Source organism: Cheilinus undulatus, linkage group 15, assembly GCF_018320785.1.
Source record: "Cheilinus undulatus linkage group 15, ASM1832078v1, whole genome shotgun sequence".
Lineage (NCBI taxonomy): Eukaryota > Metazoa > Chordata > Actinopteri > Labriformes > Labridae > Cheilinus > Cheilinus undulatus.
Window position 1 is genome coordinate 48093695 of NC_054879.1, and position 72089 is coordinate 48165783.

At 40.7% G+C, this 72089-nt stretch overlaps 2 protein-coding genes across 3 annotated transcripts in view; one reads left to right on the forward strand and one right to left on the reverse strand.

The window, feature by feature from the left end:
* Positions 1 to 2090: 2090 nt before the first annotated feature.
* Positions 2091 to 29860, reverse strand: LOC121522735 (myc box-dependent-interacting protein 1). 2 transcript variants are annotated; one of them, XM_041807366.1, is made up of 19 exons: positions 29579 to 29860; positions 25810 to 25890; positions 25487 to 25541; positions 25264 to 25358; positions 24693 to 24788; positions 22426 to 22536; positions 22259 to 22351; positions 22058 to 22143; positions 21894 to 21969; positions 18885 to 18940; positions 14728 to 14772; positions 13991 to 14060; positions 12509 to 12631; positions 9554 to 9574; positions 5759 to 6118; positions 5243 to 5300; positions 4116 to 4186; positions 3158 to 3259; positions 2091 to 3078 (listed from the first exon to the last, which is right to left on the reverse strand). In XM_041807366.1, the coding sequence occupies exons 1-19, from the start codon at positions 29663 to 29665 to the stop codon at positions 2977 to 2979; spliced, it is 1788 nt and encodes a 595-aa protein (XP_041663300.1). In that variant the 5' UTR covers positions 29666 to 29860; the 3' UTR covers positions 2091 to 2976. The 2 variants fall into 2 exon arrangements, with proteins under 2 accessions (XP_041663300.1, XP_041663299.1); XM_041807365.1 differs by lacking the exons at positions 5759 to 6118; positions 14728 to 14772 and having other exon boundaries at positions 4116 to 4235; positions 5247 to 5300.
* Positions 29861 to 33080: 3220 nt separating this feature from the next.
* tmem198a (transmembrane protein 198a) overlaps positions 33081 to 72089 on the forward strand; it is a 69437-nt gene continuing 30428 nt past the window's right edge. Inside the window, exons 1-2 of the mRNA XM_041807414.1 lie at positions 33081 to 33425; positions 71966 to 72089. The exon at positions 71966 to 72089 is cut by the window's right edge and continues 122 nt beyond it. Of these exons, the coding sequence (XP_041663348.1) occupies positions 72073 to 72089 (17 nt within the window). The 5' untranslated portion in view covers positions 33081 to 33425; positions 71966 to 72072. The remainder of the gene's footprint in view (positions 33426 to 71965) is intronic.

A 72089-nucleotide genomic window follows, 5' to 3' on the forward strand; every position in this document is an offset into this window, starting at 1 on the left:
TGGAGAGACTTCTTCTTTTAGTGCAGTGATACTCAACGTGTGGCTCTTTTATGTCCTAATTTGAAATATTATTCCCCAGAAAACCTCAGAGAAGGGAACCTTTGACCTCAGAAATTAATCACATTAATCAGTTTGTTTCCCAGACTGATACAGAAGGCTTTAATTGACAAACTTATTTGTCCCATTTTTGCCCTTTTTCACCTTTTTTTTGCCACTTTCACCCAACTAAGCTACCTTTGCCATTAAATACCACTTTTTTCCAACTCTGTTGCCCATTTTTGCAACTTCTTTTAGCCACTTTTATCCCATTTTTGCCACTTTTATCCCATTTTTGCCACTTTTATCCCATTTTTTTGCCACTTTTTTCCCATTTTGTCACTATTGACCTTTTTTGCCATATTTTTGCCACTTTTCACCACTTTTCACCCATTTAAGCTACCTTTTGCCATTAAATACCATGTTTCCTCTTTTTTCCAATTTTTGCCATTCTTGGACATTTTTTTGCCTATTTTAGTCACATTTCTGTTATTTTTATGCCACGTTTTTGACGTTATTAAACTTATTTTTTTGCCACTTTTCACCACTTAGATTGTGGCTCTTGCACAGGTATTTTCAGACGTTCGGCTCTTTGGTCGAGCAGGGTTGAGTAACGCTGTTTTAGAGAATTTTGGCGGTCACTGTACTCTTGGGAACCGTCCTGTGGAACAGAATGCCAACAATCCTGTCTCTGAGCTCTGACCTGTGTTTTTCTCTGATATCATTGTCAGCTGAGGCCTTTAACAGAGGTGTGTGCTTCTCCAAATCATGTCCAATCAGGTTAATTTAGCACAGGTGGACTCCAGTCAAGGTGTAGAAACATCTCAGCAGAGACTAGAGACATGGAGGAACCTGAGCTACATTTAAAGTGTGAAGTCAATGTGATATTTCAGTTTTTCATTTTTAATAAAATTGCAAAAATTTCTAAAAATCTGTTTTCACCTGGTCGTTATTGGGTACTTGGTGCAGATTCATGAGAATAAAAATGATTTTTTTCCACTTTACCATCAGGATGCAACATAGCAAAACTGAAAAAGTGAATGCACTGTATATCCTTAGTTTTTAAATTTTACTCTACTTTCCTGTCTTAACAAGTACTTTCAGGTTATTTAAAAAAAGTTCTCTGATTATTTTCATAGTGCCAGGTAAAAACCCTGGTTTTCCTGTGATGCAGGTTAAATCATTAAGAATATTTAGGTTTTTATCACAAGAAATCCAGCATTCTTACCCAAGATAGTAAGTCCAGATCTTGAGAAACCCAGATGACTTGTTTTCATGGGGAAATGTCGTCTTATAAAATGCATAGAGCTTCCATAGAGAACATGTCAAAGTAAAATAATTATTTTAATGGTTCTGAATGTGGCTGGACTAAACTGATCATGACTCAGGTAAACTTCTTTGTGTTAATTTGCATCGGGCAGACTGCACTTTGATTGTATTTGACTTCCTTTAAGCCTGGTTTAATAACTACACACACCTTTTATTTAAAAAAACAGACTGAAGTACTTAAACTACACTGCTACACTTGGCATTGTCCCCATTTATACTCTGATAAATCTCAATTTCAGAGGAATAAAGCACACCTCAGGAGAAGACGCTTTGTTATGATGGAGCCTTCATGATGAGCCCTGACCGAGAAAAGGACATTTTACTTTAACAGCAGTAGCCACTGCAGAGGTACCCATCCCTGCATGTATACTCTAGAGCAGCGGTTCTCAACCTTTTCAGCCCGCGACCCCCCAAATAAAGGTGCCAGAGACCGGGGACCCCCACTGGACCTGAAGGAGGTTAAACACAGACAGGAACAGCATTCTGGGGCCCAGCCAAACTGGTGACCCATGGAGGTCAGCAAAATCCTGCTCCACTGTCCAGCTAAGCTGTGATACCTGTACTTTATAATGAACCTGAAAAATAACCGCTCTAATCAAAGAAAGAAATATCTTTTTTAATTGTTTGTGTAGTAAATAGCCTTCTTAAAAATGTGAATCGCTTTTGTTAAAAAAGAATTAAAATGGGTTAAAAATTGCAAAAAAAGTGGAAAAGGAGGGGAAAATTGGATTTTAAAAGTAGAAGAAATGGGTTAGAAGAGGCAAAAATTAGATTAAAATTGAAAAAAAAAAAAAGCATAAATAGTGGTAAAGGAGAGTCAGATGATGAGGCTTCAAATAGGCAAAAATGGGTGAAAATTTGGTGAAATGGGATGAAAGTTTAATATAAACTGGCAAAAACTGTTAACTGAGAAAGACAAAAAAGGCTGGAAATTAGTTCAACTGAAAAAAATGGGCATATTAGATAGTGAAATGTGGTTAAAATGGAATAGATTGGGCATAAAAAGTGATAAAATGAGGTAAGTAGTGGCAATAATGGGTCACAGAGGTAATATTAGGCTTAAGTTGCAAGAATTGGTTTAGAAGTGGCAAAAACAGGAATAAAAAAGTGGTGGAAAGGGTTAAAAATGGGCAAAAATGAGTTTTCAACTGGCAGAAATGTGTTAAAATTTGTGGGAAAAATGATAAAAATTGATTAAAATTTGGCTAAATTTGTGTAACATGCCAAAGATGTAATGTAAAAAAATTCCTAGTTTTTTTAAGAGAATCTGGAGAACCCCTCTCGTTGTCTCGCGACCCAAAGGGGGTCCTGTCCCCAAGGTTGAGAACCACTGCTCCACCAGTGTGAGCTTTAACATGGAGTGGGACGAGTGAAATGGCTACAGTTATGTGTAAATGATGGCAGAAATCCACAGAAATGCCAAGATCCACTTTGAGCACAGTGTAGCAGACCTTAGAAATGCACGATTTCAGCCAGAACTGTGACAGCTCTGCTTCTATGGCCAAAGTCCTTTTAAAGATACAGTATCAGGGCGAGAGAGAGGAGAGGGTCGAGGCGAGAGAAGAGAGAGACATGAAGGAGGAAGCTGGAATGACGTCCCGTCCTCCTCTCTCACAGCCTTTGGGTGAAGTTTTCGGGGAATACTCCTTTGGTGGCGTTGTCTTTGTTCTGGTGCCAGTCGTCCTGCTTGACTCCCATCAGCCAGCCGTCATCCTGAAAACAGAAACACCTAATGAGGCTCACATTCGTCTACTTTTGTCCTGGAGCTCGTCAGCAGAGAACTTGTGTGTACCTGTTCTTCTGGGTTGTCAAAGGGGATTACTAGCACAACATCGCCAGCCTTCATCTCCAGCTCGTCTGTATCGTTGGCAGCGTAGTCGTGCATCACCTGGACCTGTTTCACATAAATTCAAGTCTTAGTAATCTCTATACCAGTGTTACTCAACCCTGCTCAACCAAAGAGCCAGACTGTTGACAAATACATTTGCAAGAGCCACAATTTAAGTGGTTAAAGTGGCAAAAACAGCTTGAAGTAGCAATAAAAATAAGTTAAAGGTGGCAAAAATGGTCAAAAAGTGGCAGAAACATGGCAAAAAAAGAGAGAAAAGTGACTAGAATGGGCAAAAGCAGTCAAAAGTGGCAAAATAGGGCAAAAATAGGAAACAAGTGGTATTTAATGGCAAAAGGTAGCTGAAATGGGCAAAAAATGTCTAAAAGAGGCAAAAATAGTATAAAAGTGGCTAAAAGAAGTTGCAAAAATGTGGAAAAAAGAGGAAAGAAGTGGTATTCAATGCCAAAAAGTAGCTTAAACAGGCAAAAAGTGGAGAATAAATGGTGAAAAAGGGCAAAAATGGTCCAAAAGTGGCAGAAAAGTGGCAAAAAAATGAGAGAAAAGTGACTAGAATGGGCAAAAAAACAGTCAAAAGTGGCAAAATAGGGCAAAAATAGGAAACAAGTGGTATTTAATGGCAAAGGTAGCTCATTTGGGTGAAAAGTGGCAAAATGGTGAAAAAGTGTTAAAAATGGGATAAATGGGACTATTAAGTTTGGCATTGAAAGCCTTCAGTAGGAGTCTGGGAAAGAAACTGATTCATGTGATTACTGTCTGAGGTCAAAGTTTTTCCTTTCTAAGGTTTTCTAGAGGAATAAAATCTCAAATCATCACAACAGAGCCAGACGTTGAGATCACTGCTTGATACACTCAGGCTGTATTTACATTGCATCTGTTTTATTTTTCTCTGTGTTTTTACCTTGAAGAGGAAGCCAGCTGGCATTTCTTCCTCCTCAGATGGAGCTTCTGTTGGTGCTGCTGCTTGTTCTTCTGCCGCCGCCGCCACCGCCACCGCCGCTGCTGCTGCTGGTGCTGGTGCCTGGGGAAAGAGACGTTCAGTTTCTTGTTAAATGGTGTATGATCAAAAACTGGTTGTTGATGAAGGTACATGAAGGTATGGAGCCTGTGAAGGTCCCAAAAGTGCCTGTAATGTGGTGATATGAGAGGTATCCAATCACTAGACAGTGAAGCTGCGACCTTGTATGCCAAATGTCTGACCCGTTCATCCCTGGGTCTGACAGGATATTTGTGAAAAGTTTAAAGCAAATCCCTCAAGGACTTCTTCAGATAACATGTTTATTGTTCATACTTTGTCGTATCGACACTGTTTAAACTTTAAAAAATTCAGTTTCTTCGTCATTTATCTGCTATGACTTTTCTCATTTCTGACTTTTATAATTTTTTAAAATATAGCTATTTTCAGCTATTTCAATATTTTTTTAGCCATTGAATGCAATTTTCAGCTATTTTTGGGCCAAAATCAGCTATTTTTATGCTATTTTCAGCTATTTAAAAGCTACTTTCAGCTATTTTTACCCTTTTTTGAGCTATTGAATGCATTTTCAGCTACTTTTATGCCATTTTATGCTATTTTAAGGCTACTTTCAGCTATTTTAGGCTATTTTCAGCTTTCCTATGCTACTTTCAGCTATTTTTATTCTTTTTGAGCTATTGAATGCCATTTTCAGCTACTTTTATGCCATTTTATGCAATTTTTATGCTATTTTTAGTTATTTTTGTGCTTTTGGCTATTTTCAGCAGGTCTTCCACAATTCAGCTGTCAGCATCCCCACACAATTTCAGCTGAAATTGCAATTTTGTTCTAGCTGATTTATAATATCAATTAAACACTAAAACATCCAGGAGGGGGAATGCTTATAGGCACTGTATAAAATAGGTTTAGTCCTTTTTTAAATAAACGTAGATGTTTCAGCTCTATTTCATAGATAATTTAAATAAAATCTGAAGATTAAAAAACATATTTATTTCATAATCAGTGAAAATTCTCTCTTAACAGTGACTGCATGGCAGGTGTTCCTCTTCTGCTCACCTCCTCTGCTGCTGGTTCTTCCTCTGTGGCTGCAGCAGCTGCTGCAGACTCACCCTGTGAGCACAGAGACATAATCACAGAGAGAGGTCAGAGGATGAGACTGACAGGAGATTAAATGAGGAGGAAGAAAAAACAGGAAAGAAGAGACAAACAAGACAAAGACAGACACTAAGTCACACAGCTATGGCTAATACAAGTGTGCTGAATGGACAGAAAGCTTTGACAGAAATGCACAGAGCAGGAGGGTAAGTGTGTGGACATTAGCAGTGATTGTGTGCATTGAGGAGCTCTAACACTCAGCTCTTTCCCTTAGCAGATATTTTCCAAACTGATGCATCCGTGCTGGTCCAGATGCATCCTACATCTTTTCATCTCAAGATTTCACAAACTTCTTTGTCACATTTTATCTCTTTTTTTTTTCTAGTAATCCATGCTCAAACCTCGGCCTCACAAACCGATGCATCCATCATTTTCGTCCAGATGCATCCCTCCATTTTTCTCGCCGTGTTTACCTGACCCTCTTCATCATCCGGCGCAGCAGCAGCTGGCGTTTCCTCTTCCTCAGCTGGAGCCTCAGCTGCTGGCTCTTCTGTGACCTGCTGGCTCTCGTCATCATCCCAGCCCTTCTGAGCCTCAGCCACGGGGTCGTAATGAGCCTGCTGACTATCCTCATCCGCCTCCTCCTCCTGAGCCTCGGCCCCGGGATCATAGCGCACCGGTTTGGTCCCGTCATCGCCCCAGCCCTCTGAGGCCGCCGCTATGGGGTCATAGCGGACAGGCTGCCTGCCGTCGTCCCCCCAGGCATCTGCAGCAGCAGCCACCGGGTCATAGTGCTGCTGGGTGTCTTCTTCAGGCTCCCCACTGTCCTCATGCTGAGGGGCAAGGGTCAGGTTTCAAGGGGTCAGAGGTCAAAAGACAGATTTTATAGTTTTTTCTAAGGCCTGAGGAAATCAAATGACTTTTAAGGGACAGAAAAGGAAAGGTATGGGGGATATTTAGGGGCAGATGTTCTCAGGAAAATGGCTGAAAAGTAAAAGAATTTGGAGACAGGGAATTTTTTGGGCATGGTAAAAGAAATGAATGAACAGAGGACATTTTAAAAGAGATACTAAAAGGGCACACAAGGCTCAATAATTCAGAAATCAAGAGACAATAATAGAAGAAATGTTATACTTTTGCCTATTATCTATCAAAATATGCTCATGTGGTTATAGTTCATGTTTTCAGCCATGAAAGCAAAAAGAAAAAAGAAAACCCCCCAAAAAAAGGGTTGGTGTGTTAGGGCTGTAATGGTACCTCACAATTCAGATAAAATAGCAACAAATATAGAAAATTTAAACTGATTTAACAAAAATAAATCTACAATATTCTTTTTCAACCCTTTCCCTACTGACCCAGCGCCGGCGCTGTATTTTATGTGTCCAGAGTATTATTACCGTAACTCTGTCAAAGTTTGTCTGATCAGAAAAATTCAAACGGTGTTGGAAAGCTGAGAATTGTGGGCATGCACTCATATATAGTTCATTATGGTACTCGCAACCATATCACGTGGGCATTCATAGCAAAACACCAGAAGTATTGCGAGACCGCTACAGGGATTCTCAACACTGTAACTCCTCCAAAGTTTGCTCAATCTAAAAAATTCCAACGCTGACAGAGAGCTGAGAATCTGAGCTTTCTGGTAATATATGATGTGTGGTATATACAGTGTTTAACAAATTTATTAGACCACCCTAACCCTAACCAAAGTCAGGTTTCTGCCACAGCTGCCCTAAATTAACAGCATTGGTAATTACCAAAATCATTTTCTATGTTTCTGCAATGGTTAATACACCAATATGTAGAAGCTCTTTAACCCAAATGATATTTTTAATGCTAAAATAGAATTATTATTATTGTTATCCATGAATTTTTAAATTTACTGATTTACAAAAAAAAACTGAATAAATAATAAAGCACATTAATATTTCTTGATTAATATGTCAAATTATAGTTATTTACTGTCATTCCTGAACAGAAAATGAGTTTTAGTGCTTGAATGTTATGCTTGATTCATTTCTGACTTGTCAGAGAAGCCCAGTGAGCCGGCTCAGATTTGGGTGAATTCAGTTTGAAATTCCTCATTCCTGTTCAAAATGGTAAAACGTGGAGAGCTGAGTGAAAATGAAAGAGTCCGCATTAAAGCACTTCATGATGCTGGATGGTCTCTGAGACAGAGATGACAGCTGGTCTGATACATTTGTTAAGCCTGTATATTACAGTAATGTTGAACAGCACCGTGAAAACAGCAGCTTTGGCAGAAGACGAGTGAGAAAGGAGAGTGAAGGAAGAGAGTAAAAGGAGAGAGAGTGAGAGTGGTGTTTAGTTTTCTAAAATAGCGTTAGATAGTGGCATTTGTGCGTGTCTGTCATGTGCAATAACAACATGTTACTGAGAATGCTGAGAATGCATTTTTACACCTTTATTTGCACTAACTGTCTCCTATGTATATAGTTATCTTTTGCACTGTGTTTTGCACACCCAGAGTCCTAGACTCAAAAAATGACTGCTGATTGTTCTAAACATGTATAGGTTCACATTTCAAATGTCAAATCAAAACTTCATGAGCAATAACAACATTTCTTCTCATAAAAGCCATGAAAACAAATCTGTTTTTGTGTTTTTCTTCTTTTAAACTGCTGACAATTCCATATAATGAGCAATAATCATTAACCAGATGTTGAAAAGTCAAGTTCAAGGGAGCAAAGCTCTCAGACTTAGAGCATTTCCTGACTATTTACAGCCAGAATAACTAAATATGTCCAAATCACCATTTTTAGACTCAGTAGGTAAAGGGTTAACCTCATAGCTATTGAAATGAAAATAATGCAGGAATCTAACCATAAACCCAGATCACGGTCGCTACTGTAGCGTAAGTTGAGTGAATCGTTACTAAGTTGATTTAGTAATTATAAAGTGTGCATTACTGAGGGAAATCTGACTCTTATTTACTTAGGTGAGTTTTCCTCTGATGTTTTCATCTAGCCAAGGTTGTTTTTGTTAAAGCTTGCTAGCAAATGTTAGCATCCAAGAAAATAGTGAGGCAAACAATTCCTGCGTATAAATAGACTGCTAGAGTTTGCTGAGCATGTTAGCATGACGTCTCAGTCTAAAGATGGCTCTAGATATTTTAATATTAGAAGTGAAACGTGCAAAATTAGCGACGGGGCTAAAGCCTGTCAGACTGTCAGAACGGCCTTTAGAGGATCTGAGAGATTTGGGGATAAAAAAGCACAGGCATTCTTTAGCTGATCTTTTCTGTCACAGTAAAAGGGAAATAATGGAGTTTGCAAAATCAGAACAAAAACTGGTAAAAGATGTCCCTGTGGGGAGTTATCAGCCAGTTATCATCATCATCATCATCGTCACCATAAGACCCAAGAAGACTGATGCAGGAGGGTAAACCTTTGCAGGGAAGGTTTGGATTAAAGAAAAAGAGAGATGAAGATAGGGAAGGGTGGCAGCAGGAGGCAGAAACGTAAAAACTGTCAGCCTTTTCCCATCAGAAAACTGATGCTGGATCTTCTGCAAGCATGTTTTTGTCCAAGGCTACGTTCAGATGGAGCAAGAAGGAAGCTTTGTAAGAGTAGAGGTGTCGTTTCTCTGCCTCAAAGCTGGACTGCATGTTTGGTTTGACATCTCTCTCTTACAGATGAACACAAAGGTTAGTTAATGGTCAGGATGCCAAGTTGGAAGAAAGTTGCCCACTCGTCATTTCTCTGAGACGACCCACTGAAAACGTGAGCAACTTCACTCAACTTCCACAACGACGCGTCCCTGTGTGTCACATGAAACATCCCGCTGAGAGCGGCGTGTGGATGAAGCATGTGTGCACACAGGGACAGAAACACAAATACAGGAGGTTGATTCAGTTACAAATATATTCTCATTATTTATATTTGAAGCTGAATCCATCCTCAAAAATCCCAACTTCTATTTGCGCTGTAGAATCTCCTCAGTGTTTAGTGTTTTTGGACATAAAGCACTGCAGACAAAGACAACGCACAAACAGATCTGGGACAAACAAAGATAGAAAAACCTACCCAGCATGCTTTGCACCATGCAGACTATGAAGCAGCATGCATACTCAGACTTGGGTTGTAAATGGGTTTTTTAAACGTACATTTAAAGTGAAACAAGTGTTCTGATGGCGACTATGAGCACAAGTGTGGAGTTCTCTGAAGACGATGGTGATCATAATGACGATTATGAAGCTTTTTCACATTAGGGACAGAGGAAGATGAGGAAGATGAGGCTGATACGCTTACCCATGAGTCCCAGTTTGCAGGCTGTGGAAACAGAAACAATAGAATAAGAATACAAGCTAAAGCCATGGCTAATGTCGCTGCGTTCTATAAGAAAATTCCCAGTGCAGGTCCCATGCTGTGAAACTACAAGCCCATGGCACACGATCTCCAGCAGAACAGCCAGTACTAACTTTACAGAGGTTAAATACTGACCTGAGGACAGATTTATTTAGACAACATCAGCTCTACTGTTTGAATCATCTTAGACTCGAAACCTGATTAAGGACGTTATGGATTTATCACTGTAGTATCCTGTGATGGTGGTGGACAAACTCCATTACTTTACTCTAATACTCCAAATTAGCGAATTACTGTCGTCCTGATTTTTTTTTACATATTTGTTTCACTGAAATGTATCAAATCAGACAGATTTAAATATTAGCCAAAGATAACCAGACTAAGTACAAAATGTAGTTTTTAAATGGTGATTTAATTTATTACAGGAAAAAATGGCATAATGATTCTCCTAAAAGCCAGGGGACAGTGTCTATAAAGACCCTGTAAAGTGAAAATAAATCTGTATTTATGTTTGATGTATGACAGCTCACTGTTATCAACCTCCAGGTCAAATTTCAGTCAGATCAAACATCTCTAAGTTTATAAAATTCAACATTAAAATCATGAAAAATGAGGCAGTAAAATCTGCCCCAGGATGGTGTGGGCGTTTCTGTTGAATGAAATGAAGCCACGCCCACTCAGGAGAAATATGATCCTCTCTGATTTAAAAGTGCTACAATCTAATTGGAGGAAAGCTCTCATGCTATTGGCCCGCCCTTTGACCTTATATTGACCTCATGATCAGAGCAGCTGCCTGGCTCTGGTCCAGAGAAGAGACAAAGTCTGTTTCTGTCTCAGATCTCTGTTCTGATGCTTTAAATCAGGGGCGTCAAACTCAGTCACAGCCTGGGCCAGGTTCTGGATTTGGGTCTAACCTGAGGGCCTAACAGGGTCAACATTTAACCATCGACTGTCAACCTAAAGGATTTTGTGATTAAAAGGTCAACATGATGAGTTAGAAATTTAAAATCTGAGATAAAAAGTCAAACTTATAAGCTTTAAAGGTAAAAACATGACATTAAGAGTCAAAATAATGTTTTTAACAATCAAAATATGAGATAAAAGTCAAAATTATGACTTTTAAAAGTCACAATATGAAATAAAATTTAAAATGCTGAGTTTTAAAGGCCAAAATAAGAGATAAAAGTCAATATTAGGAGTTGAAATTGTCAGCAAAAATTAGATACAATTCAAATTCATGGGTTTTAAAAGCCAAAATATGAAAAAAAATCATGAGTTTAAAAGGTTAAAAATGAGATGAAAATCAAAGTTAGAAGTTGAAAAAGGTTTAAAACATGAGATTAAATTCAAAATCATGACTTAAAAAGGTCAAAATAGGGTTTAAAATGTAAAATTATGAATCTAAAAGATAAAAATATGAGATAAAAAGTCAAAGATATGAAATAAAATAAAACCACAACTAGTTTAGGTATAACTGTGAGATGTAAAATATCATATGATATAAAAATATCATATGTTCTGGAGGGCCGGGTAAAACTGCACCATGGGCCGGATTTGGCCCCCGGGCCTTGTGTTTGACACCCTTGCTTTCAGTGATCCATAGACCACTGAGGCTGATAGATTTGGTAAATTTACCTCACAATGAAGAAAAAAACAGCATTTAACTGACTGTTAACTTTAATAAAGGCAGAGACATCAGCTAACAACAGACTGGGCTGAGATGAACTGCTCTGTGGTTTTAGATTGGAGTGTTAGAGGGGCGGGGCCAATCCCTACTGTGGGCTGATGACATCACCAGTCCACATATTAGCCCCGCCCACGTTAAACCCAGCCAGGAAAGAGGGGAAAAACGTTCTAAATCCAGAATTCAGTCACATGCAGATCTCAGAGTTTTCACGTTCACAGAAACCAGATTCACTCATTTCTAGAGAGTTCAGACTAAAACTGCTGATTTGACTTTACAGGGTCTTTAAAAACTACTAAAATGTTTGAGCTCCTTAATCACCTAAATATCTTCATAGCATTTAGAATCACAGAGTTCAGGTTTTAATTCTACATAAATAATTAATGTATAATGTCTTGTGGATAACTGTGGTGCATTTTGGAGTTGTAGGGGTTAATTCTCTGTTGATAGGAATAATAAAAGCCTGTGATAACTGACCTGTAGAGAAGTTTTACTCAGTCTAGTACCTGAAGCTACGTCTACAGAAAGGTTTTAAAGAGAGAGAGGTCAGAGCGCAGCAGGGTTGGAGTCGAGTTCATGCCATGAGTGATCTGTGGAGAGTGCTGAAGCAGGAAGAAGTGATCTCTAAAAGCAGGTTTCTACAGATCATCGTGCCATCATCCACCTCTCATTGAGTCAATCAGAAAGAAGCAGAGCAGGAAACACCCCAAACTATGCAAAGCTTTACAGAAGATTCCATTTTATCCAGATGATTTATGCTTATTATGTAAAATCACTGACGTTAAAAAGGGCCTAGAGAGTTCTCCTACAGTAGACTATAAAACCAAAGCTTTCTGCATAAATATGAAGATCTCTTGTAAAGCTTGGCATTGGTTGCAGTGGAAGGTCTCTAGTCTATGTTGTCATGCCATTATTTGTCCACCTGTGTGACCGTGGAGGCTGTGGCTGCTGCACTGAAAGAGTCCAGGTCCATGTCCAACAGGCTGCTGACTGCTGGACTGTCAAACTGACAACAACAGGAACAGGAGGGCTCATTGGCTAACTGCTTATGTAATAAAAGGGTTAGAACTACAATAGAAAGGGTAGACAAGAAGAGACTAAAAAGACCAGACTAGACTAGAAAAAGAAAAGGAAGCAGGCCTAAGGGTTCTTAGAGGCTGCGACCTGTCCAGGAGAGAATTAAAGGTCTGCTGTAGACGGCGGCGGCGACTCACCTCTGTGGGCGAGGTTACGTTGATATCAGGAGTGGCTGCAGAGTCAAACAGGTTGATGATGTTTTCTGTTTTCATCTCCTTAGACGGAGTCACCTTAGGAGGAGGAGGCACTGCCGGCCTTAGCTAGGAGGAAACCACATGGTCATTAAGCTATGAAAAAGATCAACAACAATAAGAATATGTGAGTAAAATCATGGCTGACAGTGTTTCACATGTTGATTTTTACAGTGAGGGTTGGGGGTCCAGCAGAAACAGTCTGGGAACCACCAGCTTAGTTCAGGGCAGAATATTTCACTGGAGATGATTTTATCTGGCTTCATTAGAATAAACTTTTCTCGTGGAAACTTCTCTCTGACAAACACTCCTCTAGCAGCTCTTACTCTGACCTGTGGTGGGAGAAATTTAAGAAGCTAAATCTGTCAGAGGAAAATATTACTGTCAGCAGATATCTGAGCCGTAACAAGAATGAGCTGGCATTAGCATACAGCCATGAAGCTGCAGTGTCCTGCTGCGATGGTGAAGAATAGTGAGGAATCGCCCTCATGTGGGAATAATAGTCCTTATTATACGATAAATTTCTTTTTGCCTATTTAAACTACTTTTTGGCATTGAATACCTCTTGTTTCCTCTTTTTTGCCCATTTTTTGTAACTACTTTTAGCCACTTTAATACCATTATTGCCTCTTTTCACCATTTTTGGCCCAGTTATGCTACGTTTTGCCATTAAATACCACTTGTTTCCTATTTTTGCACTATTTTCCCACTTTTTGACCATTTTTGCCCCCTTGTACTTATTTTTATTGCTTCTTCAAGCTGGTTTTGTCACTTTTTACCTCTTAGATTGTGGCTCTCTCAAAGGTATTTTTCAACCGTACTAGTAAGACTATGAATGTGCAGTTTTATCAGCCAATCTTGCAGACACTGTAACTTAATAAATAATCACTTTAAATTCAGTGACTAACGGGCAGATCTGCTAAGGTTTTTGCACCGTCTTTGGTGAGATTTGCGCCTGCTAAAAGCTCCTCTTTTGCAGAGAATCCACTAAAGATTTTGCCCTGAACATTTCTTCTCCTATTTCTAATTTGTAAACATGTAAAAGGGACAGGGTGCTATTTTCTAGGCTGGACAGTTTGCATGTATTTTTTGTGCAGTTTTGCATGCACTCTGTGGATCAGACGCCATTTTTGGGGTAATTTGCACAGCTCCAAACACATGCTAAAGGGATCTTTAGTGGATCTGCCCCTGTGAGGGCTGTTGATATGGAAACAAAGACGAGGCTTCCTCATTTGCTGCCTCCAGAATGTTGTAACGCTCCCTGTTGAAAGTTTCAGCTCCTGCAGCTTTGGTCTGAACTGGGCTGGAGACAGAGGCCTCACCCTCCATCCTTTATGCACTGCCTTTGCTTGCAGCCCATTACATAATAACATAGATTACATAGATGTCATACAGCTCCAAAGATTGTGTGTGAGAGGTCTTATCTACTTTGGATGGAGATTTGGGGATTGGTGGAGGTCCTCCTGGCCTTAGAGTGTGGTTCGATGCATCCCTCCCACTGAGAGAACGAGAAAGACAGAGAGAGAAATTGGTTTTAAAGAGACAGATCACAAAGAAAGTCACAAGGACTGCAAACACAGTGAGAGAAGTTCTAGCTAAGGTTATTAGGAGCCACTAGAAGCAAACAGCTGGAGAAGTTAACAGGCATGCTCTAGAAAAGTCCAAGCGGAGGTTGTTGGTGCAGAGCTGTCATGCAAGAAAAGTGAGCGACCTCTCTTTCCATCCTCCTCCCTTTCCTCTCGTCGTCCCATGCAAGCAGGCTTCATCTCTGCCACCTCTCCGTCCTCCAAAGCAAGCAGTGATAGAGCATTCAAAGGCAGGCCCAGAACTGTGGATATCTAAAGGCTGGAAATCCTGCAGCCACAGCTGGACCAGGCAGTTTTAGATTGGTGCTAAATAAGAAAGGTAATATGGGGAGGCTAGTTTTAGCTGTGTGTGTAGCTAAACGTGAGTTTTCTTGCCTGGTGCAGCGTTGAACATGCAGGTTTGCTGCTCTTTAAAGATCTGCAGCTCTGCCTGCATCACTTCCATCAGTGAGTCTACGGTTTCACTCGTACATCCAAGCACTACTTTTCTCTACGTCCCAAGCCTGTGGGCTGACTGACAGACAGCTGGACAGACAGACATGTTGTTGTGTCACCATGGTTACCACGTTTGTAGGTTACCTCCTGTTTGCTCCTGACGATGAGGCACCGCGGTTACCTGTCTTTCTGTAAGGGGGGGGGGGGGTTAGGGACGACTCCAGGTTAATGCACATGAGTTTATCTGATGCTTCTTTTATTTTTAATATGTTGAATTTTAATTTGTGACTTTTGTCTCCTAGACAAGTAAAAAGAGAGATTACCATTCAACCAAAGGATATCTACCAGTCAGATGTAATATTAAGGATTACTAAACACCTTTGTGCAGCTTTATTCTCCAACGCTGTGGTAAATTTGCACATTACACCCAAGACATATTCATAAAGCTATCTGGTGCCTTCTTGCAAAATTAGTGAGCCCATGTGGACCACTTCTGCAGTTTGATGGCGTTAAAAGATGCTGGTTTATTAGCAGCTAAGAGCAACGGCATCTTCTGTGATATCAAACCTCTGAGTTTAAAGAAAACTCTCAAACATGAAGATTAAATGTTTTAATAACCTCAACACTCACACTACTGCTGTTTGAGCTTTAGATTCACCACCTTAAACTCATTAAAGATGAAAAAACGTGAGTTTAAAGAGGTTCAAATATTTGCAGAAATGTCTGAAGACTAAATGTTTTAATAAGGCTATAATGGCAAACCACAGGAAAAGATGGATGATTACTTGCAGGGGTGTTAAACTCGAGGCCCGGGGGCCAAATCCGGCCCATGGGACAGTAGCAACCGGTCTAAAAGGTCATACCATGATCTTACTATAACTAACCTAAAATGTGAGGTCTGCAGATTTCCTGCAGTTTAAAAATGTAAACTAAACCTTGATGATATCAAATTTTCTTCAGTCATAAAAATGTGAAAAAATGAAGAGCATGAATAACTAGATCAAAGAAATGTGGAAAAATAAATACATTTTTATTTTCATTTCATATTTTCTATTTTGCATCGCACAATTATGACTTCAATCTATTATTTGGACTTTTTTATTTTGACCATTTTCAATTTATGATTTTAACTTTTAATCTCATATTTTAAACTGTCATCTTATTATTTTTGCTTTTATATCATATTTTGACCTTTTAGGTCAAGTCATATTTTTGCCTTAAAAACATGACTGAGACTTCCTTGGTTATACATTTCCTTTTAAAAGCATTATTTTAACATTTAATTTCATGTTTTAAACTTTGAACCAGTAAGTTTGACTTTTTATTTCAGATTTTTAACCTTTCAACTGATCATTTGGACTTTTTAAATCTCACAATCATTTATCATGAATGCTAACTTTTTCCCCATAATTTATAACTGACAAAAGATTTGGTTGACAGTGAAATGTGGACCCTGTTAGGCCCTCAGGTCAGACCTAAATTCAGAATCCGGTCCCTTCTGTGACTGAGTTTGACACCCTGATTTAGACAGTCATGACCTCTCAGTGCAGCTAGAGAGGCATCAGTATGTGGTATACTGGTGTATTTTTTTACAGTGCTTAGATTTAAATCATTCTTGCTGCCTGTAAACAATTAAAGACATTTTCACATACATAATCATCGTAACTGACAATATATCAATAAGGATGAAGCCCCTGTGTCTCCTACTGTTGAACAAAAGTGAAGCCAAAGCACCCCGGAGAAAACCTTTGAAACCCACGGGTTGGAGAGGACAAACAGAACCACCAACCTGCTATGCTACCGGTGCTATAGCGCCGAGCATTCATTAAAACAACCACAGAAACACCAGAGATCCATCACTGGATCACAGCAAGGGAAAGATCAATGAATACACAGAGACCCAGACAAGACCAAGACCATCAAAGTCCATAAATAAAACCATGCCAAGGTTGAACAGTTAAAGAGCATTCTCTCTTTAGTTTTGTGTCTGAAACTCTTTCAAAGAACAACATGCAAAAATCCCAAATCCTCTCAAATTTGTTCAACTAACTTCTTGTAAAAATGAATCCTTGTCTGTATTTAAAATCCACTGACTAGTGTGGAATTATTTAAAATATGTGAAAATGAGATGTTGATCTAGATTAGTCAGGTGGACGAGGCCTAAAGTTTGAGTTCAGAGGATTTCTGACTAGGAAGAAGACGGACTGATGTCTGAGATTTTGCAGTTATTTGTTGTTTTAGTGAGTGTTTCTCCTTATTCTCACATTCATGAAGTCCCAGAATAGCAGATCAGGGCTGGTCTCCGCTGGTCTTGATGGAAAATCCAGTCTGGCCGGTCTGAGACCGAGACAAGACTATTGCTGGGCTTACACCAAAAGATTTTCACGGTCACAGACTAAAAACTGAAAGTCTTTAGTAAATTTTAGGAGTCTTACTGGAGTCACGGCGCCCTCCCGTCATCTCCATCGTTAAGTTTAAGGCAGTAACCTGCGCTGTTTTATATCGGTCTTTTCCTAGTCGTGGACTTGCGATCATATCAAACGTGTTTGATATGATCGCAAGTCGCAGTGACGTAACACTATCAATGACCAATAGATGAGCTCTGACAAAACCGGAAACAGGAGACCTGCCGCTCAAAACAACCGCAAAAGCGGCAGAGCGGCATGGACGAACAAGAAACACCGGCAGTGAAACTTCGAAGGTCCCGACCAACATGGACCGTCCAGAAAGAGGAGCGGCTGGTGGAGCCGTGGGCAGATCAGCCTGTTCCATGTGAACTGTCCAACGTATCACGACTTTGAAAACAAATGCTAAAAGAATCTAGGAGCAGTCTTGTAAATAGTGACCCTGCAAGATTCACAGTCTTTGTAAAATCTCAGTCTGAGACTCGGCTGCGACTAAAAACTAAAAACTTGCCTTTAGATGTGAGCAGGTGTGGGCTAGTTTTCCAAATCTTTTCAAAGTCTTCTGATGTATGGGAAGCTTAAGACACTCAAAATGTGGTCTCGAGGCCGGTCTCAAGTACTATAACACTAGCCCCGCCCCTTGACCTCACGTTGACCTCATGATCAGAGCAGCTGCTTGGCTCTGTGCCAGAGAAGAGACAAAGTCTGTTTTATGTCTCAAATCTCTGTTCTGATGCTTTAAATCAGTGCTTCTCAACTGGTGGGTCAGGACCCAAATGTGGGTCGCAGGGCTGTTTTCAGTGGGTCTGAACTGGTTTCAGGAAAAAAAAAGAAAAAAAGGGCAAATATCTCTGATATTGAAGCTGTATATACTTTATTTGCAGGAAAATGAGTCAATCCTGGCTGTTTTCCTGATATCGTCACTTATTTATCCCGTTATCTTGGATGGAATATTTTCAAGAAAGTTTTTTTGTTGTGTTCCTTCCAGGTCCCAAATTCAGCATTTTTTGTTGAATTAATTTCATAAAAATCAGAATTTTGGGTCCCTACTTCACATTAGAGTCGTGGTGGGTCCAATGGCTGGACCAGTTGAGAACCACTGCTTCAGTGATCCATAGACCACTGAGGCTGATAGATTTGGTAAATTTACCTCACAATAAAGAAAAAAACAGCATTTAACTGACTGTTAACTTTAATAAAGGCAGTGACATCACCAGTCCACATATTAGCCCCGCCCACTCTAAACCCAGCCAGGAAAGAGGGGAAAAACTTTCTAACAGTCTAAATCCAGAATTCAGTCCCATGTAGATCTCAGTTTTCATGTTTACAGAAACCAGATTCACACATTTCTAGAGTGTTCAGACTAAAACTGTTGATTTGACTCTACAGGATCTTTAAGTCACCCTAAAAGGATAACCATGAAGATCTCCTGATCACAAACACCTCGCGTGCAGCTGACTACCAGCTTCTACTTCTGATGAGACTGAGAAACTCTCCTGAATAAAATTCAAGGCTCATGTCAGAAGAATAAAAATGAGCATACTCAGCACTGACTCACATCTGTCTGTGAATAATAATTCAGTCTAACCACCCAGAAAGATTATCAGAGTGCTTTATCAGATTCCTAATACCACACACGATAGAAAACCCAGAGCGATGTGTTCAGTATCTCTGACGGCGAGATACTGAGTCAGCACATGGCAGAAACTCCCTACACCTGGTCTCAATCAAGGCCAGTTAGCCACACACACACACACACACACACACACACCTGCCTCACTGAGCAGCTGGAGAGCCCTCACACATTCACATTTCTCCATTCCTCAGCCAAGCCAGTAAAATATGACACAGGCCACGGTGAGGTCTATTCAGTGTCTTAATGACAGAGTGATTTACCTGGTTGGGTCTGTTTTCTCCAGTTTCTCCAAAACGTCGTACAAATCCTGATCCAACTGCAAAAGAGCAAACAACCCACGATGAAATCATGAAGAGTTTTGGTTCATTTTAGGTGTTTCTGAGCGGTCAGACATCAACAGTCTGCTACTGTTTGTATGATTATTCCCAAATCCAGAGCAGAAGTATCAGGACTGTCTGATACAGTAGATCATCTTAGTGTAATCGGTCATAACCCCATCTTCTATTCTGTTTAAAGCAGTGGTTCTCAACTGGTGGGTCAGGACCCAAAAGTGGGTCGTGGAGCAGTCTTCAGTGGGTCGCAACTAGGTAGCCAAAAAAAAAAGGGGGCAGAAGTCCTGAAGTCCTTATTGGACATGCATTGATACCTTTTATTTTACCCTGTTTTACTGTGATATTGGGTAAATTTAGATGTTTGATCAATATTTCAACTAATTTATCTCCTGTTTGTGCAATGAATGGCTACTTTTCCCAGGATGATGAAGTAATTTTACATGTGTTCTGAAAAATGGCAAAAATTGACACAAAATGACGGGGAAAAGGGGTGTAAAATATTTCACTTTTGTCCCTTTTCTGTTTTTAAATCAAGCGTTTTGGTTGAATCATGTTCCCAACTGGGACATATTCAATTTATTAAATATGTGTTTTTAAAAATTTTTTGGAAACTTGGGTCACGATCTGTTTTAAGACAAACTGGTGGGTCCCGAGGCTGGACCAGTTGAGAACCACTGGTTTAAAGGGATACTTTAACATTTTGGCAAATTTGCCCATTGCCATAATCCCTATAGTCTTAGTAACAGGTTTGTTAATAATAATAATAATAATAATAATAATATCTTGAATTTATATAGCGCCTTTCAAGAAACCCAAGGACGCTTTACAGGAACACATAGACATGGACAAACTATGTGAGGGTAGGATGAGTGCGAGGGGGGGTTTAGTGAAGACTGTAGGCTGTGGTGAACAGGTGGTGCTTGAGACATTTTTTGAAAATGTCCAGAGATGGAGCGCTACGAATGTCTGCAGGAAGAGTGTTCCAGAGGGTGGAGGCTGCAGCACTGAAGGCTCTGTCTCCATAGGTTCAGAGTTTGGTTTTGGGCATTGAAAGTAGGCCGGTGTCTGAAGACTGAAGGTTGCGGGATGGTGTGTATGGATGGAGGAGATCAGAAAGGTATTGGGGAGCCAGAGCATGGAGAGATTTGTATGTGAGGAGGAGGACTTTGTAGTTGATACGGGACTTGATAGGGAGCCAGTGGAGGTGGATGAGGGTCGGAGTGATGTGTTGCCAGGGTCTAGTGCAGGTGAGAACTCTAGCTGCAGAGTTTTGGACGTACTGAAGCCTGTCCAGGGATTTGCTCGGTACCCCGGACAGGACTCCATTGCAGTAGTCCAGACGGGATGTTATGAAGGAGTGAATGAGGGTTTCTGCCACAGGGCCTGGAAGTGATGGTCGGAGTCTGGAGATGTTCTTGAGATGATAAAAAGCGGATTTGGTGACAGACTTTATGGGATTGGAAGGAGAGGGTGGAGTCCAGGATGACGCCCAGGTTTTGGACCTTGGAGGACGGACAGATGGAGGTCCCGTCCACATGGAGCATGAGATCTCCAACCTTCTGCAGCAGCGCTCTGGGGGCCACCACCATGAGCTCTGTTTTATTGCTCGTTACCTTTAGTTGTCCGTGCAAGCTATTTTTAGATCGGCGCTGCTGAGTTCGGAGCTGCTGTGTCAACTTAATGGAGACAGACGTTATTTTTGGCTTTCCCTCATCAAACTCACAAATACACAAACCAACAACTCCAAAACGCTCTCGTGGACAAGTTATGACCTGTACATTCCCCACGCTATGAAATAACCATGGAACATTACGAGACGGAGATGTTTTAAAGCTAAATGCAAAGCCGGAACTACCGAGTAACTACAGCACTGCCACAGGCGCGCACTGTGTCACTCCGCCCAGTGGTTTACTCAAGAAATAGTTCCGAGTATTTGCTTCATGTGTCGTAATGTTACATAATTACACGTTATTATTTCATAACGTGGTGAATGTGCAGGTCACAACTTGTCCACGAGAGCATTTGGAGTTGTTGGATTGTGTATTTGATGGATTTGATGAGGGAAAGCCAAAAATACCATTTGTCTCCATTGAGTTGGCACAGCAGCTTCGAACTCGGCAGCGCCAATCTTAAAATAGCTTGCACGGACAACTAAAGGTAACGAACCTATTACTAAGACTATGGGAATTATGGCAATGGGCAAATTTGCCAAAATGTTAAAGTATCCCTTTAAAGGGGACATATTTTACCCTTTAGGACCAGTTTATATCGGTCTCAGAGGTCCTAAAACATGCCTGTGAAGTTTGTTGCTGCAAAAACACTCCAGTATTGATTTCTGCATATCTAAAACTCCTCTGTTTCAACCCTGCTCAGAACCAGCTGTTTCTGTGTCTGTGGCTTTAAATGTTACTGAGCTGTCTGACTCCGCCCATGACTCCGCCCCTATCAGGAAATGGAAATGGCTTAATGGATGTGGTTCTCCTGATCCCTCTCTCAGCTGACTCAGGAAAGGAGGGCGGAACTTTCTTCCAAGTGAGGAGGGGCAAACCTAACCTGGGGGCGGGGCTAACTCCCCACCTGACATCATGAGGGAAAAATCTGAGAATCTGTTTCAGCACACATTTTCTGATATAGGTGTATGTGTGTGGGGGGGGGGTCTAATTCTTGGGGGGTTGTGGACAGGCCAGGGGCACATGTTTTTGTTAGAACAGCCTCAAAAAGTGATTTTGCATAATATGTGACCTTTAAAAGAAAAAATGAGCATGGTGGGGTTCAGATTGAGTTTAAATAATCTCTGAAGGGCAGCCACACGTTTCCCTCTCATACTTGGCTGCAGCCGTTGCTGATGTAGATGAAACTGACCTTGTCTGTCTTTCCCATCAATTGCTACCTGATGCATTTATTCAGCATTAATTCAGGTCAATACAAAAATCTTACCCGGCTTATTTCCTTGTGAAATTTCTCCTCAAAGCCGGCCAGACTCTGGAAGGTGCTCACGTAAAACCCGACCCGACTAGAAACACAGAGAGCATTGATTATGTCACAGATGTAGACACATAATTACAGCATTCTCACACACACACACACATTATCATACACACCTGTTCCACAGTGAAGGTAACTCCTCCTGCAAGTCAATGTTAATGTCCTCAAACACTTTCTGGGCTCTCTCCAGCTCTTCCTCAGCCTGGAACAAGCGTAGCATGCTGTGAGTGCTGACTGTTGGTAGATGAAGAGCTGTGTGTGTGTGTGTGTATGTGTGTGGGTGGGTGTGTGTGTGTGTGTTTGAGAGTCTCCCGTACCTGGCTCTTGGACAGACTGCTCTGGGCCACGTTGTGTGCAGACAAGATACCCTGAGCCCAGCCCGGCGTGGCTCTCTCCAACAACGTGGAAGGCTGAAGGAGAGAATGGAGGAGGCTGTGACATGTTTCATTCTTCCAGCATCCATGATAATAACGTTATAAATTACCTTGGTTAATTTAATGCCCCCATCCTTTTTCTTGGCCTTGTGTGTGATGGCATAGTTGTGTCTGGCGCTGTCATAATCCACCAGCTTCCTGTCCCGCTTTGCTATACGTGCCTGAACCAGAAGGGAAAGGGTGTATGTGTTATCCAATATCAAACATCAGGAATGTGGTATTCAGAATCGTGTATTAAACCATCATTCGCTGTGGTTTTTGCAACTTTTATACAAGAATTTGTACAGTCATAAAATTCAAATCTTGCCAATGATTCACAAGGCATTGTGGGAGATTTCTAGGGTCACACCACATGCAAATGCCACAACACTTGCATATTCAGAAAACACATGAAAACTCAGAAAACGGAAATGTTTCCAGGGGACCACAATCAATGACGGACCCACATCCTGTCGGCCAAAATGGAGTTGTTTCCTAAAGAGGTAAGTGTTCTTTTAATTTGATCAAATTTAAGTCAAATAAAACATCTCTAAGTTTACAAAATTAAATCATAAAAAATGAGGCAGTAAAATCTGCTCCAGAATGGTGTGGGCGTGTCTGTTGAATGAGCTGAAGCCACGCCCACGCCTTGCATCAATCTAAAAATGCTACAATCTGATTGGAGAAAAGCACTTGTGCCCCTTGACCTTACATTGACCTCATGATCAGAGCAGCTGCCTGGCTCTGGTCCAGAGAAGAGCCAAAGTCTGTTTTCTGTCTCAAATCTCTGTTCTGATGCTTTAAATCACACGGGTGTCAAACTCAAGGCCCGGGGCCAAACCCGGCCCGTGGTGCAGTTTTACCCGGCCCACCAGATCATATTTTTAATATTACTGGGACACCAGTATGAGGTCTGCAGATTTCCTCCAGTATAAAAATGTAAACTTAACCTTGATGATTTATAACATCCTTGCTGAGTCATAAAAATGAGAAAAACTACACAGTAAAAATAATTTGATGAATGTCAGGAACACGGGGAAGAAATTAGTGTTTTCTCTATATTTTCAATTTTGCATCTCACAGTTATGACTAAAAGTTATGGTTTTGACTGTTTATCTCATATTTTTACCTTTTAGATGAATAATTTTACATTTTTGAGTCTAATTTTGACCTTTAAAGTCATGATTTTGACTTTTATCTCACATTTTGACCTTTTCCAACTCATAACTTTAATTTTTTTTGTACCTTTAAAAACCATGATTTTTTTATTTCATTTCATATTTTCACATTTGAAACTCATGATTTCGAAGTTTATCTCATAGTTTGACCGTGAAAAATCATGATTTTAAATTTTATCTCATTTTTTGACTTTTGAAATTCATGGTTTCAATATTCTAGCTCATATTTTGCCTTTTGAAAACATTATTTAGACTTCAAATGTCATGTTTCTACCCTTTAAACCTACAAGTTTGACTTTTTATCTCAGATTATGAGTTTTTGACTTATGTTCACCTTTGAATCATAAAATCATCTATCATCAGTGCCAAGTTTTTTACCCCTATAATTCATTACAGGTGAAAATAAGGTTGACATGACATTATGGTTAAATATGGACCCTGTTAGGCCCTCAGGTTAGACACAAGTTCAGAATTCGGCCCCTGCTGTGATCGAGTTTGACACCCCTGCTTTCAGTGATCCATAGACCACTGAGGCTGATAGATTTGGTAAATTTACCTCACAATGAAGGAAAAAACAGCATTTAACTGACTGTTGACTTTAATAAAGGCAGAGAAATCAGCTAACAACAGACTGGACTGAGATGAACTGCTCTGTGGTTTTAGATTGGAGTGTCAGAGGGGCGGGGCCATTCCCCTGGTGACATCACCAGTCCACATATTGGCCCCGCCCACATTAAACCCAGCCAGGAACGAGGTGAAAACGTTCTAACAGTCTAAATCCAGAATTCAGTCTCATGTAGATCTCAGAGTTTTCACATGTTTACAGAAACCAGATTCACACATTTCTAGAGTTCAGACTAAAACTGTTGATTTGAATTCACAGGGTCTTTAACTCTCCTGTGAGGAATTTCTGTTTTGTGTTTATTTTTGTGCCTTTTTGGTGCTACGTCTTTGATCTTTGCTGATTTTGATGATATTGGCGTGTATTGATCTTTATTGTGAATCTTTGAAAAATTTCAAACTGATGTTAAGGTAGCACAGTTAAAATATCTTTTTTTTTGCCCTTTTTTATGTCTTGTGAGTCATATTTCAGCCTCTTTACATGCAGATAAAACCTCCTGAGTGTATGGTATCTTCTGGTGGAAAAGCCCAGCACACACCTTGATGTCAGGGAACTGGCCCAGGTAGGTGTCCATGGAGATGAGAGCATGATCAACCAGCTTCTGGTGGTAGTCGGTCCACAGCACATCACAGTCCTGCAGCAGGGGTGAACACAGAACAGAACACGCACACTTCTGATCACATTAGCCTCAGAATGAATCATTCCTGAATGAGTCTGTGTCTATTTGACATTAATATGGAGACTATTCCAGCAGCTTTCTTCTTCCATTATTGGCTAAACTCAACCACTTTCAGCTGATTGCAGTCTTTGGCAGAGAACCATTAATCAGACATGAATTCATGCAGTAATTCTAATGAGGATGGAGGGAGATTTAAAGAGGTATGATTTTGCTTTCAAGAAGGAGTCTAAAAGATCCACAGAGCAGTCCGACACAGCTGTTTATCCTCGGGAAGGAAGCTGCTGTAATGCATAGCTAACAGCAGCAGACCCCCCCCACCCCCCACACATAATCATCTCATATATAATAACGCAGAGAGCTTTGCCCTTCAGCTCGTCTTCACACTCTCACACCTGCGGGCTTCTCTGTTTATAAAGGAAGAGCTTCTGACCTCTACGATGGAGTCCACTTCTCTTGCGCCGTGCCACTCGGGCTCGTACATGTCAGCCAAACACGCCTGGACGTTTCTGGAGGACTCGTGCATGGCTTAGAACAAACACATGATAGAAATCAGTGTGGGTATGAACTGGATAAGGCTGGTTTTTATTAGATGTGTATTTCTGTCCTGGTAGTGAGTGCTCCTGTCTGGATTTGTTCAGGGTTTTGTGTTTCACCTTTCACTGCCTCCAGGTACGCCCTGAGGTCCCGCTGCAGTTTGCTACCTTCAGCCTGGGGGTGAAACACAGAACACAAGGCTTACAAAACAGATCAGAACAAAGCAAAACGGCGTGTGGAGACATGTACAGCCTGGTGATACAGAACCATCACAGTCAGAGCAAATATTTTCCAGCTAATGTAAAATTCATAGAGCAAGTACAAACACGCCTGCCAACCGTATCCTGTTTAAATGTGCACTGTTATGCCATTATGAGTCAATAACATTGATTTTAGGGGGATTTGGAGCATGCCTCAGCGCCTCTATGTGGATTGTACTCACATATTGTTTGTTGAAGTTGATCACCCCCTCCTCAAACGCAACATCTTTGGTCTCATCGGCTTTGCCAAGCTTCTGTAGAACCTGTATTTGAGAAGAGAAGTGTTAGTACCAAATGAATAGGATGAAATATCTTTGCTTTTGCACCAGGTAGAGCAAAAATGAGTGTGGAATTCAGTGTTGCTCCTAATAATGGTAAAAAACTGGTCACAGGATCGATTCGAGGTCTGAGAAATGTTTGGTGCATGTCGTTCTCACTCACTCTGGGCTCCTCTATGCAGGGGCCAACAGAAACTCTGAGGGCCGGACTTTCAAATACACAAAAATTAAATAAATATTTTGGTCTGATTGAAATATTATTGCAGTAGTATTTGTATTTTCTTCAAATCTACAGGACATTTTTAGTCATTACCAGTGAGAGCTATCCCTGTTATCTATAATGCAGCAGGCCTGACAACAGGATTAGCCAGACCCCTGAAAATCACAGAGAATGGGCCCTCCCTAAATGTCATTTAGCACCAATATTAACCCATTTTGACACTTTTAACCCCTTTTTGATACTTTTTGCCTCTTTAACCTAATTTTTGCAAGATTTGAACCCCTTTTGAACCACTTTTTCCTGCATGTTTTATCCCCTTTGTGCCACTCTTCTATCTATTGTTGTCACTTTCCTTCCATTTTTGCCACTTTTTAACCCCTTTTTATTACATTTTTTTCAAAATTTTTTGCAACTTTAAAACAATTTGTTCTCTTTTCAACCCACTGTTGATACTTTTTGCCCCTTTTTGCCTCTTTAACCCAATTTTGAAAGATTTTAACCCCATTTAAACAACTTTTTCTGCATGTTTTATCCCCTTTGAGCCACTCTTTTACCTATTGTTGCCACTTTTCTTCAATTTTGCCACTTTTTACCCCTTTTCTTTACTTTCTTGCACTATTTCTTGTCATTTGTAACCCATTTTTTGATAAATTGTGCCCATTTTTCCTCTTTTAAAATTGTTTTGACACATTTTAACCCCTTTTCACAACTTTTTTGTGCCAATTTTTGCAGCACTTTTGCCAGCCTTAACCCTTTTTTTAAATATCAACTTATTTTGATAGTAAATTGCTGTAAAACAGATCAAATGGTTAGTCAGTCTAAAACTATTTCAATGTTAAACATTTGTGGGATGGATTTAAAAACTGAGTACTGTTAAAATCTTCATTTCTTCCTTTTCTGAATCTAATGATCTTTTGGGGGCCGGACAGGAAGCTTTGGGGGCCTGATGTGGCCCCCGGGCCACCAGGTGATGACCAGTGGTCTATGCTTATAGAAATGTAAGACTTTTTAAAACCCGAGATGTGAAAAATAAATACCGCCTTTTGCAGGGTAAACTGTCAGAAATAGAAGGAATGAGGTTTCCCAGTAAAATGGACCAGGACTGAATTTTCAAAGTTAAAGAACTGTTTGTGAAATTTTTAATGGGGTAGGCCTAAAGGAATTTTTGGGGGGTCATGAATACCCAAATTTGATGATTTCTGGCACATTTAAAGCCTCTGTTTTTATAAATATACAGTGTAATGGTATTTGTGGTGTTAAGCAGGTGTGCTGATAACTTCTACAACAACAACAACAAAAGAGATTAAAACTGATATTTTGACAAAAATTTCAGGTCAGAGATTTTTATGATGATTGCTGAGATGTATCCTGAAACTGTGGAAGTCCAATTTAGCTCCCAAGTTTGAGACTTGGTTGAGGGAACTCATCAGCATCCTACACGTGGAAAGACTGAGATACAGGCTCTCTGGTAATCTTCTGAAGTTCTCCAGGATATGCTGTCCAGCGCTAGAGCATATGAACGACCAATCACACTCTCTTTGCCCACCTACCTTGCTTATGCACCTCCTTTGTAAGACGGACAGCTGTACAGTGGAGCAGTGACACTGCTGTGATTTGTACTGCCTTTTATTCTTTTATTTTTGTTTTATTATTCATTCATTCATTTGTTTAATTGTACATGTCTGTGTCATTGTTGGTTTTTCATTAATATTTCTTATTTATTTATTTGTCATTGTCTCCTTGTCTCTTACGTGATGTAATTTGAAAATGTTCATGAATAAAATGTTCAAAATGAAATATATATATATATTGCACCTTTTGAAATTTGCAGCAGGCCATATTGTGATTTTGATGAACTGCCCTAATAAAAAGGTCATGATCCGGAGAGAACAACTGGAAATGTCTCATTTTCACAGTGAGAACAGGTAATGTGTGTATTTTTGTCTGTAGAGCAGGAGTCATCAAGAACACCTGCACAGGGGCCAGATTTAGTCTCTGGGGGCCGGACTTCCAAATAAAGAAAAATTAAATCAATGTTTTGTTCTGATTAACATTATTTTACTATAATTTTCTTTCAGGACGTTTGTGGTCATTACCAGTGAGATCTATCCTGCCGTAGACCCACAGAATCAGCTGCTGAAAATCCCAGAGACTGGGCCCTCAACAATTATGATTTAGCACCAATATGAACTCATGATTCACACTTTTCACTACTTCACTGCTTCATTCTGATGTTTCTGCAACGTTTTGCCACCTTTAACCTATTTTTGATACTTTTTGCCCGTTTCGCTTCTTTAATCCATTTTTTTTGCCATTCTTTAACTCCTTTAAACCACCTTTCTTGCCCGTCTTATCCCTTTTGTGCCACTGCTTTATCCATATTTTGCCACTTTTCATGACTTTTTTATACCATTTTGCCACTTTTAACCCATTTCGATAGACTTTTTGCCACTTTTTTCCTCTTATACCAATGGTTTGCCGCATTTCAGCCTCTTATCACCACTTTTCCTGCAGGTTTTGTCCATTTGTGCCACTCCACAACCCATTTGGATGCCTAGCGCTCATTTTTGCCACTCTTTAACCCTTTGACACTTTAATCCTCCATTTTTGCCAGTTTGAACCCTTTTTTATTTTCTATTAATGGCTGACGGGTGAATTTCTGTAAAAACAGATAAAATGTGAAGTCATTCTGAAACTATTTGAATTTTTATTGCTTTAGGGGTGGATTTAACAGACAGGAAGCTTTGGGGGGCCCGATTTGGCCCCCGGGCCACCAGTTGATGATCAGTGCTGTAGAACATTATTTCATTCACAGAAATATTCACAGGTCAGTTAAGGCTTCATGTAGATCCATTATAGCACATGTTGTCTCTACAAATACAGTCTATGTGGGGTTAACAGGGTTAAATCAGCCGTCTCTCTCCCAGGACTTGATGCATTCTGATGGACAAATGGCGCCCCCTATCATTTATTCAGTGCCAAACGCGCAGGTGCACAGACGCATAAACTAGGCCTCTAACTACCCACCGATGCTCGCTGCAGCATGGTTAGCAGTTACTATCATGTTAGCTGATAGCTGAATCTAAGAGGTCGCTCCAGAAATCACCACCAGCTCGACTCACGCGCTGAGAAACCACCGTCCTGACCTCACGTGCCAGTATCGCCCCAGTCCAGGGCTGCACTCTGCGCAGGCCTGTAGTCCCGTCTACCTCTCTGCAGAGTGAAACACGCCCGCTGAGTGACATTGACGTGAGAAACGGTGCATCTAAGAGTGGACGTCCTCATCCTCACAGCCAGCAGCCCTGCTCCGATCACTATCAGGTCGTGATGCGACACTGCGCCTCGGTGGAGGATGCGGCAGTGCTGCTTGGAGGCTCCCAGGCTGGAGTGTCCATCCCCCCCTCTCTCTCACACACACACACACACACATTAATGTCACCGAGCAGCTCTTACCTTCTCCTGGGCTCTCGTTAGTCTTTTCTGAACGTTGCTGGCCACTTTCCCTGCTGTCAGACCCTTCCCCAGATTCAGCTCAGCCATCTTGGAGCGTAGATCAGCCTTTGGATGCGAGGAGGATGCAAGCACAGCAACAACGATCGGATGGACCGCTACGGCGACCGATGAGGACAATGCATCAATGTCCGGTGAAGAAAAAAGGGTAAATGTAAACCTGTGATGTTTTCATGTATCTACAGGCAGGTGTGTGTTCAGAGAGCTAAGCTGTGTTCTCCAATGTTGAGCTGCTGTGTGTGTGTGTGTGTGTGTGTGTGTGACAGAGGAGGATGCTGTCAGTGATGCTCTTAAAGGTACAGATGCTGCTCCTGCACGTCCTCAACAGTGGCCAAACCGATGATTTACGGTAGACTGATAACTCTTTAAAAACAACATAGATATAGGCTACATGTGTGACAGTATAGTATTTTTAAAAATATAAATGCTTTTCTTCATTCCTAAACTGTTGAAATGAAATAATTTTATTAACCAGTATTTCTAAACACATCTTTAAACACTGTCTACCTTCATGAGAACAAACAACTACAACAAAATAAAACTAAAACGGCAACAAAAAAAAAAGAAATTCAAACACGAGAAACAGGCCAAAAGAGCTACAATATATTTCACGCATGCGCAGTATTCACGCCTTGAAGACGCATCTACTCGGTCTGTTACTAAATTGTTACGTAACACATGAAGTGACATAAAATACAGCTGATCACTGAGGCAGAGGGAAACCAAACAGAAACATTAAAAATGGATCTTTTCTATCAGCACGTGTTTGAGATACAATAACAGTCCGGCAACAGACAATTAAATATTTATCATTTTATTAAAACTGACCTGTAAATACCTCCTTACTATCAGGGGCCTATTAGGGTTAGTTTAGGATCAGAGATGAAGAAAATATGCTACAGTGAGCTACGCTGAGCTACATTTCCCCTCTCTACCCACAAGCAGGTTCTGTCTGGTTTCTATTATTGTTTGGGCACCATGCATCCTTTTACCCTCCACTAGATGGCGCTGTTGCACCATAACATGTCAACATACTAACTGTATACAGCCTGCAGAACCTTCTAAATGTTTTTAAATCTTACTGCTCTTTCACTTGAAAATAAAAAACATCCTCCTGTTTTTACAACATAACTATCTCATAAAAACAGGATTTTTTAAATTTATTTTTGATGTTCCTGTTTTTATGAGATACTATCTCTTAAAAACAGGATTCCCCCCGACGCTCTCCTGCATGACTGGTTGCTGCATTTATCAGGTGCGGGGTCAACACAGGTAAGGTAGGCTTTATAATGTGTTTTAGGTCAGGGGTTCTCAATGTTGGGGTCAGGACCCCATTTGGGGTCATGAGACACTAAGATGGGGTCCCCAGATGCCTTAAAAAACTAAGAACCTTTTTTAAATTACACTGTTACCCCTTTACACCAATTTTGCCAAATTTTAACACATTTTTGCCACTTGAAACCTTTTTTTCTCAACTTTTACACCCTTTTCACCACTTTTTCAGCCTGTTTTTGCCACTTCTAAACCAAATCTTGCCACTCTCAGCCTATCGTTGGCTCTGTTGTCCCATTATTGCCACTATTAACTCCTTCTTTACCACTTTTTATGCCACATTTAATAATTTGATATGCACATTTTTGTCAGTTTAACCCATTTCTTTCAATTTTTGCCTCAACTAACCCTTTTTTGACAGTATATACAGGCCAAACAAATGAATCAGACCAGCTGTCATCTCTGTCTCAGAGACCATCCAGCATCATGAAGTGCTTCAATGCGGACTCTTTCATTTTCACTCAGCTCTCCACATTTTACCATTTTGAACAGGAATGAGGAATTTCAAACTGAATTCACCCAAATTTGAGCTCACTGGGCTTCTCTGAGAAGTCAGAAATGAATCAAGCATAACATTCAAGCACTCAAACTCATTTTTCTCTTCAGGAATGACAGTAAATAACTATAATCTGACACATTCATCAGAAATATTAATGTGCTTTACTATTTTTACAGTTTTTTGTAAATTAGTCAATTTGAAAATCCATGGAAAACAATAATAATTATATTTTAGCATTAAAAATATCATTTGGTTTAAAGAGCTTCTACATATTGGTGTATTAACCATTGCAGAAACATCAAAATGATTTCTGTAATTACCAATGCTGTTAATTTAGGGCAGCTGTGGCAGAAACCTGACTTTTGGTGGTGGTCTAATAAATTTGTTAAGCGCTGTACATGATTTTTTTTATCCCATTTCACCAAATTTCCACCTATTTCTGGCACTTTAACGCCATTTCAGCCCGTTTTTAATCCCCTTCCACCACTTAATATGTCTGTTTTTGCCACTTTAACCCATTTTTGCCATTTTTTATCTAATTTTTGGCACTTGTAACCCATTTCTGCTCTTTTAATATCCGCCCATACCACTGTTTTTTGCCATTAACCAATTTTAGCTATTTTTAACAGATTTTAATTCTGTTTTTAACAAAAAGAATGACATTTTTAAGACGGCTACCTACTACACAAATGACTTAAAAAGATATTTGTTTGATTGATAAGAATATGCCACAGTTTGACTTTATAATGGACCCCCAGGTTGGCTGGCCCCCAGAGCGCTCTCCCATTCTCCCCCCTGATAGACGGCCTTGTCTCCACATGATTATTCTTGAATGTTCCTGGCTGTGTTCAGCCACCTTCAGGGACAGTGGGGTCCCCGGTCTCTGGCACCTTTATTTTGGGGGTCCTGGGCTGAAAAGGTGAGAACCTCCGCTCTAAAGGAAAGAATGAGAACCTGTAGCCTATGGAGATGAGACACAGTCAGAGTAGTTAGGGGTGTTGTTAGACCAGGTCTTGCTTGAAGTGTCTTTTATTTCTGTGTGAAAACACCCATATATAATGTTAGAATGGTGTTTCTTGTATCTGTGATGATGGTAAACAGACTTCTCTGGCAGCTCTTTGTTGACACAGGTGGCCTCTGCTGGTGTAGCTCTCCAAGGTCCTGAACCAACCCGGGCTGCTGCTGACAGACAGCAGAGCATCAGCTCTCAGAGAGCAGGCCGGTCTTCTTATGCTCTGTGTTTCCCCTACTGTTACAACAGATGTAATTATATCTCTGTTACATAATCCGCTATAACCAGAAATCCTTCTTGCATGAGAGAAATGAAATGGTTGGTGAAGGAGGCCGAGTCAGATCTATAATTCCCCCTCTTTCCTCTATCTCTGACACTCACTCTCTCCTTCACCCTCTTCCTCCCGTCTCCTCCAGCCTCTTTATCCCCGACAATAACAACATTTGGCCACGAGTCACCAAGCCCATTCGTTCCCATACATTCACATGAATAGCTCCTCCGCACCCCCCCTCCGTTAGCGGAATGGTTTAACCCGTTATCCTCACGGCTACGGAGACACAGGGAGCACAAAGGGAGCACACACTGGTGGTTTAGTGGGGATATAATAGAGCAGCCTGATGTAAACATGGACTAAAAAACCGCCAGGCAGCAGCGTTTCCGTTTCCATTATCAGCCTTCAATATTGGATGAGGAGCTGGCTCTGTCTGGACGCTGAGAGGCAGCAGTGAAGAGTGGAGGAAGGACTGAGGAGTTGAGCTTTGTTCCGCCTGGAGTTGCTGTCTATTCTGGACCGAGTCCGGTTCGCTGACATGTAAATGTTGGGTTTTTCCAGCGGACCGAAGAGAAAAGTGGATACTCTCTGTCTTTCTTTGTTTAAAACTCAGTTCTCCTCTTTCTGGACTCCAGGGAGACAAAGGAAAGCGGGCTAATATGCTGCATTTCTCCAGGTAAGTGAGTTTTTCTTATACTAATTAGCCTTTTTGGTGTTGGCATAGCGCGTATTGGCGCCACAAACATCAAAGACTACCGCTTTTACCGGCTATCTCCACCCAACAACGGGCCAGTTTAAAATGTGACTGGGTAAAATGGTTCCCATGTGTCCGTCAGTGTAAATGGAAACTAGACACATGGAGGAGTAGCTGAGCTCTGCCATTGTTTCCCTCTATTGTTGTCAAAGCGGAGCTCTGGCACCCTCAGAGTACTAGGATGAGTCCTTCAGGATGTGTGGGAGAGACCGAACTCTGAGTGTGATACCCGGATGCATAATTGGGTTGGACTGCGTGTAAACACTGAGAGGCAAATTGATTTTTCAGCCGTCACGTGCAGCCCATATTCATCCACATCTGTGCATCTGCCAGCCTCTGAACAACAAAGCCTCCAGCCTCTATCACAGGGCTAATGACTCTATCCACAATACAGGAACACTGGCAGAAAACAGAGGAGTAGTTTCTGTTTCTTAGACCGTGTTTCCTCATCTGCTTTCTTCTGGAGGGCACAGTAACAGCACATGAAACATCATAATGAGTGCTTAGTCTGAGCAAAGAAGTAATTATAGGCAGCATAAGCCTGCTGAGCTTAGTGTGCAGGCATTTTTCTCTATTGCCTTTGTTAAACATGCATATTTTGTCTTTTTTTTTTTTACCACATACTGGCCTACTTACAGTCATGGATGAAAGTAATGGCACCCCTGGAATTTTTCCAGAAAATACACCATTTCTGCAGTTACAAATGTGTTTGGTATACATGTGTTTATTTCCTTTATGTGCATTGGAACAACACAAAAAATCTGAAGATAAAAAAACAAAATTGATATAATTTTACACAAAACTTAAAAAATGGGCTGGACCAAATTATTGTCACCCTCAACTTAATATTTGGTTTCACACCCTTGGGAAATAATAACTGAAACCAATCTCTTCCTAAAACCATCGACAAGCTTCTTACTCCTCTCAGCTGGAATTTTGGACCACTCTTCTTCTCCAAACTGCTCCAGGTCTCTCAGATTTGAAGGGTGCTTCTTCAACAGCAGTTCTGAGATCTCTCCATAGGTGTTCAATGGGATTTAGATCTGGACTCATTGCTGGCCACTTCAGAACTCTCCAGCTTTGTCTCCAACCATTTCTTGGTGCTTTCTGAGGTATGTTTGGGGTCATTGTCCTGCTGGAACACCCATGACCTCTGACCCAGACCCAGCTTTCTGACACTAGGCGCTACATTGCGGCCCAAAATCTTCTGATAGTCTCAGATTTCATGATTCCTGTCACACAGTCAAGGCACCCAGTGCCAGAGGCAGCAAAACAACCCCAAACATCCTTGAAGCTCCACCATGTTTGACTGTAGGTACTGTGTTCTTTTCTTTGTAGGCCTCATTCTGTTTTCTGTAAACAGTAGAATGACGTGCTTTTCCAAAAAGCTCTACCTTAGTCTCATCTGTCCACTAAATGTTCTCCCAGAAGGATTGAGGCTTACTCAGGTACATGTTTGCAAACTCCAGTCTGGCTTTTTTCTGTCTCTTTGTCAGCAGTGGGGTTCCCCTGGGTCTCCTGCCATAGCGATTCATCTCATTCAGATGACCACGTATGGTCCCAGCTGACACTTTTGCACCCTGAGTCTGCAGGACAGCCTGAATCTGTGTGGAAGTTGACTGAGGATGTTTATCCACCATTCCAACTATCCTGCGTTGCATTCTTTTGTCAGTTTTTCTCTTCTGTCCACGTCCAGGGAGATTAGCCACAGCTCCATGGTTATAAACTTCTTGATTATATTACACACAGTGGACAAAGGAATCTCAGGATCTCTGGAGATGGTCTTTAACCTTGAGATTGTTCATATTTTTACACTATTTTTCTTCTTAAGTCCTCAGACAGTTCTGGGCTCTTCTTCCTCTTCTCCATGCTTGGTGTGACACACACAGACACACAACACAAAGGCTGAGTCAACTTTTAGACATTCTAACTGGCTTCAGGTGTGATTTCTAGATTGCAGCACCTGTTACTGCCACAGGTGAGTTTAAAAGAGCATCACATGCTGGAAATAAAATGAGTTTTGTGTAAAATTATGTCAATTTTGTCTTTTTTCTTCAGATTTTTTGTGTTGGTCCAGTGCACATAAAGGAAATAAACACATGTATACCAAAAACATTTGTAACTGCAACAATTTCTGGGAGAAATGGTGAATTTTCTGGAAAAATTCCAGGGGTGCCAATATTTTCGCCCATGACTGTACGTGGTTAAATAAATCTCTAAAAGGATGAATTTGAAAATAGTACAGTGATCCATTCCTTGTGTTTTTTTGGTGCTTAGAACTTTTGATTACATTTAAATGTGGCCTGCATGAGTGCATTTGTGTCCACGTATGTCTGTATAGTGTTAATGAATAAAAGATAGTTTTGAATGTCACAGAAAAGAAATGAAAAAAGGAATTACAAGAGAGGGAAATGCAAATATGTAAATATTTGGCTTGCATGAGCTGCAGCCCTTTTTTCAGTTCTGTATTATTAAGATCTCTAAGGCTGTGTGAAAGGTTGACAAATGAGCATGCACAGTCTATTAGAACGAGTAAAATTACACCCTGAGATCTTTAGAGAATCAACGCTGTCTTTGACGGTCTGACAGGATAAGCAGGAAGGATGCAGAGGAAGAGAAACATCAATGAGACTAAGTGCATATGAACCGCTGCCCTGGTGTCAATCCTCAGAGTTTCTGACTTTGTAGAGCTGTTACATCTTTTAATAAGACTGCCCTACAGTTTGGGAGTCATTTTGTGGGATGATCTTTGAAGTTGTGGCCTTGGTTCTGGGAAATGAAACGCTAAATGAACCTTTACTGAACTTACCCTGCAGAGGATGGATCAGAGTTTAAAAAAAAAGCTGTGTTTTTCAGTCAGATATCAGTAATAAGCTCAGTGGGCATTAAGCTAGAGCTTCTCAAACTTTCCAGCCCCCAAAATAAAGGTGCCAGAGTCCGCAGACCCCCACTGTGCTGTGTGCAGGTTCACACTTTAGGATTTATACTTTGATTTCAGCATAAATTCTACCAAATGGCCATGTTTTTATTTTAGATTTAACTAATTTATGCATATATTTTGTATTCAAATGGGTAAAACACATAATTTTAAACAGGGCTGGCCTGCTGCAATTTTCAAACTGCAGAAGGTGCAATATTTCTTTAACCTGAAATTTCTGTCAAAATACCAGTTTATATCTTTATTTGCTGCACAGATGGTATGCATTGCATAATAATGCAATCATTCAAGTGCCATTTTTTAAGAATAATCTACAGAAAATCCTACTTTCTTCTTTTTGTACTTTTTTCTTATCAAATATGAGAACAACATAAAAATGTTCACGTCCTTCAATGCAACAGTTTATATCCAGTTTGTAGTACAAGCCAAAATCATCAGTTTTTTTTTTTAATCAGCCCTTGTTTAGTCTTAGATTGAGTTGGTTTTAATATAGAATGATTTATTTTTGTGTTGTTTTTGTGTTATTTAAATCGCAATTGAAATACTGGGTAAAAAAAACTCACAATTAGATAATTTTCCCAAATTGTTCAGTCTTAATTTTAAATCATTTAGAAATATTCTGTTTTTTGAAAGGCATCTGGTGACCCCCCCCCCCCCATGGTCCTGACCTGGCCCCTGACCCTGACCCTGCATTAGAGGATGTACTGCGGCCTCTTTACTGGAAAGGTCAGGGTTCACTCACCCATCCAACAGCTGATTTAGGACATAATGAGGCAGAAGAACAGAGTTAAACATTAGCTTTATTTGATTTATTTCATTCATACAAAAAACTACAGGAACCCAACAAAACTGCCAAAGAATGGCAGAAGAAAACAGCTCACTGCTGTTCTTTGTTCTTCTTTTAACAAAGAAATGTCGTCAAGTTCCGATAAAACTGGCGCTTTAGCAGCATCCACGCTAAGCTCCTCCTCCATAACTGCACCAGCTCTTGCTGCTGCTTGTTTACGTCACGACTCTGCTGCGCCTGAAAGTACCGCCCCTCGTCGCTGATTGGTCCTGTCACTTTCTAACCGGGCCCAAACGGTTCAGACGGGAGCTTTGAGAGATGAATTCACCAGTAGAAACACGGAAATGGGTGAATCCATCTGCTTTGCAAGGTTAGAGGGCAACCTGTTTTGAAAGTTTTCATAAATTCCCACAGTATTTCAGACCATGAATGCAGCACTCGTAGCCTAGCAACAGTCTACCCACAGTGCTCTGCATTGTTTTGAAGAAGTAGCCCCAAAATACAGTGTATAAAACATGTAGCTACAACTTTGAAAATTTAGTTTTATGCACTTTAAGATATGCCCGGGTAAAATGTCAGCAAAATAATTATTTACAGAATTTCATTTTATTTTTTTATTCTATTTCTTTTGTTTTTATTCAAGTGAAAAAAGAATTTCTCCTACCTCAGGTTATGGTCAAACACAGCTCTGTTGTTGTGTTTTTATGCACTTTTTTCATGTGCTTTTGTCATGTGGCCAAATTTAAAAGGGAGAATATGAATAAAAAGTGCAAATTTTTCATCAGATTGGTCTGTACTGGCTAGAAATTTACCAGCTGCTTACTGGGCACTGAACACGTCTGGCTCGGCTACATTTCTTGATTTTAAAAATTTGGCTCAAGTTGAATTTATAATTGAATAGACCTGAAGTAGATTATACACACAATACATAAAAAACAACAAAACACAACAAACACAATAGCCTCTCAACAGTTCATTAGTCCAATGCTAATTCAGGTGACTCTAATCCTTCCCTCAGTGATAGCATGGAGCATTTCTAAGCTCCAGAGAGATGGTTAGGGTTAGAAGATCGTCAGTCCACACCCGACCACAACAAGCAGACTGAGCAAGCATGAGCAACAACAGTCAGACTACCGCCGTCAGTGAACCAGTGACAGGACATTTAAAATGCATCCCAATACTAGGGCTGGGAGACAAAATCCATACAGCATAGTATCACAATAAATGGTCTGGTGATTTATCGTATCGTCTCGTCAACCAAGAATCCTTTTTTTTTTCAAATTAATTGCTAACATGACCTGAAGTCTTTGATAACAGAAAAATAAAATCAATAATTTGTCCAGCGAGGTCGGCAGAGGTGACGGTTATAGGGCAGGAGAAAGAACAACGAACATGGCGGCACCAGGAGAAGGACGTTAGGAAAGAAAGCAGGGCACCAATGAGACGGACACACGAGGTTAGCGAGAAGTGCGACATGAAAATAAACCAGATCAACATTGCAATTTCTGCTGAAATTTCATGGGGATGCTGAGAACTGTGGAAGAACTGCTGAAAATAGTCAAAAGCACAAAAAGCTGAAAATAGCATAAAAATAGTATAAAAAGGCATAACAGTAGCGGAAAATAGTATTCAATAGCTCAAAAAAGGATAAAGTAGCTGAAAATAGCCTAAAAAAAACTGAAAGCAGCCTTAAAATAGATGAAAATAGCATAAAAATAGCTGATTTTGGCCTTCAAATAGATGAAAATAGCCAAAAAATAGCTGAAAGTAGCCTAGAAATAGCTGAAAATAACAGAAAAAGCTGAAAAATGGCATATAATGGCATAAGAGTAGCTAAATATGGTATTCAGTAAGTCCAAAAAGGATAAAAAAAATAGCTGAAAGTAGCCTTGAAATAGAGGAAAAAAGCATAAAAATAGCTGAAAGTAGCCTTAAAATAGCTGAAAGTAGCCTCAAAAACGCTGAAAGTAGCATAAAAATAGCTGATTTTGGCCTTAGAGTACCTTAAAATTGCATTAAATAGCTGTAAAAGCATTGAAATAGCTGAAAATAGCATGAAAATAGCCATACTTGTGAGGGCACTCACTCTTGCTGCTCAGGGTGGGAAAATCAACTAAGTGCAGGGCCAGGTGTGTGTGTGGCGGATTGGCCTTGATTGTGTCCAGGTGTGGGGAGCTTACTTAAACTCCTGGGCTCCACTGCCCTGTGCTGACTCATTATCTCACCATCAGAGATTCTGAGCGCATCTCTCTGGGTTTTCTCTTGTGTGAGTGGAAATAAGAATCTCCTGAAACAATCTGATAATCTTTCTGAGTTGTTAGAATTACCTGGTACCCAAATATAGTTGTGAGTCAGTGCTGAGTACCTTTACTCAGTAATTTTTGAGGAATAATAATAAACAAAAGGGCCGACGCGAATATCAATAGTGTGGATGCTCAGCATCCACTAAATACTTCAGAAATATGACAAACACGCGGGCAAGACTAATGCTGAATCAGCTAAACAGTTGAAAAAATGGTATAGATCGTAATATATGGTATCTCAATACTCACAGTACTTCGAAATGTTAAAAATCGCAATAATGGCGCGCCGGTGGTCGAGTGGTTGGGGCGCATGCCATGTACGCAGGCGACCCGGGTTCAAATCCGGCCCGTGGCACTATTTCCTGCATGTCTCTCCCCGCTCTCTCCTCTGTTTCCGACTCTATCCCCTGTCCTATACTATCAAAAAAAGGCCAAAAATAAATCTTAAAAAAAAAAAAAAAAAAAAAAAAATCGCAATAATAATTCATGACCCAAGTATGGTGATAATATCGTATCGCGGGGCGACCAGTGATTCCCACCCCTACTGAATACTAGCTTTTAGATTCGATAATGTCCCGATGGTCCAGTCAAAAACGCTCTTTTCTGCCTGTTCTTGGCCAGAGGATCCAAACTTTCCCTCCTCTTCTTCCTAAACATCTGTCATGGACATCTCTAGATGCCACTCTTCATTCTTGCTGCCAGGTTACCATCAGCTAGGTCAGTGTTTGGAACGCCAACAGGCTGAAGCACAGGGTGGAAATGTGACATTTTCCTGGGATTGAGTCCCAAACTTCAAAAAATCAATTAAAACATTTTGACTGATATCCACATATGGTGCTTTCTGATAGTTATGTAATCACAGCCAGAGCCAAGCAGTCCCCAGACGCAGGACTGCGGCCAAAAGAACAGGTTTAGAGCTGATGAGACGTCTGGCCAGAGCTCAGAAAAATGTGTCTCCTAATACCGTTTTAGTTTCCTCTGCTGCTGACGAAAGAGGGACTTAAAAACACCTCTAGTTTCATCTCAACCTCTTCAAAATGTAATTTGATTTAAACTCATGAGAAAAATGAGCCGAACACAGTAAGACAAAGATTTTCAGGATACAGAGAATGCTTTCATGCTGTATTTGTTAAAGCAGAGGTAAAAATGTCCTCATCCTCCAGTGTTTCATCTGTTTGAGGCAGATCTAAGATAGGGATGCTTTCATAGATCCCAGTGTGGAGGAGAGGAAGGACACCAGGGAGGATTTCATTCATGCATTCGTACAGTCCAAGGATTGCTGTTGTTGCTATGCTCTCGCTGTGCGGTATGTTTGACGATGGGTTATATAAGTTCAGCCAACATCAGCCAAAAGACTTAAGACAGAGCACAAAATGTCTACAGGGGCTTCAGTGTCTGACAAAGCTCGTCTGCAAACGGCCTGAGTGTTTCTGTTCTACAGAGATGAGCAGCGACAGACAGGGGAAGTGAGCTATTAGAGCATTAATATCAAACTAGAGAAGGTGGAGGCAGATTTTACATCATAATAATGAAAGTGAGAAAATGGCTGAAAAAAGGGAAAAAGACAAAAATAGTCAGAAAGGAGAGGGAAGAGGAAGGCTGAGAGAAAGGCCAGCGTCTATCCTAATCCCATTAATTCACACCAGTGCTGTCCTCCCCTCTGGCATCTTTACATGAACACACACCACACACAGACACGTTAGTTCTGCTCAAACACACTCCTGTTCGCCATAAAGCTCGCCACCACGCTGCCTGGATGTGCATTTAATGATCGGCGCTCTCTAACAGCTGACGTGTGGCGTTCATGGGGCCGTCGTAGAATGAGGACAGCATCACGTTTGCTTCCACCACATCTGACCTACAGCCGCCAAAAGCCCTCTGGCTGTTTGTGTGCACGGCCGTCGTGTCAGACCCCCTCTATGACCTCTGAGCGGACGCGTGTGCTGCATCCATGGAGAAATTCAAACATCTGAAAAATGACGTGCAGAACTTTGAGTAAGGGTTTCTGTGCAGCACATATGAGCACTGAGCGTGCTCTGTCTCAGTCAGCAGACGTGAAGAAGCATCCTCAGGAGAACTGTGAGTGACTGATAGTTAGACTGAATGTAGTCCACTGGATATTCCTCATTTGTAATGTAAAATAACATTGTATGTTTGTGGATGAGTGTGCCAGCACTGGCAAATATCAACAGAGAGCAAATGGAGCCAGCAGAGCTCCATCTGAAAGCAGTAATTCAGCCTGAGTCCACAGAGAGATTCAGCTCTGATAGAAACGCAGAGATTGGAGGAATGTGTGTGTGCTATTGGCTTTTATTCACTCCATCATAGAAAACAATTTAGAGAAAAAAGAGAGAACGAGCAGCTCCTGAGAGCGACTTTCATTGGTTATAAAGCAGACTGAGACATCTCTAAAGCAGGGGTTCTCAACCTTTTCAGCCCAGGACCCCAAAAATAAAGGAGCCAGAGACCGGGGACCCCCACTGGACCTGAAGGTGGTTGAACACAGCCAGGAACAGTCTAGGATCTTGGGCAGAAAAGGCCGCCTATTAGGGGGGATAAGGAGGAGAGCTTTAACCTGAAAAATTACCACTCTTACAGAAGAAACAAGTGTATTTTTTATTCATTTGTGTGGTAGATAGCCTCCTTAAAAATGGGTTAAAATCTTTTTTGTTAAAACAGATAAAATGGGTGAACAATGGCAAAAAATGGTGGAATAAGGTGGTAAAACTGGATTTTAAAAGTAGTAGACATTGGTTGGAATGGGAAAAAATGTGATAAAATTGGCAAAAAATAAGCAAAAAGTGGCAAAAATGGGCCTAGATAGTGGTAAGGCAAAATAAAAGGTGGCTGAATTTACTTTAAATTGGCAAAAATGGGTGGAAAATTTGGTGAAATGGGATGAAAAATTAATATAAAATGGCAACAAAGGTTAACTAAGACAGAAAAATGGGCAGAAATGGGTTAAACTGGTAAAAATGAGCAAATCAAATTGTGAGATGTGGTAAAAAAGTGGTTAATAGAGGCAATAAGGGGTCAACAGAGGCAACAAGAGGTGTAAGGTGGCAAGACTTGGTTTAGAAGCGGCAAAAACAGGCAGAAAAAAGTGTTGGAAAGGGTTTGAAATCGGAAAAATGGCTATTAAGTGGCAAAAATGTATTAAAATGAGGCAACCATTGGTGGGAAAAAGTGATAAAAACAGGTTAAAATTTAGCAAAACTGGTGTAAAGTGGCAACAGTGTCATTCAAAGATGTTATGTTTCTTTCAGGCATCTGGGGACCCCCTCTCAGTGTCTCGCGACCCCAGATGGGGTCCAGACCCCAAAGTTGAGAACCACGTCTCTAAAGCAGGGGTCCTCAATGTTGGGGTTGGGACCCCATTTCAGACACTGAGAGGGGGTCTCCAGAAGCCCTAAAAGAACTAAGATCATTTTTAAATTACACCGTTGCCACTTTACACCAATTTTGCCAATTTTAACCCGTTTTTGTCATTTTAAACCCTTCCACCAGTTTTTTCTGCCTGTTTTTGCCACTTTTCAAACAAATCTTGCCACTCTCTGCCTATTGTTGGCTCTGCTGACACATTTTTGCCACTATTAACCCCTTTAACTACTTTTTAAGCCTGTTTCACATTTAATAAGCCCATTTTTGCCAGTTTCTGACTTATTTTGCCCCAGCTAACCCTTTTTGCCAGTTTATATTAATTTTCATCCCATTTTCCCAAATTTCCACCTATCTTTGCCATTTTAACACCATTTCAGCCACTTTTGAATCCCATTTTACAACTCAATATGCCCATTTTTGCCACTTCAACCCATTTTTTTGGTTATTTTTTGCCACTTTTTAAAACATTTTTGTCATTTCTAAGCCATTTCTGCTACTTTTAAAATCTTATTTCACCACCTCTCCCACCAGTTTTTGACATTATTAGCCCTTTTTAGCTATTTTTTACATTTTAAAGAGGGCTACTTCCTACACAAATGAAGTGTGTTTCTTTGCTAAGAGTGGTCGTTATTCAGGTTAAATATAAAACACCACAGCTTAACTTTACAATGGACCATAATTTTGCTGCCCCCCAGTTTGGCTGGGCCCCAGAAAGCTCTCCCATTTTCCCCCTTGTCTCCACATGACTATTCTTGAATGTTTCTTCGCTGTGTTCAGCCACCTTCAGGTCCAGTGGGGGTCCCCGGTCTCTGGCATCTTTATTTTGGGGGTCGTGTTTTGAAGGAGCAGACAGGAGAATGAGGATTTGGTTCCACTGGTTATTCTGCTGTTATCACTGGATAGAGACAGTAACCACCACCCAAATAACCTTTTGGCATTTCACACTGCAGAGTTTTACAGAGACTGTTACACTATATTGCCAAAAGTATTCACTCACCCATCCAAATAATGTAAATCAGGTGTTCCAGTCACTTCCATGTCCACAGGTGTATAAAATCATCACCTAGGCATGCAGACTGTTTCTACAAACATTAGTGAAAGAATGGCTCGCTCTCAGGAGCTCAGTGAATTCCAGCGTGGTACTGTGATAGGATGCCACCTGTGCAACAAGTCCAGTGGTGAAATTTCCTGGCTCCTAAATATTCCCCAGTCAACTGTCAGTGGTATTAGAACAAAGTGGAAGCCATCGGGAACTACTGGAGTTTGACAGCCGTGTTTGAGACTCAAAATTTAAAATATTGAATCATATTTTGAATTTTAATTTCATGATGATAAATTTTATTTCATATTTTGACCTTTTAAACTCATGATTTTGACTTTCTTTCCCATATATTTGCCTTTAAAAACATTATTTTTTAATTTCATGTTTGACCTTTTTTAACTAATTTACTTTTCTCAGATTGTGAGCCTTTAAACTGATCTTTTAAACTTTTTAAATGTCAGAATCATTTATCGCCAGTGCTTAGATTTTTTTCATATTTTATTACTGGTGAAACAAGGTTGACTGTTTCTGGTTTAAAAGGTGACCCTGTTAGGCCCCCAGGTTAGTCCTGAATCCAGAATCCGGCCCCTGCTGTGACTGAGTTTGACACCCCTGGTCTAAAATGTCAAACTATGGGATTATGCAGTCAAAGTTTAGAGATGAAAATATGAGGTAAAATACAAAATAATTGGTTAAAAAGGCCAAAATATCACTAGAATTAGAATTATGAATCTTAAAGCTCAAAATATTATATGAGGAGTGAAAATTATGAGTACAAATGCTCAAAGTATGAAATAAAAAGTCAGAATCCTGTTTGAGTCCTAATCGTGAGATGCTAGATTAAAAATGTGAAACTAAAACACAAATTAGTTTCTTTTCCCACATTCCTGACTTCTTATCTAAATATTTTTACTCCTTTTTCAGATTTTATGACTTAACAAGGAAATCTTAAATCATCAGGATAAGTTCACATTTTTATACCTGAGTAAAGCTGCAGACCTCAGACTGATGGGACAGTTAGAACAGAAATAAGAGATCATCTAAGGCAGGGGTTCTCAACCTTTTCAGTCTGTGACCCCCCAAATAAAGGAGCCAGAGACCGGGGACCCCCACTGGACCTGAAGGTGGTTGAACACAGCCAGGAACATTGTAGAACAGCCATGTGGAGACGAGGCCGTCCATGAGGGGAGAGCTTTCTGGGGCCCAGCCAAACTGGTGACCCATGGAGGTCAGCAAAATCCTGGTCCACTGTCCAGCTAAGCTGTGATACCTGTACTTTATAAAGAACCTGAAAAATAACCGCTCTAATCAAAGAAAGAAATATCTTTTTTAATCATTTGTGTAGTAAATAGCCTTCTTAGAAAGGTAAATCCCTTTGTTAAAAAGAATCTAAATGGGTTAAAAATTGCAAAAATGGTGGAAAAGGAGGGGAAACTGGATTTTAAAAGTAGAAGAAATGGGTTAGAAGAGGCAAAAATTAGATAAAAATTGCAAAGAAAAAAAGGGGCATAAATAGTGGTAAAAGAGAGTTAGAAAGAGGCTGAAAAGGCTTCAAATGGGCAAAAATGGGTGAAAATTTGGTGAAATGGGATGAAAAATTGATGTAAACTGGCAAAAACTGTTAACTGAGAAAGAAAAAATAGATATTGATGTTGGCTGAAATTACTTAAACTGGAAAAAATGGGCATATCAAATGGTGAAATGTGGTTAAAATGGGAAAAATTGGGCATAAAAAGCAGTAAAATGGGGTTAATAGTGGCAGTAATGGGTCAACAGAGGTAATATTAGGCTTAAGCTGCAAGAACTGGTTTAGAAGTGGCAAAAACAGGAATAAAAAAGTGGTGGAAAGGGTTAAAAATGGGCAAAAATGAGTTTTAACTGGTAAAAATGTGCTAAAATTAGTGGGGAAAATGATAACAATTGATTAAAATTTGGCTAAATTTGTGTAAAGTGGCAACAGTGTAATTTAAAATATTCTTAGTTTTTGTTAGGGAATCTGGAGGCCCCCTCTCAGTGTCTCGTGACCCCAAAGGGGGTCCCGACCTCAAGGTTGAGAACCACTGGACTAAGGGGCTGGATTTATCTGTTCCAGGGGCCGGATTTGGCTCCCGGGCCTTGAGTTTGACACCTGTGTTTTATACACATGCATTATTGTATTTAAAAGCTAAAGTTTGGAGCTAGCCTAATTTCCACATTATACACCTGTTTTCTTACATTAACAACAAATACTGAGGTGTACAGGACATCCTAAGACAGGGATGCACCAACTGATGGTTTTAACACCAGTATCTGCTGAGCCTGTTCACAAATATCAGCTGAATAATGTGGAATAAGCAGATCTCAGTTACCAGCGTTTACCTCTGTTGTGTCTAATCAGTTTTACGCGGGCGTCTATATCCAGCTGCTGCATCAAATAAGAGATTCTTCACAGATGTGACTAGTTATGATCTGTTTTCATGGTCAAACATGAGAGAAAATGTTGGCACAGTGAAATAAACACCCATCAGTTTACTCTGAATCTTTATTTCATTCATTTTGAATGGGAGATTTGAAGAACACTCCTAGAGTCCTGAAAGCGTCAGCTCATGTGGGACGTACTGACAGACGCTGCTTAATGAGTCTATGAGGGGTTGGAGAAGACACCCACTCTAAGTAGGTAGAGTGTTAAAGAAGGAGAGGAGTAGTTAAAAGCAGTGCAGAGATAAATGATGGTGAGGAGGAACGCTGAAAGAGTGAGCTGTAATCTGATGAAAGCCTCTTTACTTCCCTGTCACCTCACCTTCAAGCCACAAGCAATGACCACGGCTTACAGGCGGATCAATGCTGAGGCCGCCAACCTACAGGCACACCAATGCACACACATTCTCCTAAACAGTGTGGAGATCGCCTCATTCTAACAGCTCTGGAGCTGCAGATAAACACAACAGACACACACCTGCACCACACAGCAGTCTTCACCTTCACACTGGGCTCTAGCTCTACAGAAACATTTCTCTGGACATGCTTTTCCTCTTGGCGTTTGTGTGTTTTTGCATGCATGTCAGTGTGTGTGGGTTGGGCTGGTGCATGGGTCTATAGGTCACTCAGACATCTCAATAAACTCCGAGCTCCAAAGGAGTGAGGGAGTGTGAGAAGGAAGCCAAAGCGCCCATACTAATCACCCTCCCGCATTTAAACTTAATGACCCGGGCAACCGAATGACCCAGAGAAAGGCCGTTTCATTCTGAGTGTCCTCGAGTCAGGGCCTTATTTTACTGGACACAAAAAGGCAAATAAAGAAGATGGAAGCATGAAGGAGACGATCATCTGATTTAAAGATCATCTGGATGGAAGGAAAACAGTGAAAGAACAGCACAGATGTTCTCATAGCGGTTTATTTCACGTCTCAGAATGCAAAAAGGCTGACATCAAGAGCCAAACCAACTCCAGCACAACGAGAGAGCAAAAATATCTCTATACCTACTAGGGGTGTACACAGATAGCCGGGTGAACAGCTGACTCTGGACCTATTTGTAGTCAGCACGAAGATTGGGAGTCAGTTAAACTCATTTTTAACCTTTTTTATCACCAGTTCAGGCCCACAGTAGACACTTTCCTTTCAGTTATGCTAATTTCATAGACATTTGTGTCTCAGTTTGTTTTGACTTTCTGTTTGATTATGAAGACTTTCTCTGGTTGGTTTATTGCTACGTTGTTTATTTTGTGAATCCTTGATTTTTGGCTATTTCTACGTCTGTTAAAGCACTTTGTAAACATCTGTTTTTAAAGCTGCTATATAAATGAAGTTATTATTGTTACCTCCGCCAAGGAGGTCATGTGATCGGGTGGGTTTAGTTTGTTTGTTTGTTTGTTTGTTTGTTTGCAACATAACTCAAAAAGCTGTGGACGGATTTTGATGAAATTTTCAGGAAATGTCAGAAATGGCATAAGGAAGAACTGATTAGATTTTGGGACTGGTCTGGATCACTGTCTGGATTCAGGAATTTTTTTAAGGATTCTGTACTATTGGGAGATAGGGCTAATGGTGGAGGTCTGCGCTGTTACCACTTTACACCAGGAGATGGCAGACATGAGTAACTTCAATCCCAGCAGCATTTGTGGGTGTGTTTCTATTCAAAGTTTTGGAGTTTATAGAGTTTGAAAGACGCACGCCCGGTCGAGGGGACGAGTCGGAGCGAAATAGAGAGAAAGACAGCGAATTGTAGTGAGAATACTCACAATGCTGGGAGGAATAGAGGAATATTCACCCTCTGACATGACTTCCAGTCGTCTGGTGAGACCATGGGTGAGACTGTCAGTGCATCTGTTGGCACCGGCAGGAAACGCTTCCACCATGACAGTCCACACATAGCAAAGCCAATGCTTTACCTCACCGTGTTTCCACAGGAGGAGTAATCAGCGAACACCATGGTGGGGGGCACATGGGGACGGATCCAGGAATGTTTTAAAGGATTCTTCACTATTGGGAGATAGGGCTGATGGAGGAGGTCTGAGCCCTGTGAGTGCTTTTCTAGTTATTATTATTAAATGCTCAGTCTAAACTGTAATGCAGCAGCCCACCACTAGTAGCCACTGTAGGTGTTCTCAATGATTACTGCTAGCTGCGTTAGCACTGATAGCATCTCACAGAACCAGCACGGTTTAGCACCTACTGATCTAGAAAATGGGAATAAAGCTGTCCAGGTCACTCAGACTGTGGATATTTGCCAGCAATGAGGATTGAAGCCAAGCACTGCTAGACTAGCATTAGCACTAGTACTAGCACTGCTAGTACTGCCAATGTTAGCCACATTCTACCAACCAACACTGTGACCTCTGTTTACAGAATGTAAATTCAGTGAGCATACGACCAAAATATCAAACATGTCAGAAATCCATCCGACCAGTCAAGAGCAGCTGGTCAGGTCATAGTTGGGTCATGTTCAGTTGTCGTATCCCCGAGTCATGTGACTCAAAAACGTGTCTGACTCGGGTCAAATACACTGAGCTTAAGTCACAAGTTTCTCTCCTTCCTCTCCTTTCCATGAGTTTAGTCATTTGTTGGAATGTTTGCCAAAGAAATGCAGCCAAAGTTGATCAGGTTGTTATTTCTGTGAAGAATTTAAACCAAACCAAGTTTGGGAAAGCTTTGAGTTTTCCCACAGCAGTTCTCCTGTCATTAAACCCTGTTGTGCCACTACTGAAAGCATCCCTGAGTGGGCTGGGATGGGGTTCATGTATAAAGCAACAAGGCATGAAACATGGTGGAGCCTCTCAGGCCCCGTTTACACGACAACATTTTGCTTTGTTTTCTGTTTTCGTTTCCAAAAAGTTCCACGTTCAGACGGCAACGTTTTCAAAACGATGTCCGTTCACACGAGACTGCAGGAAACACCAAAAATGATGTAGTATACATGCCAGGCCAGTAGATGGCGGTGTGATTTTGCAATGAACCAAAATTAGCACATGCACACAGACACTTCCTTCCTCTGAACATAAGTAGGAGTGCAGCGCTTTCCCCCTACTGTGTAAGCATCCAAGATGGCACGCAGGACTTTTGTTTGGACCGATCTCCGCTGATCCAAGTGACGGTGAGGTAAATCAACACTGTGGCGGAGAAGTACCGTTAAATTCAAAAGAGTGAGGAGCACGAACAGTACACTGGTGTCGGCCATCTTTGTTTTGTTTTGGGCTTCCATCCACACATGTGTCATAAGCCTGCTCGCACATGGATATCCACTCTGGAGCCCGTTTCCAAAAGTTCAATTTTCAGGCACCAAAACGCCGTTGCTGTGCAAACGTACGCCCAAAACGCTACAAACCTTTTGCGTTTTCACTCGAAAATGTCATGTTAACAGGACCATAGTGACATGCAGAAAATGTCCTGTAGGTGTAAACACACAGCTGAGAACAACAAACCCAGCTCCCCTGTCACCACCTTTTTGGACAGCTATTACTCCACAATATATTTGATCAGGATATCTGTTATTATACCTGAGCCAAGCTGAAACAAGCTAAACTAATGTCAGCTGTATCTGCTGAAACTCTGATGACTAACTCAGCCTCTGTCAGCTCTGATGTTTGCTGTCGTCATTGTAAAAATACCTAAACAGACACATTCTGGGGTTTAAGTAATATTTGTACTGTTCACTAGTTATGCTTATGAAACATTAGGGGATGTAAATGTTTCTGAATCAGCCTCTACACTCACAGTCTTATCAGGATATGAATAAACATGGAGGAGGAGGAAACGGACAGAAAGGAAATTGGATGGAAACAGAAAGAAGAAAGCAATCAAAGGAAGAAAGGGCAGTGTTGCCTGAGACTTCTGAAGCTTGTAAAACAAATTTTCAGGGAGATTTCTGAATGTTTTTACTCTGCCAGTTCAAAAAGTTGTCATTATCAAATATAAAGGCAAATACGATTAAAAGGCTCACTGAAAATGTTTCTGGGATTTTTATATTTAACGTGTGTAGAATATGTGGAGTAGTTTTTATGCCGTCAGCATTCAAAGATGGAGAAGTAGAGGCTTTTCTTTTACAGCTAAACAAGCAACGCTCATTTATTTATTATTTATTTATTTATTTATTTAGATGTATTTCAGCAGGAAAGCCTCTCTGAGATTAAGAACCTCATTACTAGAGTGTCCTGGCAGCAGCACGCTCACAGACTTACAGACATGAAACATGAAACATAAAAACACTACAGATCAACCAGATCAGAACGTCATCAGTCTAAACATCTACATCCTGATGCAGCTTCCTCCAGAGCCTCCGATCTACTTTTAAAGAGACCGGCTCCTCTTATAAATAAGGACATACCAATGATTTATATACGTGTGGCTGAGGTAGACCAACAGCTGGATCAGAGAACAATGATTGGTGAAGGGTAGTCATAAACCTCCATGGTAAACACTATCTACAGATTTAAGTGTTGAGGAGAAGCATGGAGCTTTTCTTGTTACCATAGCAGCTGATTAGAGACTGTGAGCAGAAATATTCCCATCACTGAATGAGTTTATCATGCAGTCTGTTGTGTTTTTCAAAATTTGTTCAGTTTATTAGTTTATGAAGTTTAGTGGCCATGCTGACGTTCAGTATTTTTTCAATGCTTCCAAATGTGCTTAAATATGGGTTTAAAATGTTCTAACTGTTGATTTATTTTAAATAAGAACTAGTGATCAGCTTCCTAAATTAACTGATTTCACACAAAGCATTTCAGAGTTTAAATGACCGTCAAAAACAGCAGACCTGTCAGAAACTCTAGCTGGGTTTCCATTATAGTTTTTCGCAAAATAAAAGTGATATTTCTTAAATTTCAATCAAGCACAATTGCTCTTTGAATATGTTTTTATTAAAGGGAGTTTTGGGCATAGGCCTTGCAATTCTCCTAAAATCTCATCTTGCATCAATCCGCTGCAGGGAAGCTGGACGCTCAAAACCTGCTGCGTGTTGGTACGGTTTTGGGTACATCTTACGGCGGTTGCCTTGATTATTTTGAACGAAAGACGAAAGCGACAGATGACAGTTCAGAGGTAAAGTCCGTACGTACGGAAAAAAGCCACAAGTAAGAGTGTGAGTATGATGTTAAGAAAAGTCTCGCCTCTTTTTCTGTCCACACGTACCACGCCATGTTGTCTCAGAGTTACTGGTCATTTTAGGGGTTTTTCTAAATTCAGGTGTTTCCATTACCATTTTTTTTTATTGCACTTTTTAGATTTTGTGCATTTCCAAGTGTAATGGAAACACAGCTACTGACAGAGTTTGTCAGTAGCTGTGTTTCCATCAGCCTTAGAAATGCACAAAATCTAGATAGTGCAATAAAAGTCTGGTTATGGAAACACCTGAATTTCTAACAACCTCTCAAATATCGCTGAAAAGTTTTATGCTCTCATGAGGAGGAATTTCAGACATTTCGATATAGAAATATATCACTAAAGTGCAACGGAAACACTTTTTCTGCATTTACACGTCACCTGACGTGACGTATGGAGTCACATGACCAGTTAATTCTGAGACAACATGGCGGTACGTGTGGACAGAAGAGGAGACGAGGGTTTTCTAGCATCATACTTGCACCCTCATACGTGGCTTTGCCGTACATACGGACTTTGAATCATCATCGTTTGTCTTCATCTTTTGTTCAAAATTATCGAAACATCTCTGTAGATGAAACCAGAACCGTACCGACACACAACAGGGTCTGGGTGACCAGCTTCTTTGCAGAGATGAGATTTTAGGAGAATTACGAGGCTGGTGGCCAAAACTCCCTTCAGTGGAAACACATTAAAGCACAATTGCGCTTGGTTGAAATGTAAGAAATCTGCTCTTTATTTTGTGACAAACTGTAATGAAACGTAGCTGCTGATACCTTTATGCTCCTCATCACTACTCCACTATTATCATTATTATCCTCCAAAGGTCAGAAACACATCTTCACTTTCCACCTCCTCACTCTAGAGCTTTACATCACATCACTGAAATAAAGACCATTACCTCTGTAACCATCATCATCTAACAGAGATCATTTCAGGTTTCATGTCAGCAGAGTAAAAATATTACACAGTAATGTAACCCCAGAGTTCCTGTATTCTTCATCAGATTGCAGAGGAACAGATCCCTGATTATGTACACCTTCTTCTAACATCTGTGCTGAACTGGACCACCGGACGTTATCATACTCCATCTACTGACTGATTAGTCCTGCAGGTCCTGAGGGTTTACTCTGAACGTGGGAAACCTGCTTTTAGATTTTATGCCCCTCAAATTTTACAGGAAACCCTCAAGATTGGCATTTTAGTTTCTCTAAATTTAAGGAAAGGCTCTGAAATCATTTCACTAGTGTGTGACTGTTTTAACAGCATCATTCTTCTGTCTGTGTCTCCACATCAGTGTAGATGAGGGAAACCTCAATGATTTTCCAGACTTAAATAAAGGTTAAATAATAAAATATGTCTGAGCAGATTCTAACTCTGTAAGTCTGAAAATACCCTCCTCTCCCAACACACACACACACACACCCCCACACACACACACACACACACACAGTGGCCGTCCCCCCAGTGACGGACGGACTAGATGGACACAGTCTTCCTGTTAGTAACCATGACATCAGCGACTCTTGCTCACAGTCTCGTGCGTGAATGTCGACGGCGCTGACAGACGGAAACCATGACACCACCGTTACAGGCGCTGTGTTCAGAATCAGAACCATAAATCAGACTGGGACAGCAGCCTTCAATGAAAGAGGAAGAGTCTGGTCAGATAGAAATATGTGATTCAGAACCAAGCAAGCAGAAAGAAGTCTGATGCTTCTGTTAAATCTATGAGTCACACGCTACAAAGACTATGAGGGAGGCTGTTCCAGTTAAAGAGCAGCTACACAGAAACACACAAACACTGTCTGTCTGCACACGTCCCATGATAATGGGTACAAACTAGGGCTGGGCAATTAATCACAAATTAGATTAAATCACAACATGGCCTGCTGCAATCTAACAATCGCAGAAGTTGCTGCATTTTTTAACCTTAAATTATGTCAAAATAGCAGTTTAAGACATTCATTTATTTAGCAGAAAATATTTTATGCACATAATGCAATAATTCAAGAGTCACTTATTAACAGACGGTTTACAAAAATCCTCCTTTCCCTGTTTTTTATGTTTTGTTTTCATCAAAATGAGTGACATAAAAAACGATAATCCTCTTCAATAAAGCAGTTGGTATCAAATTTGTAATATGAGCAAAAATAACTTTTTCTGACTAATATTGATGAAGGCTTGCATTAGTAGGGCCCCATGAAATCTGTTTTATTTTTCCCAAATTCCGTTTTTTCCGTTTTAAATTTTTGGAATTCCGTTTTTTAACCTTTCCACTAATTTTACCATATAAAGAGTGTCCTGTTTATGTAAATCAGTCAAATGTTCATTAATTAAATAGAAACTAGAAAAGCACTCAGAGAGCGCAGACCTCCACCATCAGCCCTATCTCCCTAAAGTAAAGAATCCTTTAAAACATTCCTGGATCCAGACGGTGATCCGGATCATTCCCAAAATCTAATCAGTTCTTCCTTATGCTATTTCTGACATTTCTTGAAAATGTCATTAAACTGACTTTTTGAGTTATGTTGCTAACAAACCAACCAACCAACCAACCCTGCCGATCACATGACCTCCTTGGTGGAGGGAATTAATCTAGTGCAAGTCTGGGGATTTCTCAGCAGTGTACACTGTAAAAAGTCTGACTAGTATTTACTCAATAAAATTAAGGCAACAAAGTGACACTTAATATAACTGAGTAGACCATAAGTTGTACAAATTTGATTAAAATGTATAAATATATTTAATTACATCTTAATGAAAAAATGAGTACATTTCAATGACAAACAGGTTTAAGTTTGTTTTAATGTGATAAGTTGCTAAAAAAAATTCAGTAAATTGAACTGAATTTTAAAAAGTGTTAACATTAAGTTAAAAAAAAATTTTAAAATAATTTTCAAGTAAAAATTAATTAACATTTAATTAAAATTATGGGAAAATTGATTTGTTTGTACTAATTATTTAGTAAATTAATAATTTAAATTTACTGCTTTTTAGGTCAAAATTGATTTAAACTTACAAGATATTTGGGAAAAATTTAAACAAAACTACTCAATTTATTTGGGCGTCACTTTGTGGCCATAATATTTGTAAGTATATTTAACTCAATTTTACCTACTTAGTGCTATATACTTAGCCACTTAGCTTAAGGTCAAAACAACAGATCACAATACACTGTTAAAAACTTAAAGTTCCATTAATTTTGGAAGGAAAAAATGTTTTTACAAGAACATTTTAATTTGTCAAAAATATAGATTTTACTTCACTTTATTTCAAAACCCCGCCTCACAGAGTCGGTCAAGAAAAAGCTGGCTCTTGTGAAAATGGAGTTGGTGACCTCTGGCCTTAGTCCGTGTCCTAAATCACATACTGTTGTTCTATTCTCACCATTCCTCCTCAGAACGGTGTCAAAGTGAGTTTGTGCTTAGATCAGTCCCTATGACCTTTACTGCAACCAGCCACCAGGGGGCGATTGAGATATTTTAGCTGCGTACCTCTGGAGCCCTCATGATGTCTGACTGAGTTTGACGCTAACATGCTGTGTTGTGATTGGCCGAAAACACAGGAAACAGATCTGAGGAGGGAAACTGCACTTTAAAAGCCTTATGTGGAAAATGATTGCAAGAAACTGCAACTCTAATCAAGAGAACAATAATAAGTTTGTTTTTATGTGCCGAATTACAGAAGTGTGATTCTTGTCTGATGAGCCGCTAGGTTGAAGGTTTTCTGTAGCACGCCTTATTTTGCCCTCTGAATTTAATAACCCTTTTGGGGCCTAATGGGAACCCGTGGGGCCCTGATGTGGCCCCCGGGCCTCCATTTGATTATCCCTGGCCTAGGCTATCAGATCCTAAACAGCTTTGTTAGAATTCTGCGTTTTGACAGGCGTGAGTCCTGTTTGCATGTTTACCAGCGGGGTTATCTTGTTAGCATGCTAGCGTGTTCATTAACACAGACATGAAATGTGAAGCTGAGGCAGTCTGGAGCTAAATTATGCTCGTCACACAAGGAGGTCGTGCCAATTAGTAGTAGAAGGTCACAAACCAGAGCAGGAGACCCATTAAAATGTTCTGATAATCACACTGGATGGAGACTCAGAGTTTTCTCAGAGCTGTAGCGAGGACTGAAATATTTTGGCGTTATAAACCCCTCCATGTGAAGGTCATGTAGCTCTATCTCTGAGAGTCATGGAGCCGCTCTTCCTCCCATCCCAGTGAAGATGACTGTAGTATCTTGTTAACCTGACCAGAGGAGAAGGATTGATGTCTCAGTAACGGCTTTAGTGGTATTAGAAAGGTTTACCAGGCAAACATTTCACCTCAGACCAACCAGGCTAAATCTCTATCCCACTGTGACCTACTGACCTCTATACTAACTCCACGCTATAAAGGCTGGCCTACTCAACCTGCACTCCAGATATCTGGTAAATAATGAATCACAAACATGATTAGAGCCATCATCTAATATCCTGACTATTTAGAAATCAATATCACCGCTTTATACTGCAGTCAGAGAGACAGGAGTCTCTGTAGTCCCTGACAGAGGGCCAACCAGAAACCGGATTTTATCTTTGTTTCTGGGAATAGTTTTTCTGTTTGATGGTTTTAAGAGTTTAGGACAGTGTTTCTAAACCTGTGGCTCTTCAAGTCTTCATTTAAAATATTATTTTCCCAGAAAACCTTAAAAAGGAGAAACTTTGACCTCAGAAATGATCCCTTACAGTCACATTAATCAGTTTGTTTCTCACACTTTTCACCAATTTTTGCCGCTTTTATCTTTCTTTTTGCTATTTGCATTTTTTTCCCCTTTATTACATTTTTTCCAACTTTTTCTATTTTTATAACTCATTGCTGCTTTTTGCCCATTTCAGTCTCTTTTCACTATTTTTCTTTGCTACATTTTTGCCATTTTTATCCTGTTTTTGTTACTTTTGTCCTGCTTTTTTAAATTTTATTTTAATTTAAAGGTTTATTTTGGGCATTTTGTGCCTTTATTTGATAGAGGAGGACAGTGGATATTAAAGCTCCCAATGATTCACCAGCTATAGATGACCTGATCTGTGATCTACCTTACATCCTCCATGTGGATTGTGGCTCTCTCTAAAGTATTTTACAGATAAAGTGTCTCTTTGGCAGAATAAGGTTGAGTAGCACTGATGTCATGTGTGGCCAGCCTTAATAACAATTATCAGCTGATCAGCAGAGCAGGGAGAGAGCAAGAGAGAGAGAGAGAGGGAGAGAGAGAGAGAGAGGGAAAGAGAGAGAGAGAGAGAGAGAGAGAGAGAGGTATGAATGAAAATTAAACCTCCTTCTTGAACTGACACTGAGCTTAACTTTTCACAAACAAGCACTTCCTGTTTCTCTGGACGATTCACAAAAAGCCTGTCTACAATTGTCTACAGTCATCCACAGTAATCTACAGTCATCTACAGTCGTCTACAGTCGTCTACAGCCCGTCTACAGTCGTCTACAGTCATCTACAGCTTGTCTACAGCCTGTCTACAGTCGTCTACAGCCTGTCTACAGTCATCTACAGTCATCTACAGCCTGTCTACAGCCTGTCTACAGTCGTCTACAGTCGTCTACAGTCATCTACAGTCTGTCTACAGTCGTCTACAGTCATCTACAGTCTGTCTACAGTCCTCTACAGTCATCTACAGCCTGTCTACAGTCGTCTACAGTCATCCACAGTCTGTCTACAGTCTGTCTACAGTAATCTACAGCCTGTCTACAGTCATCCACAGTCATCTACAGCCCGTCTACAGTCTGTCTACAGTCTGTCTACAGTCGTCTACAGCCCGTCTACAGTTGTCTAAAGTCATCTACAGCCTGTCTACAGCCTGTCTACAGCCTGTCTACAGTTGTCTACAGTCACCTACAGTCGTCTACAGCCCGTCTACAGTTGTCTACAGCCTTTCTACAGTCATCTACAGTTGTCTACAGTCATCTACAGCCTGTCTACAGCCTGTCTACAGTTGTCTACAACCTGTCGACAGTCATCTACAGCCTGTCTACAGTTGTCTACAGCCTGTCGACAGTCATCTACAGTCATCTACAGTCGTCTACAGCCTTTCTACTGTTGTCTACAGTCATCTACAGTGGTCTACAGCCTGTCTACTGTTGTCTACAGTCATCTACAGTCGTCTACAGCCTGTCTACTGTTGTCTACAGTCATCTACAGCCTGTCTACAGCCTGTCTACAGTCATCTACAGTCGCCTACAGCCTGTCTACAGTTGTCTACAGTCATTTACAGCCTTTCTACAGTTGTCTACAGTCATCTACAGCCTGTCTACAGCCTGCCTAGATCCTGTCTGCAGTCGTCTACAGTTCTCTACAGCCGCACAGCCTGTCTGCAGTCATCTACAGCCTGCCTACAGTCTGTCTGCAGTCGTCTACAGCCTGTCTACAGCCTGTCTGCAGTCATCTACAGCCTGCCTACAGCCTGTCTGCAGTCGTCTACAGCCTGTCTACAGCCTGTCTACAGTCATCTACAGCCTGTCTACAGCCTGTCTGCAGTCATCTACAGCCTGCCTACAGCCTGTCTGCAGTCGTCTACAGCCTGTCTACAGCCTGTCTACAGTCATCTACAGCCTGTCTACAGCCTGTCTACAGTCATCTACAGTCGTCTACAGCCTGTCTACAGTTGTCTATAGTCATCTACAGCCTGTCTACAGCCTGTCTACAGTCATCTACAGCCTGTCTACAGCCTGTCTACAGTCGTCTACAGTCATCTACAGTCGCCTACAACCTGTCTACAGTTGTCTACATTCATCTACAGCCTGTCTACAGCCTGCCTACATCCTGTCTGCAGTCGTCTACAGTTCTCTACAGCCGTACAGCCTGTCTACAGTCGTCTACAGCCTGCCTACAGCCTGTCTGCAGTCGTCTACAGCCTGCCTACAGCCTGTCTACAGTTGTCTACAGTCGTCTACAGCCTGCCTACAGACGTCTACAGTCGTCTACAGCCTGCCTACAGTTGTCTACAGTCGTCTACAGTCTGCCTACAGCCTGTCTACAGTTGTCTACAGCCTGTCTACAGTTGTCTACAGTCTGCCTACAGACGTCTACAGTCGTCTACAGCCTGCCTACAGTTGTCTACAGTCGTCTACAGTCTGCCTACAGCCTGTCTACAGTCGTCTACAGCCTGTCTACAGTTGTCTACAGTCGTCTACAGCCTGCCTACAGACGTCTACAGTCTGCCTACAGCCTGTCTACAGTCGTCTACAGCCTGTCTACAGTTGTCTACAGTCGTCTACAGCCTGCCTACAGACGTCTACAGTCGTCTACAGCCTGCCTACAGCTGTCTACAGTCGTCTACAGTCTGCCTACAGCCTGTCTACAGTTGTCTACAGCCTGTCTACAGTTTTCTACAGTCGTCTACAGCCTGCCTACAGACGTCTACAGTCGTCTACAGCCTGCCTACAGCCTGTCTGCAGTCGTCTACAGTCGTCTGAGCCCTGATGGTTGATGTAACGTAGTTCCAGTGAAGCTGCTCAGAGCCAGGTCTCTCCAGCGTTTCTGTGAACGCACACAGCTGTAGAGAATTCAATCTAAAGCGGCGGTGTCGGAGGCTTGGCAAAAATCTCTGAGACAAACATCTGAGCCCAGAACAAATGAACCTGAACCCAGCAGCATGATGGATCTCAGCAGAACCTGGCTCTCTCTCGTACCAGAGCTTTGTAGGAATCAAAGTCGCATTTTTCACTTCTACTAAAGAGCGAGTAAAAGGAGCCAGCAAAATGCTGCTGTATTGATTTAGAGAAGCTGAAAGAAGTAATGTGAGGAAGACTGCTCAATACAGTAAACAGAAAAAGGCACACTTCCTCTGAGGGAGCTATACCTTAACTTTCCCAGCTTTAATTCACCTTTCCTTCTGTCTTCTTGGAACAGGAACCAGAGTTTACCTGAGGTTTCACATCGCTGAGGATGCCAGCTGCATAAGCAATCGCTGAAAGACAGGAAGCTGACCTCAAACTCAGAGGAAAAATGCTTTCAGTGTTTTTTAGGGCAGACTCTCTTTGTTTTTGTCAGGAAAACATTCATCCTGACTCGGTTTTTCCCTGTCAACGAATTCAAAAAGATGTACAGACATGTCTTCCTAACATTTAGAGGCTTTCTAATGATGTGAAATCTCATCTCTGGATCAAGTTTTCCCATTTCTCCAGCAGACAGCACCTTTCTTTCCGTCTGTTTTCCTCTCTCACTCTTTGCCAAACCGTCCAATCTCCACCCTGGAGAGCAGAGTGTCCTCGTTCTGATGAGGCTCTGTCGCCGCCGCTCAGCGTGGGGCCTCTGAAATATTTATACCCACACACACACACACACCTAGAAATCCTGGCACTGGCTCGTCACATTCCTCTGAATTTGCCCCAATCAATAGAAGATTAGAAAATATCATCTCTCTCACAGCAGGTTTGGAGAGGGAAAGCTTTGCACGTGTGCAAACACACCATCACTGTCTCCATAGCAAAGGCAGCGAGAATCCACTCCTCTTCATCTTCATCTACGCCAGGGGGGTCAAACTCAAGGCCCGGGGGCCAAATCAGGCCCGTGGTACAGTTACCCCCGGCCCCAACATGAGGTCTGCAGATTTCATCCAGAATAAAAAATCTTAACAGTGATGATATCAACTTAAGTCATAAAAATGTGAAAAAAAAAATAATTAGATAAAAACAAATATCTGAAAATAATACATTTTTGTTTTTCATTTCATATTTTAAAATTTTCATAGCACAATTATGACTTCAATCTGTTATTTGAACTTTTATTTCAAACTTTGACCTTTTACATTTAGAATTTTGACTTTTTGTCTTATTTTTTGACCTTTTCAACTTATAATTAGGGATGTACGATCCACTTTTTTTCAGTTCCAATCCAATTCCTATGAATATGTGCCAATACCGATACTAATTCCGATATATATAAATCGCAATGTGGCCTGCTGCGACTTTTAAATCGCAGCAGGCCATGTTTTTTTTTATCTGAAATTTATATCAAAATACCAGTTTAAATTTTTTTTGCAGCAGAGATGTTATGCATTAAATATCATCCACAGGCAATTATTTAAATAGTCTACAAAAATCCTACTTTTTTTTGTATATTTTTCTCATTAAATATAAGAATGACATAAAAATAACTCCCTTCAATACATCAATTTCTGTCCAGTTTGCAATAAAAGTCAAAATCATCACAGTTGGGTATTTAAAAATATTATTCAGCTCCAGTTTTATCCAATATTGTGTTGGTTATATTATAGAATGGTTTATTGCTTGTGTTTGTTGGTTAAAAAAAAAACATAATATAAGGAACTTCAGAAATAATTGCATATCAAATCGCAATTGCAATACTGGGAACAAAAATTGCAATTAGATTATGTTCCCAAACTGTTCAGCCCTAGTTGGTATAATGTGTGAGGTCACATGAGGCTGTAGTAAACCACCCAGCTCCTCTTTTTAAAAAGCAAAAACAAAAAAATACAAAAATGAATTGAATTTAAATGTATTCCAAACAAATTTATTTGAACTACCACTAAAAATAAATATCAACATTATCCAAAAACTGAGTATAAATTATAAACAATGCTGACCCTAAATAGCATGACTGAAGTGGGTTAAACTAATTACCTATCATTTTTATGAACACGGGCTTGAAATCTCTGTCTATAATGCTCTTTAATGAACCCCCCACCACTAGAGGCCACTGTAGCTTCAGTTAATGGCTGCAGCCTTCCTCTCTGACCCTTCACTGCTAGATGTAAACAATGAGAAACTCGGTAGTGGCTAATCTGTTAGCGTGTAGCAGGAGGACCGCGGTACGACAGTTTTCCAAAGGAGTAAATGGAAATAAAGCGGTACGTGGGCTGTTGACGGTTAAGCTCACGTATGACTACTCACCAGGAGTGAAAAGAGGCCAAATATCAGAGCACCATATTAATCTGCAAAGAGGAACGAAAGCGGGCGGTGCTAGCTCTCAATACTAGCCACGCTGTAGAGAGTATATCAGCTAACTTTACGCCCACTCTTCTTTGTGTTCTCTCATCTTTAGACTAGTTTTGACTATTCTAAATGTAGATTTATGTTTACTCTACTAGGTCATCATACAGCTGAGAACATCCTGACTAATACTAGCTCAGTTACACACAGACTGTCTGTTAGACTGCGGTGCGTTCATGGTCTACCGTAAACTGTAGGATGGATTTGGATTGGTCACTTGGATCGGCGCCGTCAGTCAGATATCTGATCTATTAATTACGCCCATATCAGACCCGATACCAATATTGGACCAGATCAGTCCCATCCCTACTTATAATTTTGACTCTTTCTAATATTTTGGCTTTTCCAATTTACTATTTTGACTTTTTGTCTCACATTTCGACCTTTCAGGTGCACTATTTTTAATTCAAAGTTGTCCCCTTAAAAACATGACTGTGACTCTTTTTTTTATATATTTGCCTTTTTAAAGCATTTTTTTAACATCTTATTTTATGTTTTACCTTTTGACCTAACAAGTTTGCCTTTTTATCTTAGATTTTTAGCCTTTTAATCATTTTGACTTTTTAAATCTCAAATTCATTTATCATCAGTGCTATTTTTTCCCCCATAATTTATTACTGGCAAAAATGAGGTCCAGTTTGGTTTGATGTGGACCCTGTTAGGCCCTCAGGTCAGACCTTAACTCTGAATCTGGCCCCTTCTGTGATTAAACTCGACAGCCCTGGTCTAAGCAGATCCAGTTTGATGTCTACTTCCTGTTTAGGCTGGTCTAGTGCTGTGATTTAACTCCTGTGTGTTTCAGTTAAAGGGACAGATCATAGATCTAATAATCCTAGATCTGCAGCAGCAACGCCGCCGTAGAGGTGAAGGTGAAGTCAAACTGCACCGTGTCAAACACACTTTTTGAGAGCTGAGATAGGAGCCAGCGTAGCGCAGAACAAATCATAAGAGCCTTATTACAGATCCAGCAGTGCTGCGATTTGATCTGTGACCTCAGACTGTCGACTCTTCCAGAGGAGAGAGGAGCCGAGGCAAAAACTCCAACAGAGAGCACATCAGCACGCAGAAAGGTTATTACGCTGCCACTGGGTTTGATATGTAACCTTGCATTATTTGCCTGTTGGGCTGACGGAGGCGTGTAAGCAAGGATACGGCTGTGATTTGTGTCAGAGATGCTGCGCTGTGATTCAGGGATGCAGGGAGGAGAGGCGAGCCTGTGAAACAGCATCTGGATGTCAGTAAAATCCTGGAAGGGGAGCTGAAAACATTCAGGAACGTGCCGCACATTAGAAACACTTTAACCTGAGTTAACAATGGCAGTGGATTAAACGTCTCACATGTGCCTGCTTTAACTCACTCTGTAGCATCACACCATAATAATTAGTGATTTATGCTCCGTTTCTATGGGAACTAGTGCCACAGAAAAGCTAATAATGGTTTGTGCCTAACAGAAGCCTTTAGGTGAGTGTAGCACGCCGAGAAACCAACGGTTACAGTCGCCCTCCTGGGTTGATTTTAATTTGCAGTGCGATGTCTTCCCCCGCAGATTTTAGAGGCAGCACACTTTCATAATCCCACGATGATTTCTGTTGCTTTGGAATCAAAAACAAGCACAAAAATCTCATCTCAAGAGGAGCCTGAGGATTTATTTTCCACCCTACATACAGGATAGCTTTCTCAAAAACCTTTCTGTCAGTGTAGAACAGCAGAGGTGTGATGGTAGAAATCACTCCAAACACTTTAGTCTGGGATAATCGCTGTTAGTTTTAGATCTCAGCTAGGACAGAGTGGACAGCTTCTTCAATAATAAGCTCCATTCATTCATTTCACTGGACATCCTGGTTTGCTGATGAGTCACAAAGGTGCATTAGCTTAATGGGGTCAAAGGTCAGGACCATCTGCTACCAGGGTCTGCAAAGAGGGAACAGTTCTCAGCACATTCCCATGGAGACAAGCGCCCCTTCCCTTTTGCAGGGTCCTTGTACCACTGCTGGTTGTTATAGCAACAGACAGGCCGTGACATTGTTGCATAATATGCTGTTTTTTAATCTTTGTTGTTGTGATGTTATGGATGCATGGCTGTTTTCTAACCGTGAACCTCTGTGTGGAAGCGTTAACAGGAGTATCGTCAGGTCAGCACGCCGTCTGATTCAGAAACAAAACCATGACAGTCTGGGGTCTGGAGGTGTATGAGGAGGAATCTTTGGTTTAATGAAACACAGTCAGACTTTTTCATGGCTTTTGTTCACACTGATCATGTATGTTCAAACAGTTAGCATGCAGCATCCTCTGTGTCTCTGAGCACACAGAAAATACATAATCATAGTGATAAGGCCTGTCGAGATTAATCAAGTTAAGCACGATTAATTGAGATGCTTAATTAGTGCACTCATTTTTTTAATCGTGATTAATCTCATAGTTTATTGCCCCTTCTAACACACTTTTGGTGACCATGATAATGTCTGTTTTTTATTTTTCTTTGTCCGTTTGTTTGTTTGTTTTGTTTTGTGTGTGTGTTTGGCCTCGTTTACACGACGTTTTGCTTCGTTTTCCATTTTCGTTCCCAAAAAGTTCCACATTCAGACGGTAACGATTCCAAAACGATCTCGGTTCACATGAGACTGCGGGAAACACCAAAAACGATGTAGTACACATGCCAGGCCAGTAGATGGCGGTGTGATTTTCGTGCCTGCACCAGATTCTGACTCGACCCATACGCCTCCTACGGCGTATGGTTTGAGAAAATATGTCTCTGCTGATCCAAGTGACGGTGAAATAAATCAACACTGTGTTGGAGAAATACGGTTAAATTCAAAGAGTGAGGAGCACGAACAGTACACTGGTGTCGGCCATCTTTGTTTTGGGCTTCCCATCTGTGCATGCGTTATAAGCCCACTCGCACATGGATATTTGCTGCAGCCGCAGTGCGCATGTCCGTTTTCAGAATGTGCTGGTTTCCCTGTTTACACGGAGATGGAGACCGGGGCGTTTTGAAAAACTTCCACTCTGGAGCCTGTTTCAGAAAGTTCTGTTTTCAGGCACCAAAACGCCGTTGCCGTGTAAACGGGGCATTTGTTGTGTTTCCCTGTTACTGTTCCGTGTATGCATTTTCACTCCATCACCAATAATCATAAAAAAACAACATTTATTGTATTTGACTTCCCTTTTAAAATGTAATTTCAAGCATCAACATTGAGATCAGTCTCTATCACCTTTGGCCAGTCAGAATATTTTAGTGACATATTTCTAGGACTGGTGTGTTGTCCATAACCAGGTTTGACGCTAGGATGCTGCGTGCTGATTGGTGAAAAACAAAAGGAGAAAACTGGTCTATTATTTTGATTCTTAGGCAGAAAAACCACATTCTCCAACTCTGCAGATTTAATCCAGTTTGGGCTGATCATGCTTCATATTTACTGCTCAGTGATTTCTGTAAAAATGGATCAAACTTTAGTCAAACTGTAAAAAATGCTGCAGTCCTGATTGATCTGATAACTGTAGGGATTCAACGACAAAAGACAGCCTTAAACTCACAACATCTGTTCCTTCACATTTTCTGAGTTTAATCATCTTAGGGGGCCTGATAGGGTGCTTTAGGCCTGATTTGGCCCGTGGGCCTTCAGTTGATGACCACTGCTCCAAATGCTGCTGTTGCTGTTGTATTATCTTCAGTATTTCGGCCTGCAGGACAGCAGGATGCTGCCATGTGTAGGTGGATCATTTAGTGAAGCAGACAGCTGAGTTCCTCCTGTCAATAAGTACTTAGTGGAAGTTTCCGGCTGTAGGAGTGCTGCTCTGTAATTTAGTCATAGAGTTTAACTTCAGGGATCAATACAGCACATCCTCACCAGGCGTCTTTGTTGCTCTAGCCGCCCTATCTAGTGGAAGTAGAGTAGATTTTTTCATCTACACTTCAGATTTGGAGCTTCATCTACAGCAGCAGCTCACCTGCAGCAGCATCGCTCACAACATATCATTACAGTGCTAAATAGCAGCTTATAATTCATCTTAATGCTTTTAATTTCCTATTATTAATGACAGCGAGGCCCACAGGGGCACGCTGAGCCTGGTGTTGGTAGTGTGGCGAGGCTTTCAGAGTAATTAACCACCAACGCTGACATTTAGACGTCTTCATGAAACCTGGAACTCTGAAGCTATTAATTATGAGACACCAGCTAGTACTTGGTGATGCTCATTCACACCAGCCTCACTGTTAACTCTGTCAGATTATATCACTATGAGCCCAGTTGTTTTTATGCTGATGATCTTCTTGTGTTGACTAAGAGGTCAGGCTGAGATTTACTGGCCTGCTGATGGATGATCATTAATTACTCCATTAATACTAAAGCTCTTTATTATTGTGATGTAAAAAGGTGATTTCATTTCCAAACTCTGCTCTTAAATTAAACACATTTATTTAGACGCCCTCTTGAATCCTGTGTGCTTTACTTTCAGAAAAGCTCCAAATATAGCGCTGGATGGATTATCTTGGCTGTGAAGAGGAGTTATATTGATAAACCAGAGCTGCTCAGGTGTTTGCAGTTGTGTGTTTGTGTGCCACAGTGCATCAACGTCTAGATCAATACCTGTGCTGTGCAATCACCCAGGTGAGTGTGTGTGGGGGTGTGTGTGTGAGTGTGCAACACTAGAGGTAAACTAAGAGACAGGGAGAGGAATATCAGTTATGCACTCTGATCCATGCCGGGATCTGAAGACAGAAACACAGAGATGGTTCATTTAGAGCGGCAGAGCTTCAGATTAAGAGGCTGAATAGATCCACAGAGACTAGAACAGGACGGAGATCATTATAACCTTTTTACACTAAAGTACAGTAGACAGTGTTTTAGTCTGACCTGCCTCACCACCACAAAGCTGGATCACATGACAGAGTCCATACTTCTGACTCTCCTGCCGTCCTGACTTCCTACCAGAGACCGGCCTTCATCTACCAGGGTGTCTTGGACCCCTGGGGGGTTCTTCTGCTCATGTTGGGTGGTTCTCAGCTGGTCAGGCATCACAACCCACGTTTAAAAAATATTTTAATTTATTCCATAAATGTTGGTTGATCAATCATCACTGGTAAATCAGTATTCCTGGCTACCATTACACCATGAAGATAAAAGAACACTCCAAAAAATGTTGACATTTGGGCTTTAAATATAAAATCTTATAGAACAAAAAGACGAGACAAAACAAACACTTTAGAAAAGCACATCATTACAGGATTTGTACACACATTTTGTTTTATTCCATTTTCCTAAGATAGCATGAAAGAATTTTCCGTTATCTTGGGTAAACCAGTTTTATTTCCCAACAAAAGGGAGATAAATAGGTAGAAATCTTGTGGAAAAACTGAATTTTACTCGTAATCATAGGAAGACCTCAAAAAGTATATATATGAAATTACTGTGTGTCCACTTTGGGCTTCCATGGATAGAGTTTTTAACACCTTTTTTTTCCTGGCATACATTCATGACCCACTAAAAAGAGCTTTGCGACCCACTTTTGGGTCCCGACCCACCGGTTGAGAACCACTGCTTCAGAATATTCAGCCCAGAATGCCAGTGAATGTGCAGTTATTAGCTATCCCAGTAGAAATGATCAGAATCATCTTCTTTTTTCCTGCAGTTTATTTTCCCGTCATTAGCAGGTGTGCTAGGTGTGTTCTGAAAGGCCTACATCAGGTGTGTCCAAACTATGGCCCAGGGGCCAAATACGGCCCGTGGCCGATTTTTGATTGGCCCGCTGCAAATTCTAGAAATAAAATGAAATATGGCCCACATTAAAACGTGAAGCTTGTGCTTAACTTACTCTTTGATTTCAGCACAGGGTGATGCTACCATGTTTATTCTGTAAACAAACATTTTGACAAGACAATATTTTGATGAATAACGTCCTGATGGATCATCACAGCAAATAGCAGCACAGGAGCATTTCATGGGCTGAGCCGGTGGTAGCCAGGCCGAACGGGGCCCTTTGAAATCTGATTGGCTCCCCCTAAAATCCTGAATTGTACCGTCTATTTGCCCTGACAGCCTTTAACTAGCCATTTAGGTGTACTCAGTCTCTAAACATGTATCACCTTACATTGGATTAGTCTTACTAACTAACTTTAAAAATGAACATGAAAGTGGCCCCAATACCTGGATATATTTCTATATGTGGCCCTCCGTGGAAAACGTCTGGACACCCCTAACCTTCATGGTCATTTCATGAAAATAGAGACATTTTAATGGTTTTAGGAGATTGCTGCTTTTAAGGTTAATCTTGTTAATTCTATCACTAAACAAACCCAATAAATAAAGAAATAGAAAGTATTTTGGGTGACTCAAAGACCTGAAATCTCCCTTAACAGTGAGGTTATCATCAGTCGGCTGTGTTAACAGACTTCTGTGTATAACTCATCATTATAAGGAAATATAGTTTACTACAGTTGGGGTTAAAGAATAATAACTCATAAATGACTAAGTAATATCCAGAACCTCAGTAACATTTACAATTAAAAACAGCAGATTAAAAATGAAGAGCAGGTAATTAAAGGGTGCAGTTTAGTCCTGCTCTGCATTAATACTGTATGATCATTTTAATGAACACATTTAAATTTAATACAGGTTACAGAATAGACATTACTTTCTCATAGACTAAACAGACTGCTGCACTGATTTGTTTCTGCTCCTGCCTCATCAGTTTTTTACCCTTTCATCACAAAATTAAGAATTTATTCTTCAGTCTCCACCTGTTTATACTCACACACACACACACACACACACACACACACACACACACACACACACACACCTTTGTCTCTCTAACTCCTGAGAGAAAAATCGCTGCTTCTGTTGCTCTTGTTTGGTCTCTTATCGGTCTGCTATATGGTCTGCAGTCTTGTTTCTGTATTTATTACACTGAATTTATATTTTAAAACCTAAATAGAACTTTAGATTAAATTTAGATTAAATCACAATATGGCCCGCTGCAATGTTCAAATCACAGAAGGTGCAATAATTCTTTAACCCGACATTTGTGTCAGAATACCAGTTTAAAACTTTTTTTGCAGCAGAGATGTTATGCATTACATATTTATGCAATAATTCAAGTGCCTTTTTTTTAGAATGGTCAACAAAAAATCATACTGTCTTTATTTTTATACTTTTTTCTTATTAAATATGAGAATAACAATACAACAATTCATATCCAGTTTGCAATTCGAGTCAAAATCCTCACAATTATGTGGTTTTTTAAAATTGTTCACCTCTAGTTTTATGCAATATTGTGATGGTTGTATAGAATGATTTATTGATTGTGTTTTTTGGAAAATAAGATGAGGAATAAGGAATTATTGCATTTTCAGTCGCAGTTGCAATATTGGGTAAAACAAATCCCAATTAGATTATTTTTCCAAATCATTCAGCCCTAAATAGAACTACTCATCCTCACACACAGAGACAGTCGTCTCTCGTTATTCTGTAGCTACATAAAGCCCTCTCACCAGTGTCATTTACTCTCAGGTGTCTTTCATAAACTAGCACCTTCACGTGCACGGATCCTGTCACTGCAGCAGCAACAGTAGAATTCAGAGTCGGTCTACTCATTAAACCAGCGTTTAACACCACGGGAACAGTGGCTGACATCAACAACTGTTATGAACAGTACCAGAGAAAGGACCAAATGTTAGACAGCTCCATAAAACGCTGTTTCATCACAGGTAGGTTGGTACACAGTCAGACGAGGCAGAGGGTCCTGAGGCTGAAGGTGAGGTCTATGAACAAACAGGGTCAGATTAAACGTGATAGCAAGGCTAGAATAGAGTGCTGAACGTGACTATGAGATTCAACAAACCGACGACGAGACACAGACCAGAGGTAAAATACAACAGGTAATGAGGAGTGATTGGACACAGGTGTGGGAAGGCACAATCAGGAACAGGTGCGCACATGACGGGGAAGGGATGGGACACAAACCTGAAACAGAGACAGGGGGACACGGGGAGTGATCTTCAAAATAACACAGGAAATACAAGACAAACAAATAAAGAAACTACAGGTAAACAAGGAAAACTACAGGCAGACAGACAGCAGGTGAAGAATAAGACGCCCGTCTCTTACTGTAGAACGCAGCTGCACTTTCACTCAGCCTCTTTGCTGCAAACTACTGAAATGTGATCCATGCTAACGATGGTGCTCAGTCAGAACTGCTGCCTGACTGTCAGAGCAGAGGGACAGATGTCAGGGTTACTGTCTCCTTTCAGTGATCATAGACCACTGTGGCTGATAGATTTGGTAAATTTACCTCACAATGAAGAAAAAAAAACAGCATTTAACTGGCTGTTAACTTTAATAAAGGCAGAGACATCAGCTAACAACAGACTGGACTGAGATGAACTGCTCTGTGAGTTTGGATTGGAGTGTTAGAGGGGCGGGGTCATTCCCCATAGCAGCCAGTGACATCACCAGTCCGCATATTGGCCCCGCCCACATGAAACCCAGCCTGAAAAGAGAAAAAAAACATTCTAGTGGTCTAAATCCAGATTAAATCTCAGAGTTTTCACATGATTACAGCAGTCTTATTCCAGTCTAGTGTTCAGACACACACTCTGGTCTTTATTGTGAATATAGAGCTGAATGTTTTTATCACTTTTGCCGTCAGTCTCGTATAGATGGTGAGTTTAGTTCACTGATGTTTCCCCTATCAAGGCTCCTGCTGAGTGAAGGCCCGGGGCTGAAGATCATACTCGTCTGCTCTGTTCATAATCTCTACCTTATAGTCTCTGAGATCAACCAAAAACCCCGGCTAGCCTCCCTTTACTCTAAGACTTGTTCTCAGAATGTTGTAGTCATTTTATTTTTTTAAGTTTGTTTGTACAAAATCTGTTTTTTTGCACCAAATGCTCCTGTAGAAAATACTTTTTATTTTAGTGAAAACAGTAAAACATACAACATAAAGGCATTTCTTTCCCAGCAGCTCTGTCTGTAGTTTACATACACAGCAAAAACTGGAGTGTTAAATTCTCAGTGTTAAACATTTCAGTGTTGATTTTAACACTCAGAGTGTTATTTGAACTCTATTCAGAGTAAATGGTCTTCAGTGTTGGAGTTATTTGACAGTGTTAATGGACCAGTGTTACTCTAACACTGTAGAGTGTCAATTGATCCAAGCCTCGCCTACTGCATTTTCAAATCTGCAGGGCAGAGTTTTCCCATCATGCCTTTGTGCAGTATGTATAGATGTGTTTTAGATGTTTTAGATGTACTCAGATGTCTAGCTGTGTTTAAGTGTTGCCTGTTGTACAGGGATCACTGCTGGGATTCACTTGCACATGTTTCTTAAATTATCTTGAGTTCTTAAGTTTGTGACATTTAACACTTTTGCACCATGAGTGTAGTCGTCTGCTAGGTTGATTACCTCCTGACTGTGAGATCAGCTTCATCAAAATATTGGTGAGAGTGCAGTCTAATAACTCAGAGCATGTTCCAGCTCTGAACCTGCCTCATTGCTCCATGATCGCCATTAAATTGCTTCAGCATGTTGCTTCAGGTATACAATATGAGGCGGCAATCAATGATATCAGGTGTACCTGACTTAAATTTCTTTGAGAGACTTGCACATCTTGTATCTTGTTATTAATAGATAATGTTCTACACCCACTGGAGTTAATTGTAAAACACTCACTAGTGTTATCACAATAGAGTTACAGGGAATCCAGTAGAGTTGAATTTATTTATTTATTTTTTAGTTTTTTAACACTAACATCAGTGTAGAGTACTATCAACACTACTTGTAAATTTTTAACACCATACAGTGTTGGAGTAACACTGGTTCAGTTTAAAAAAGTAACACTTTGAAAAGTGTTAATTTAACACTCAGAGGTGTGGACACATATAAACACTTTTCTAGTGTTAGATTTAACACTCAGTGTTAATCTAACACTGGCAATTTTGCTGTGTAGATTTTGAGCAGCAGTGAATCATTTATTTAAAAACATAATAAAAGCAGAAATGAGCAAAGATGTGGATGTTAAAGGGGGTTTATTTCTTATTAAAAGCCCTTGGTTCTATAATGCAAATACACATCACAGACTCTTTAACTAGTGCCCCATCTTGCCAACACATGCAAATTTATGCAAATGCTTCTGTTGATCTTGCCATGGCAACGGGTATGTATGTGCAACGGATCTTCAGCTACCAGTCAAGTGCTTCCAAAGTGTTGGCAACAACTTTCTGCAGCCTTTAACTGTAAACCCGAGTGAATGATGGCATCTGAATGACAGTGTTTTAGTGTGCAGTCATTTCATCTCTCTGCACAGCTCAGACGTTTCTTCTTTTTGTAATGCACGCCTTCTGCTCCGTCAGCACTCATAGCTGAGGAGCTGAAATGACTAATCAATACTCACTCTCTCATTCATCCCTCTCTAACTGTACCTCTTTCTTTCTGCGTCTCTTGCAGGTAGAAGCGTCTCAATGGGTGAAGCCCACTGATCCAGTCATCCCTCCACCCCCGCCCTCCTTTATTCACCTTAGCTGCCCCCCTCCCCCCACCTCACCTGAGTCAACATGACATCCACCAGCAA

Coding starts and splice junctions, on each gene's coding strand:
- LOC121522735 (XM_041807366.1), bottom strand. CDS start 29,665: ATGGCTGAGCTGAATCTGGGGAAGGGTCTGACAGCAGGGAAAGTGGCC. Junction 6,119..9,553: donor CTGCAAACTGGGACTCATGG/GTAAGCGTATCA, acceptor CTTGCCCCTCAG/CATGAGGACAGTGGGGAGCC. Junction 4,187..5,242: donor ACCAGCAGCAGAGGAGGTGA/GCAGAAGAGGAA, acceptor CGGCGGCGGCAG/AAGAACAAGCAGCAGCACCA.